General features: G+C 37.0%; 5 protein-coding genes across 7 annotated transcripts in view; 2 read left to right on the forward strand and 3 right to left on the reverse strand.

Moving 5' to 3' along the window:
* Positions 1-3,787: 3,787 nt before the first annotated feature.
* ccne1 (cyclin E1) lies at positions 3,788-15,113 on the reverse strand. 2 transcript variants are annotated; one of them, XM_059351827.1, is made up of 12 exons: positions 14,833-15,113; positions 14,242-14,292; positions 13,974-14,061; positions 12,528-12,590; positions 11,638-11,804; positions 10,461-10,596; positions 9,592-9,738; positions 9,373-9,468; positions 8,311-8,445; positions 6,706-6,817; positions 5,668-5,825; positions 3,788-4,976 (listed from the first exon to the last, which is right to left on the reverse strand). In XM_059351827.1, the coding sequence occupies exons 2-12, from the start codon at positions 14,253-14,255 to the stop codon at positions 4,803-4,805; spliced, it is 1,290 nt and encodes a 429-aa protein (XP_059207810.1). In that variant the 5' UTR covers positions 14,256-14,292; positions 14,833-15,113; the 3' UTR covers positions 3,788-4,802. The 2 variants fall into 2 exon arrangements, with proteins under 2 accessions (XP_059207810.1, XP_059207818.1); XM_059351835.1 differs by lacking the exon at positions 12,528-12,590.
* Positions 15,114-16,587: 1,474 nt separating this feature from the next.
* On the forward strand, positions 16,588-25,659 carry zgc:162297 (uncharacterized protein LOC555865 homolog). The gene is made up of 6 exons (XM_059351848.1): positions 16,588-16,681; positions 17,923-18,005; positions 18,638-18,818; positions 19,791-19,941; positions 20,855-20,982; positions 25,140-25,659. The coding sequence occupies exons 1-6, from the start codon at positions 16,609-16,611 to the stop codon at positions 25,328-25,330; spliced, it is 807 nt and encodes a 268-aa protein (XP_059207831.1). The 5' UTR covers positions 16,588-16,608; the 3' UTR covers positions 25,331-25,659.
* Positions 25,560-30,406, reverse strand: si:ch211-260e23.9 (uncharacterized protein LOC555795 homolog). Its single transcript, XM_059351858.1, has 4 exons — positions 30,268-30,406; positions 28,944-29,087; positions 28,667-28,823; positions 25,560-26,449 (listed from the first exon to the last, which is right to left on the reverse strand). The coding sequence occupies exons 2-4, from the start codon at positions 29,065-29,067 to the stop codon at positions 26,221-26,223; spliced, it is 510 nt and encodes a 169-aa protein (XP_059207841.1). The 5' UTR covers positions 29,068-29,087; positions 30,268-30,406; the 3' UTR covers positions 25,560-26,220.
* A 1,911-nt stretch (positions 30,407-32,317) lies between these two features.
* Positions 32,318-39,852, forward strand: LOC131986760 (protein C19orf12 homolog). Its single transcript, XM_059351868.1, has 3 exons — positions 32,318-32,436; positions 34,249-34,423; positions 38,589-39,852. The coding sequence occupies exons 2-3, from the start codon at positions 34,264-34,266 to the stop codon at positions 38,852-38,854; spliced, it is 426 nt and encodes a 141-aa protein (XP_059207851.1). The 5' UTR covers positions 32,318-32,436; positions 34,249-34,263; the 3' UTR covers positions 38,855-39,852.
* Positions 39,853-43,244: 3,392 nt separating this feature from the next.
* LOC131986713 (AP-2 complex subunit alpha-2-like) overlaps positions 43,245-71,260 on the reverse strand; it is a 32,557-nt gene continuing 4,541 nt past the window's right edge. The window contains exons 3-23 of one of the 2 annotated variants that reach the window (XM_059351816.1): positions 69,145-69,287; positions 68,095-68,288; positions 66,811-66,940; positions 64,910-65,011; positions 64,710-64,818; positions 63,859-64,009; positions 62,555-62,723; positions 61,234-61,371; positions 60,969-61,151; positions 58,699-58,796; positions 57,180-57,411; positions 55,817-55,981; positions 54,828-54,917; positions 53,225-53,364; positions 51,803-51,885; positions 51,482-51,572; positions 50,144-50,266; positions 49,947-50,063; positions 48,669-48,738; positions 47,091-47,225; positions 43,245-45,522 (exon numbers count right to left, since the gene is read on the reverse strand). In XM_059351816.1, the coding sequence (XP_059207799.1) occupies positions 45,445-45,522; positions 47,091-47,225; positions 48,669-48,738; positions 49,947-50,063; positions 50,144-50,266; positions 51,482-51,572; positions 51,803-51,885; positions 53,225-53,364; positions 54,828-54,917; positions 55,817-55,981; positions 57,180-57,411; positions 58,699-58,796; positions 60,969-61,151; positions 61,234-61,371; positions 62,555-62,723; positions 63,859-64,009; positions 64,710-64,818; positions 64,910-65,011; positions 66,811-66,940; positions 68,095-68,288; positions 69,145-69,287 (2,741 nt within the window). In that variant the 3' untranslated portion in view covers positions 43,245-45,444. The remainder of the gene's footprint in view (positions 45,523-47,090; positions 47,226-48,668; positions 48,739-49,946; positions 50,064-50,143; positions 50,267-51,481; positions 51,573-51,802; positions 51,886-53,224; positions 53,365-54,827; positions 54,918-55,816; positions 55,982-57,179; positions 57,412-58,698; positions 58,797-60,968; positions 61,152-61,233; positions 61,372-62,554; positions 62,724-63,858; positions 64,010-64,709; positions 64,819-64,909; positions 65,012-66,810; positions 66,941-68,094; positions 68,289-69,144; positions 69,288-71,260) is intronic. The other variant, XM_059351808.1, reaches the window with a different exon arrangement.

The raw sequence follows: 71,260 nt of genomic DNA on the forward strand, positions 1-71,260 counted from the left end.
TTTATTTGAGTTAGCTGACTCGACAAAACTCAGATAATGGGTATCACAAAAGTAGTCATTTACTTATTTACTCAGGTTTTCTTCATCAGGCTCCCACACTGCAAAAAAAGAAAAGTTGGTTGAACTCAAAATTTCAAGGCAACAAACTTCGATAAAATTTTAAGTTGGACAATTAAACTAAATATTTTAAGTTTTGTTTTTGAGTTTGCTCAACTCTGATTAGTATTATATAGTACTCTGATATGAATGTCCGCTAATGTTGTGACCACAATTTTGAGTTAGCATTGATACGCTAATGGCTACTCTTGTAGCTGTAACAAGCAGCGCTGCTAGCATCAGTTAGCCGCTAGCTTTCGCTAATGACCAAATTTCACAACAAAGAAATAAGAGTTATCAGAACTATTGTCCCTTGTTGTGAACCCCAACTTAAAGATATAAGTAACAACAACTCACAAACTTGTTTTTGAGCAGACAACTGGCTTCCTTTGTTGTGCTAACTTACATTATTGCCCTAAATGTTAATAATTTATATTTCCAAGTTTTACCAACTTAAATCACTGTTTTAGGCCAAAAAATACAAGTTGGCTTTTTTGCAGTGCATAAAAGGGTTTTTGGGACGGTTATTTGACAGATTGATCACTAACCCCTTATTTCAAGAGTCAGGAGCAACAAATCGTAATTGATATCGATGAAGAATATAAAAAAGTATTACGGCAAAAAGCATCACTGTCACTGCACATAAGATCAGAAAGGACAGCTGCCAGGAAATCACTAATTGTGTAAATCCCTCCGTAAATATATTTATTTTCTCAGTGCCTACAGTTTATTTCTATTGTGACAACCGAACACTATAGCAGTGTAAAACAGACTTCAGCTAATCAGGGTCAAGCATATTCCAAAGTGGTAACATTATAACATAGTTTGAAGGAAAACTGCATTTCATATGCAAGCAAATAGACAACACATTCAATCTTCAGAGGAAACCTTCCCAGTGATCCCAGTCACAGTGTTGTCCAGGTCAGGGTCAGGTGTTTGTGGTAAAATTATGTAAGCTAGCTAGCTAGCATCACTCCTCACAGACTTTCAAACCATTTATCTAAATGTTTCCAGATTCTATTAACAAGGAATAACACATTTCAAATATCTCTGATCGTTTTATTTTAAGAAAGACCACTTTTTTATACTATAAAACTGAAATGTTACCTTTATCAAAAAAAGTTTAACCTAATAGATGAGTGAAGGTCAAGGAAGTAAACATTTTGATGTCACTTTTTTTTCTTTCTGGGAAATTTGAAAGACCAAAAAAATAGCTGTGTACCAACCAAAAACCAATTTCCAAACTCCAAAAGAAACATAAAACAGCCAGATTACAGTTTTGTCAGACCACGGGACATTTCTCCAAAAATTAAGGTCTTTCTCCCTGTGTGCATTTGCAAACTGTAATCTGTCTGTTTTATGTTTCTTTTGGAGTAATGGCTTCTTCCTGGCAGAGTTTCCTTTCAGCCCATGTCTCAGGACTCGTTTCACTGGATAATAACACACTCTTACCAGCTTCAGCCAGCATCTTCACAAGGTCTTTCTTACCAGCTTCAGCCAGCATCTTCACAAGGTCTTTTGCTTTTGTTCTTGGGTTGATGTGCACATTTCACGGGACACAGAGTCCGTCTCCTTCCTGAGCAGTATGATGGCTGGACATTCCCATGGTGTTCATACTTGGGAATAATTATTAGAACAGATGAATGTGGAACCTTCAGGCATCTGGAAATATCACCCAAGGATGAACCAGACTTGTGCAAGGCCACAATTCTCTTCCTGATATCTTGGTTGATTTCTTTTGACTTTCCCATGATGTTACACAAAGAAGCAGTGTGTTTCAGGTGTGCCTTAAAATACGTCCACAGGTGTGTCTCCAATTAACTCTAATGTTGTCAATGAACCTATCAGAAGCTTCCAAAGACATGACATCCTCATCTGGGCTTTCCCAAATTGTTTCAAGGCATAATAATGTTAGTGTATACACAGATGATGGAGACTGGCATGTGAGAAGATGTTGGGGAGATTAAATTGTGAAAATGATATGATAAAAGAAAAATGGGATAGTTTTGGTAAGCAGATTTGTTGATTTGCCTGCCTTGCGTGCGCACTTGCCTGTCTTGTTTTTAGTTAATTTATTTTCAGATTTTGTATTTTATTTATTTACTATTATTGTATTTATTTATTCATTTATTTATTATTATTATTTATTTATGACCTCCATCCTGTCTGGTTTGTTTAATGTTGGTTTGTATGTTGTAAAAATGAAAAGATAATAAAAACTTTGAATTAAAAAAAAAAAAAAAAATGTTAGTGTATGTAAACTTCTGACTTTGAAGAAAGTAATAAAACATTGTCTAAAAAAATCCTTCTCTCATTATTCTGGCATTTAGCAAACAGAAATAATTTTGGTAATCCTAACGAACCTAAAACAGGAAAAGTGATTGTCTGATTTCATGTCGGACAGTGAGAAAAAAAGCATATGTGTCTTTTTATATAGTGTATGTAAACTTCTGGTTTCAACTGTACATCCTCAGTTGGTGCTGTAGGGGATCTGAAGAGTGGTGAGGCCTTCAGGAGCATCATTTAACATCATAGTTTGGAATTTAAAGGCAAAATCCTTCACATAGAAATCACACCACATGTTCCTGGCAAACACAAAAGTTGGGGAAGGTTTTCAAGTCTTCCTTCTTTTCAATACATTGTAACTAATACATGCAAAGTGCCTTTTACAGCAGCTATTCTCAACCTTGGGGTCCCGACCCCAATTGGGGTCGTGAGATGATTTCTGGGGGTCGCCAAATCATTTTGGAAGTCAGCTCTGTCTCCACTGTGTTAAAGTGTTCATGTGTTTTAGTCTTTTTGGTCATTTGGTGTCTTTTTTGACAATTTTGTGGTCAATTTGTGTCTTTTTTGGTCATTTTGTTTCCTTTTTTTGGTCATTTTATGTCTTTTTTAGTCATTTTGTTCCTTTTTTGGTCATTTTTTCTTCTTATGGGCCAATTTGTGTCTTTTTGTGGTCATTTTTTGGTCAATTTGAGCCCTTTTTTGCTTAATTTTATGTAATTTTTGGTCAGAGAGATGTTTTAGTTGTCTGCTTCATTATTTGTCCAAAATTCGTCGTTTCAATTGAGTTTGTATGATCTGAACTGTGCGTGTGAGATTGTGTTCAGTAAGTGGGGGTCACAGACAACATGCATGTTAAATTGGGGGCCGCGACTCAAAAAGGTTGAGAACTACTGGTCTACAGTACCATAGTTTAGCGTGGAGTATTTCCTTGTCTGCACTAAAGGACCTTGTATCTTTTATTAACTTATACATTTTAAGAAAAGTTATAGGTGTTGATCACTTCTTACTTAACTCTCTGAAATACTGGGAAGCTGAGAACAAATCTAGCAAAGTTGCACTTGTTTTTAATTCTAAAAGTAACAGTAAAATATATTTAATTTGAGCAGCTTTAGCCAGAAAAGACCAGACTGAGCTTCACAGCTCTGCTCTGTCACAGTCTGACCTGAGTGGTCTTTATATGTTCTTTTATTAATGTATTATTATGGTTCTTTAGTGAAAGTGTATTTGCTTGTTTCTCTTTCTTGGTGAGAATAGAAGACATTCAAACAGATGGCATCACACTGACATCTAGTGGAATAAAATCAGTGTATATGTGATTTCTTAAGGAGCAGTGGAGAAGACACTGTTACATTACATATTAACACTAATGAGATTTCATGAAAACATCTGTCAATGTTTTTTGCGTAGTGCAATTTAAAAAAAAATCCTGAACATCCTTAATGACAAAATATTGTTTAATTAAAAGTCATCAGAAAATGTCTTATAAATGGAAAATATGTAGCAGCATTTTATTGTTAAAAAGTCAAATAGAAATCTTACATTTTGGTGGTGGAGAAACAAACCGCAGGTTGGGATAAAAATAAAAGTTAAATACAATCAATATTATAGCTTCTGAAGCCTGGCTGGTTCACTTGTCCATGTAGGTAGCCAAGCTACTGGTCCCTAAGCAAAACATGGCCATGTTCTGTCCAATAAAATGGCAAAAGTCGAACCAAAAACAAGAGCAACACACTGTCACACAAACACACACACACACACAAACTCCCCCCCTCCATCATGCAAAGCCCACTTTTATAGCAGCATAGAGAGCCAAATATGACCCTAGGAATAGTTTTGGGGCAAACGAGGCAACTCATAAGATTAACATCCCGCCAAAACACACATACACACACACATGCACACACGCTAAATCAAGTAGAGACTCCATAAAATGTCCATTCAATTCGGCCTCTGCATAGAAAATAAAAAATGGCAACCACAGAATGAAGGTGTGGTTGGTAATTAATGCAAGCATCTGGGTGCAATGCTTCTCAAAAACAAAAATCTTCGCTTGAGCCGCCTTTTCCTTACCGTCCTTTCCTTTGCTTTAAGGTAATAAAGATTCCTGTGGAGATAGAGGCCATGCAAACCACTGTGTGTCAGTGTTTCCCCAATTTAGTCACAGTCACTGTGTGCACCCACTACAGAGACATTTAAAAAGCGTCTGGATCCAAGTAATCAGCATGACTTTGAAAGGAGAAAACCATTTTTCACCCAATGTGTCTTCACTGAAAATCCATCGTACTTGTCTGAACCGGTTCTGCAGTGGCATCGCTGTTCTGTCAACACTCCGGAGTTGCTTTTCTTCTTCTTCTTCTTACAGTTAAAATGTAAAATCTAATCAGGAAGCTGTTGTCTTGGCAGTTTCAGTGTTTGCTTCACTACTCTTGTGGGGATGGAGTACAAATCCTGGGCCTGATTTTCACCACCGCGGCATCCACTCGGACCGAATCTTCAGTTTTCTCGCTGCTCTGGGGCGGAGTCAGGACGCCGGAAGGTACGGGACATTTGCCGTGATGCTGCAACTCTGCATCCTGGTAAGAGTTGGCCTTTTCCTGCACACACAAGCAGAAAAACAGTTTAACTATGCTGTCATGAGAGAAATGGTGATGGAAAATAAACTTAGATGTGATAAGTTGTAGGGTAAATGCTCCCACACATTTTTTTGTTATTAAACTTTTTATTTGAAGAAAAACAAAACGGCACATACATGTTGCTCTACATCTTGTAAACATTTCAAGTCTTTTCATCAAAACATAAAAAGAAAGAAATGGTTTAAAATATAATAATAATAATAATAATAATATAAATAAAATCAAAATCACATCCTTGCAAAAGCATTTAAACTCTATCACAATACTCTTACAAAGACATACGTATACCTAAATTGATAGGCAACTTGAAAATAAAAAAATAAAAAATAATGATAATAATGATAATTCGAAAATCATAATAACAGCCTTAATAATAGTGAGTTTATCTGCCCCATGTAAACCTTCCTTCATCCATGTTTTCTATGATAACATTGATGACAAGAGCAACATCAACTCAAATGATAATACTAGTAAATTAAATAAAGATAGTTTGCTACATACATGTATAGCCCTGACTAATACTAGTATAGTTATTGAAACAGAAACAACTCCCACACATTTTAAAGAGATTTGTAGGCAGATTTTTAAAATTTTTTTATAGTAAAACTGGGAAAAGTTAGCATAGTTTTGTCATTCCAATGAGTTCACTTACCAGTAATGTAATGTAGGAGCCATGGTTCTGGATGTTGTGCATGTCGTCTGCAGGGATTCCTGGGAAAGTTTTCATAGACGAGCCACCGACCTCACGCAGAGCCATCGCAAACGGCACCATCCACCTCACACACTCCTCCACCTCCACCCTCTTCAGAGCTGCATGGACACAAAGATGTACAAAGGGATCAGTCAGGGCAACACCAATAGCTAGGGGTGCACCGATTGCAATTTTCTGGCTGATCACCGATTTTTAAAAAGCCTGACCTGCCGATTCCGATTTTGGCCGATGCCGATTTTTTTATAACTCACAGCATGCACCTTCAATGTTTGAATCGTATTATATTGAAAAACAGTAACACAGCAGTATTTTTCTTTAATAAATAAAGGAAAAGAGAACTGCAACCATAAATAAAGTGGTTTTTGTTCTGTACAACATACAGACAACTAGGGAGGGCATCGATTTTCAAATAGTCATTAAATCATAAAAAAATCGAATAATTCATCATATCTGGAAGAAAAAAAAGTTGTATTACTGGTGCCTTCCACACGGGGGAAGCGTAACATTTGATGATACAGTGTGGCGGCTAGATGCCAAACTGTAGAAGAAGAAACAAACTGTAGAAGAAGAAACAAACGGAGAGGGTTTTCCACGTGCTTGTTGTAAACAAACAGAGATCGCTAAGTGAACACCTGGCTTGTTAGCGTCTCGTTAAGAAGAGTAAGAAGGAGTCGCTGGATTTGTCTCCAGTCGCTTTCTTGAAAAATAGTTGCTAAGGGGGTCTGAAAAGTTGCTGAATTTAGCAACAAAGTTGGGAGCACTGCTTCGCCGGTGGGGGGTTATTATCCAGGTAGATAAGATCGGTTTGACGTAAAGGAATCGGCCAATCGCCGATCCCGCAAAATTAAGGAAATCGGCGCCGGCCGATCGGTGCACCCCTACCAATAGCAGAAAAGAAAACATATAAAATACTGGTATGCTTTATTAAAACTTTTGCTAAAGTAAATCTCCAATTAAGAGCAGTTTTTTTTTTCTTACCTGAGACATTTTCCACCAGCTCCAGAGAAGAGAAGTGAAACAAGGCTGAAGCAGCGAGGATGCCGTTGGGAAACTCAAGGCAGCGAACATCGAGCATACACAGGTCCAACAACTAGGAGGAAAACAGAAAATATGTAGTTTAACATCAGAGAACACCTCAGATTATTGTTTAGTATTTACATAAATACGGTGTGAATCACATTTCTTTGAAAGCTTTTAAAGAACATTTCTGAATAAGGCGTATTTTTTGCTCTCAAGGAACACAATTAAGTTGTCTACATTTATAGTAATGGTGGAGAATAATGTGTAAAGCTTTCACTTGGAAGCCAAATGTTGGTTGAAATAAATTGTGAGCAAGTACATTCTGACTGAGTTTTGTGAGAGAAAGAATTGCAAATCAGACACCTTAAAATGTGCAAATGAGGTGAATTTCCGGTTCCTAAATACTGCTGACATGATACTGTTCTCTAATGCAGCTCCACTTTGCAGTTCGTAGAAACTAGAGCTGGATTTTTACACCAACACTTTGCTCTCTGCAGTTTTAATGCAGTGTTTTATGGATTTCAATAAATAAGAACTTCTCTCTGATCAAATGGAAAACATTTATGCTGAACAGCACCGAGCTGACTGCACGTTAGTCTAAAAACGGCTCAGCGTTCAGTTCACTCTGCTGCTGTTGTCACTGCCTAACATCACAGGTGAGAAACAGCCTGGTCAGCATTATTTGAAATATGTCATTAAGCGGGATATGGAAAGAACTCTAGTCTGTGGTTAAAAAAGAAAAAAGATTCCTCAGACAGCAGGAATGGAGAGTTCAACGTTTGCAGGTGAATATACCTGAAGATAAAAATGTTGAGTATATAGTAAATTTAAAAGAAAAACATACGTAGAAAAACCACCAATTTAACATGCATGTTGTCTGTGACCCCCACTTACTGAACACAATCTCACACGCACAGTTCAGATCATACAAACTCAATTGAAACGACGAATTTTGGACAAATAATGAAGCAGACAACTAAAACATCTCTCTGACCAAAATGTACATAAAATTAAGCAAAAAAAGGACTCAACTTGACCACAAAATGACCAAAAGACACAAAATGGCCCTAAAAAGAAAAAATGACCAACAAAGGCACAAAATGACAAAAAAAAGACATAAAATTACCAAAAAAAGGAAACAAAATGACCAAAGAAGACACAAATTGACCACAAAAATTGTAAAAATAAAATAAAAAAAGACACCAAATGACCAAAAAAAGAGACACAAAATGGCCCTAAAAAGAAACAAAATGACCAAAAAAAAGACATAAAATGACCAAAAAAAGGAAACAAAATGACCAAAGACACAAATTGACCACAAAAATTGAAAAAAAAATAATAAAAAGACACCAAATGACCAAAAAAGACATGAAATGTTGAGTATATAGTAAATGTAAAAGAAAAACATACTTAGTCACTCCTGACTACTACAAATATGGTTCAAATATTTAACTAATTTAGCAGAACTGTGCAGACCTACTTAAAGCCTTTTTTACCTTAAGTACCCCTTTTGATTAATTTATTATTAAGATAATTTAAAAAAGAAACAAGAACACAACATACCTCTGCGATCTGTGTGAAAGTAGCCTGCGGGTATCTGGGGATGAGCAGCTCGTCCGTCTCCTTCAGGTAGGCCACCTGCATGTAAACATTGAGCCAGGAGATGGGAGTCTGTGGGCTCAGACTCCACTTCAGCTCCTGGTAGAAAAGAGAGAAGGAGCAGACAAACCGTGTTGAAGTAAAACCATCACCAACAACAACAGGACTACTAGCAACTTAAAACTATATCAACTCCAGGTCGTCTACAGCAGTAGTTCTCAACCTTTTTGAGTCGCGACCCCCAATTTAACATGCATGTTGTCTGTGACCCCCAATTACTGAACACAATCTCACACGCACAGTTCAGATCATACAAACTCAATTGAAACGACGAATTTTGGACAAATAATGAAGCAGACAACAACTAAAACATCTGACCAAAAATTACATAAAATTTAGCAAAAAAGGGCTCAAATTGACCACAAAATGACAAAAAATGACCAAAAAAAGACACAAATTGACCAAAAAAAGACACAAAATGGCCCTACAAAGAAAAAATGACCAAAAAAGGCACAACATGACTAAAAAAAAAGACATAAAATTACCAAAAAAGTAAACAAAATGGCCCTAAAAAGAAACAAAATGACCAAAAAAACAAAACACAAAATGACCAAAAAAAGACATGAAATGACAAAAAAGACTAAAACACATGAACACTTTAACACAGTGGAGACAGAATGATCGCCAAAATGATTTGTCGACCCCCAGAAATCATCTCGCGACCCCAATTGGGGTCGGGACCCCAAGGTTGAGAATAGCTGGTCTACAGTACCAGCATGTGACAACAGAACAACTACCTTTTGGACAGAAATGCATTTTAAAAATACTACAAGAAAAAGGAAAAAGACACAGGCTGGCTACCAATATTATATAATAGTGATTTATGTAATTGAGGCCAATCACTACAACATACTAAGATCCAAATCCATCAGTGGACTGAGATGATTTTTGTGATATCTGAATGAATGAAGAGCAGTTTATACCTAGAGGTCATGGATGAATGAGTGATGTGTGCATGTTCTTTACCTTCATTATAATAATTTCCATACTGAGAATCTCATCTTCAGTGCAGGCTTCATCTGTAACATAAGCAAACTGGTGGACCTTGGGAGGATACATCTCCTGAAGGACGGGAAACACAGGAGACGAGCATTAATAACCAGTCATACCAACCAACACACTGAAGAAAGGCAAGAAGAGAATCCAGGCTAGCCAACATTTACATCCTGTACACTCTGTCCTTACCTCTACTTTGGCAGCGATGAAGAGACAGGTGATGCCGATGAGCTGCAGCGTTGATTTGAAGACGTTTCTTTGTGTTGCCATGAAGCGATCAAAGTAGTCCTGAGCCAGGTGGTAGGACTCTCTGTGCAGTTTGTACACCTCACTCACCTAAAACATATTAAACACAGACCGTCAATGCACTGATGAGGCCTCTCTGGGCTTTAACCATATTAACATGTAGGTTTGCTTATCTGACATTTAAGTTCAAGATAAAACTTGCTTGTAACAGCCATTTGTATGTATCTCATACACACACACACTATTATTTATATATATATATATATATATATATATATATATATACTGTTCTTGCCACAGGCTGTTTACTGATAACTACCCGAAAAAACCCCTAAGAGAGCCTGTTGCTGACTCACACTGTAGTTTTCACTTGCAACAATACATGACTGTCAGAGTTGGTCAGTCATGAAAGTGAATATGAAGTTCTGTGAGGTCCAAACATTATAATGATCATGCAATCTATAGCTGCCGTTTCTTTTTTTTTCAGCCCAAAAATTTAAGTTTGGTTTAAATTATAAAAGTGAGAGTTATTACGTGCTTTGTTTACCTTTCTACCTTTAAAAAACTCCTGAAGACCCATCTTTTCAGAGAGCATCTTCTCTCCTAGACCACACGATAATTCTACTCCTCAAAGAATTGTCACTAGCACTTATTGATGCTTTTATTGCACTATACCTTGATTGTTTGCTTTTACTCTTCCTGTAAGTCACTTTGGATAAAAGCGTCTGCTAAATGACTAAATGTAAATGTTGTTTCCAATGGTGTTGACAAAGAGAGCGATGCTAAACTGGCCACTACGACGTGCTACACACCTCCATGAGCCAGTCCAGGAGAATCGCTCTCATTTTCGGCTGCAGATGAGGATGTTTGTCCATCACGTTGACGTCCCTGCTGTAGGTCTTATCTTTCTCCAACATGTTGTTCCAAACCACGTCTTTACTGGCCCAGCTGACAACAAAACAGAGATGGACCCAATGGTAAAAAAATCATGGATTCAATTTGTGAGTGCCCCCCTTATTGTGAAATGTGCAAAGCTGTACAACTTGCATTTTAAGTATGATTTTGCTCGGACAGATACATTTAGCACAAGAATGACAGAAATAAGAGATACAAGCTAAGACGAGGCAGCACGTCCAGGCTTTAGCACATACAAATGGGTAATTAAAATTAACCCATAAGAACCCAGACGCAGTTATCCTTTTAGGAAAATTATGGGGGATATACCACAGACCAAGTGGACCACATGAAACACATTTCTAATGTTTTAAAAAAAAAAATTCTTATTTAAAAATTAAAAAAAAAACTAGACACATTTTCTGCTTACAGAAACACAAATTTGCCTTTTTGTTTGCATCTCCACAATTTGTTCATAACAAGTTAAATGCAATACAGGACACCCTATTAACAGTTTAGAATTGTTAAATGGGTTTAAATATAGCCTCGTAACAAAAAATAAGCTTTTTGAAATTCGCTACTTTTTCACATTTCTGTTTCCAGTCACACACATATTTTGGAGAAGTCACTTCTTGTCACAGTCACACGACCACCACACCAGGGTGCTGAGTATACGTCATTTAGGTGTTTAATGAGTTAACCCATTGAGGCCTAAAACGCCTGTAAAAACTGCCTGTAAAACCTCTGGGCGATTTAAAAATCAGCCCCTAAAACCTGAAGTTTTTCTGGAAATTCAACAGAAGTGTCAACGCTTCTACTAAATAATAGATTTTTCAGCCTCTGTAGCAGATAGAAATGAAATTCATAAAGTATTTGAAAGCTTATACTAATACTACAAAACGACGTATCTGCTTTCCAGGCTACAATGGGTTAAGGTGAAGCATAAAGCTGAATATGAGAGATTCTAGAAGATTTAAAGTGTTTGTTATACGGGTGTCACCATAGGTTCTTATGGGTTAAATTGGACATAGAACTGGTAGCTGCATTTTAAGAAGCTGAACCTGAGACAATGAACCAGACAACAACGGTACTCACCACAGCGCAGGGAGCGGGGCGCAACGCACGGGGGTTACAAAAACATTGTTGAAGTTGTAGTGGGGGAAACCTGCATTAATCAGAGCAACTGGTTGGTCTTCTTCCTGGTCAGGTGTGGGGATCCACCTCTGTGGACTCGTGTAACCAGCGTCAGGACTCCAGCCCAGCTTCAGAGAATAAAAAGAGAGAATTCACAGGGTGAATCACAGTATAGAAACATGTGGTTCAACAATCAAACATTAGAGTCTGAAAGGAGACTGTGGACACACCTAATTTAGAAATCAAGTGTGCCGCTGAGGCAGAATTAACAATAGAGCAGCATGGAAACAATCAAATACACCAAAATTAAGAGCATGGGTATTAACAGCAGAACAAAGTTTAGAGATGGAAAAACGAACTTTTAGAAATAGGGAACAAATACATATTTGGAACAAGTTATACTGTAAAGAAAGGCTGGTAAAAACAGGAAATATTTAATCAAATTAAGGAGATGAACTAAATGGTACACAGACACACACGCTTATTTTTTCATTATATTATTACTTCCTCATTTGGGGAATACCAGTTTGCCTTGTATATGTGTTTGTATGTTTACCCTATGTTTTTATTATTTACTTTGTGAATATATACCTTGAAAAAAGGGGGGGGGAAAAATGCAAGGTACAATATTGCAAAGAAAACGAAATGACTCATTATGTTTGTGAAAGTAAGAAGCCTTGCAATAAAGTATTAAAAAACAATAGAGCAGCCAAAATGTACTTGAGGAATGAGCAGCCAAGTGTTGAGACTCAACAACTGGGTCACGGACACATTCATGAACGGAGGCGTGGGTTAAGACCTGGGTGAGGCACATGTTTTGACAATAAGTGTAGAAAGGTATCCAAGCATACCTCACATTCACGCTGCTTCTTCTTCGTCATCTCTGCTACCTCCTCATCCACATCTTGCAAGTACTACGGATTAAAGATGGTGCAAAAAACAAATATGGTTATTGTGAATTATTTCGCAAATTTCCACAGAGCTGGTTGGATCAGATCAGGTTCCACAGCATGTGACAACTTGTGAAAGGTAGAAACTGAATCCTGTTCCTGAGGTGTTTTGATTTTGCGAAACATGTGCAACTTTAGTCAAATGCAACACAATATCAACTGCATTTATCAGTAATAAATGAATAAATGAAGCACAGGATCTTGTCAGGAATTATCAATACAGTACAGGCCAAAAGTTTGGACACACACCTTCTCATTCAATGCGTTTTTCTTTATTTTCATGACTATTTACATTGTAGATTCATCAAAACTATTAATGAACACGTGGAATTATGTACTTAACAAAAAAGTGTGAAATAACTGAAAACATGTCTTATATTCTAGTAAGCAAAGGGTGGCTACTTTGAGGAATCTAAAATACAAGACATGTTTTCAGTTATTTCACACTTTTTTTGTTAAGTACATAATTCCACATGTGTTCATTAACAGATTACAGATATAAAAAATCTTTCCTGCCACATGCCATCACACTGTACAATAACAAATAATAACCTGGTTCACACTGTACAATAACAAATAATAACCTGGTTCATTACATACTGTCTATGCACTTTATGTGTTTTTATGCACACTGTTCATTGCACCTTATTTGTTTCATAGCACCAACATTTTTATACTGTATATTCATATTTATTCTGCACTGGAATTCTATTCTACTCCTTCTTTAGACACTTTATATTTTATTGTATTTTTATATTTTATTGCTTGAAGTATGCCTAGGTTGTTCTTTTTACTTAATTGTGTTGTTATTGTCTCTGTGTGTAATGCTGCTGCTACACTGTAATTTCCCAGCTTGGGATAAATAAAGTCTATCTATCTATCTATCTATCCATCTATCCATCTATCTATCTATCTATCTATCTATACTCCTGTACAAAGTGATGAAATGCGTCAGAAAAAATTTGAGTAGGGGCCAAAAAAATCTAGAAAATCCAGGAAAAGATCTACAAATATCTAGAAATGCTTCAGAAAAATGTAGAAAAGGATCAAGAAAAATCTAAAGAATCAAGAAAAATCAGCTTGGGATAAATAAAGTATATCTATCTATCTATCTATCTATCTATCTATTAATAGTTTTGATGAATCTACAATGTAAATAGCCATGAAAATAAAGAAAAACGCATTGAATGAGAAGGTGTGTGTCCAAACTTTTGGCCTGTGCTGTATGTGACAGCAGTTTTTTTTATTTTAGGTATTAAATAAGGCCTAGTTTTGCAACCCAGCCACAGCTGAACATGTAGTTTAGGCCAGTCACAGGCTGGTCTGGAAGCCTTTCAGGCTACTTACAATAGCAACATCTGCCTTCCTCTTCCTCGACCGGACTGGAGGTTCTTGGGGCGCCTCGGGAGCAACAGACTGAGGTTCTGTTTCTTCCCTAGAACAACACAGAACAGAACCACACTGGCTGTAAGTCTCCAGAGTCCCCATAAAACACACCACCAAAATAAGGTCCTATAGCAACAGGCTAACTAGCCCATCAACTTTTCTTTCTGTCGTCACACACTTTGATTGACGCGCTGAAAAGAGACACGAGAGAAACACATTAGAAACTCACCGTGTTCCTCGCATTATACTCAGAGGGGGTTTGATCAGTGTGGGAGTAAACCTGTGGAGGAGAAATGTGTTTTAAGTGATATTTTAGGGTTTAAAACAACACAATCACACAGTCCCAACCCCCACTCTCTACTCCCTCCTTCTGACAAAGCCCAGCTCAGCCTGGCGCGGGGAAATGGAAACAGTACGCGATGTTAAAAGTCGCTACAAAGTATCAAACGATGCACGTATATTCACCAAACTAACCCACGATTAACATCAGGCGCTACATTAGCTGCTCCACTTTGTTATTTTGTATATTTTTGAGGGGAAGCTGGTTATTTCCCTCTGTAAACTCTTGGACAGCTGGCTGGCCACATAATGGCCGAACACAGACAGCTGAGCGCCTATTTCTACTACAATACACCATTTAATATTAACACCAACTACACCAAACATCACGCTGAAACGTCCCACACATGCATGAGAATTGATGCAAACTTTCAATTCATTTTGTTGCAGTTTAGTTAGCGTTAGCATTCAAGTCAGCTAAGCTACAAAAGAAACTAGAAACCATCTAACTCGATGTTCATGTTTCTGCGCATCCACTCACCTCAGGATCCGGCCCTTGAAGTTCACTCTTCTCCTGGTCTAAAATACTACAAATGAAGAAGGTGACCGGCTGTTGTTGGGTGTCGGGGTGCTGTCTGTGTCCGTGTGTGTGTGTTTCAGGCCGGGCTAGTTCCTCTGAGCTGGCGCCTTGTAGGGAACAGATGACTTGAAGCATCAACGTCAGAGAGGAGTGGATTTAACTTGGCGCTAAAGCTGCAGCTCTCCGCCCATCCACACGCTCACTTTCACACAATCCAACACACTTATGCGTTTATTTTAAGTGTAAAGTGATGTTTTTTTTCATGCATTCGATGTAAATTGTGCAGAAGAAAAGGAAAAATAAGTTTTTAAGTTCGCCGGTAGAACTGGAGGCGTGTCCGCCCTGATGACAGCTGCAGGGGCGGAGCTCCCACACCGGAAGTGCCCCAGCACCGCGTGGCTAGTCTGTCAGATGTAAACAAAGCCGGAGTCCTTTAGATTTAAGCCTAAAATAAAACTTAACGCGGCCAAATTATTGGTAGGTGGTTGAGCCTGGTCGTTATATAAAGTCTCCCGGTGGTTGTCTCTCGCTGTCACCGAGGGCGCATCTGTTATTTAGCACAAAAAACAACCAAGTTAGCCCGCAGATGCTTCGCTGGGGCGCCATATCCACACTTATCCATACTTATCCCTCTATTACAGACACCAAATGTGCAACATTTGACTGCTGGATGCATTTCTAATCCAGATGGAGGGGTAATGTCAGTCAAACATGGCTGTCTTTGACATAAATTCAACTTTATTGTCATTAAACAGAGTACAAGGACTAGGACAACGACATGCAGTTTAGCATCTAACCAGAAGTGCAGAGTAGTAAAGTGCAAGGGTGTGTACATATGAACAGAGTATATAAATATAGTGCAGGTATGAATTGAATATTGCTATTACTGAAATGCACTAAAATCTATGCACTAAATCTATGCACGACACTTTGCTATGTTATTAATATTATTACTATTATTATTATTATTATATATATACTGTTGCTGCCATTACTATTATTACTATATACTGTAATATACTACTATTATTATTATACCGGCCTTATTTATTATTATTATTATTATTATTATTATTATTATTACTATTATTATTATTATATATTATATTATTTTACTTGTAATTACTTTATTTATATTTTTCATTTTATTTTTATATTGTTTATTATCTATTATTACATGTTATATTATATATATTAAATACTGTACTATTATTATTATTAATATTATTATTATTATTATTATTATATACCGTCTAGTCACTATAGCATTGTTGCCATCATATCACCAGTTTAATTATTACCATCATCTTGCCAACCATCCTACCAACTGATGTTCTTTTCTTAACTTCTTAAGTGTCCTTGTTCTATTCTGTGTTTTTTTCTATTGTTGTTTTTATTTATGCTACCTCAGTATTTTATTCTATTGTATTTTATTGTACTTGAATACCTGAATACTTCGGGGATGAATAAAGTAATCTATCTATCTATCTATCTATAGGATATATACAGTGAATGAATATGTTATAGAAATATATATAGTGAAGAATGTACAGTATAGCAGCAGTGCAGGTAGATGAATGGATGATAATAAATAGTCATTTATTTTGAGTGTGGTGTGTTATTTAAATTTTTGTTTGATTAAACTATGACCCTTGGCCAGTCACGTGATGGGAAGACAAAAAAACAAGTTTTTTTTTTTTCTCCCCTGCTCCCTAGTTGCTCCACAAAAACAGGAACATGAAGTTTTTGGACCTTTTTGGACGCCTAAAATCCGTGGTTATTGGGATGATTCATGTCAAAGCCCTGCCAGGTAAACTAAGACTGCACTGATCTGTGCCCTTCAATGTCTGAATGTGACGTTTGCAGTGGTGGATAAAGTATTCAGTTCCTTCAACGAGGTTGAAGTAGTAATACCACACTAAAAATACCTTTTTACAACTATCATGTTGTTGTTGTGTGGAAGATCTGTCAAATTAGTTCAGTAAAACGTGCAAAATTGTGTCATAACTGTGAGTAGAAGTGTGAAGAAGGTTGAATTAAATGGAATAACCCAAATAAAGTACTTCTAAAGTACTTCAAATTTGTAGATAACCCTGATATAAACAAATTTAGGACAATGTATTTAATTTTCAAATTGATAAACTCATTCTAAACTTGGGGCAGGGGGCAACAAAAGACTGGGAAAGATGTGGTATGCTCGAAAAATGCACCTGTCTAGACCAATCCACTGTTGAACAGGTATTATTATTATATTATTTGATAAGAGGTGATATAATCATGATTGGGTATGAAAGGGATATCCTTAGAAGGCTTAGTATGGGACGACAGTCACCACTTTGCAAAAACCTGCGTGGGCAAATAACCATCTACAATCCATAACATCAATAAAAGATTTAGAGAATCTGGAGAAATCTCTGCTCATAAGGGCCAAGACCAAAACATCAACACTGGATGCTTTTGACCTTCAGTCCTTCAGGCGTACACTACCGGTCAAAAGTTTTAGAACACCCCAATTTTTCCAGTTTTTTATTGAAATTCAAGCAGTTCAAGTCAAATGAACAGCTTGAAAGGGTACAAAGGTAAGTGGTGAACTGCCAGAGGTAAATAAAAAAAGGTAAGCTTAACCAAAACTGAAAAATAATGTACATTTCAGAATTATGCAAGTAGGCCTTTTTCAGGGAACAAGAAATGGGTTAACAACTTAACTCTATGGAGTCTTGGGCTATTTTGTCCATTTTTTAATTCTTTTCATGTCTTTTTTTGTCATTTTGTGTCTTTTTTGGTCATTTTGTGTCTTTTTTTTAGTCCTTTAGTCCAACATAAAATGTGATTTTGAATCTTTTTTTTACTTTCAAAACACTATCATGCTCAATAAAAATTTTTAAATGTTGCAAATTAATTTCAGAGTACACTGAGACATTAAACTGCATCATTTTCAATTAAATTCTGGAAAAGTTGGTGTGTTCTAAAACTTTTGACCAGTAGTGTACATTGGAATCTATAATATATTTTATTTCATACTGTTGTAACCAAGTATCTCCTCTTTCTTAGGAACCCCTCTGGGTTGTATGAAAGTGTCCCAAATCACTGAAGAAGCATGCAGGGAGGCAGAAATCTACCGGGATGCAGGAATTGTAAGTTATTGCACATTGTGTGAATTTCTTACACATTTAAAGTCGTCCCAGCAGTGGCGGTTCTAGACCAGTTTTACTGTGGGGGCCAAGCAGGGGCCAGTGTTTAATCAGAGGGGCACAATAAAAAACGGCAAAGATTATATTTAAGCATTCAAAACCTTTATTTTAGCTCATTTAAAAATCTCATTGAAGTATAATTGGAAGATACAAATACACTGATTGAAACAATGAGACTCACTAGCAATAATTATTTTTGCACAACAATGACATTTCTCATTTTTGTGCACAATTACTTTTTTTTATTTTGAAAGTGCAGTACAGTGAGAATGTTCTTTTTTAAAAATATATGCACAAGCTTTTATTGCACAATTAAATATTATCACTATTATACAATGGACACATTCTGGGTTCCTTTTGTGCACAATGAGATATTGTTTGAACAAAAAATAGGTAAGAATTGTTCCGTCGTTCATCGTTATAGATTGATAATTTAAATATTAATTTGACACAGGGGCCACAGCAGGGGCCAAGGGCTTCTTCACAGGGGCAGTGGCCCCTGGAGGCCCCTGTGTAGAACCGCCACTGCTTCCCAGGGTGAGTCAGCTACCTCTGCCTGTTCACCTCTCTTCCAGGATGGTGTGATCATTGAGAACATGCATGATATCCCGTACTCCTTCTCTGTGGGCCCTGAGGTGTCTGCATGTATGACAGCAGTATGCACAGCTGTGAGGAGCATGTGTCCAGGCCTGCCGCTCGGAGTGCAAATACTGTCTTCTGCTAACCAGCAGGCTCTGGCCGTCGCTCTGGCTTCAGGTTCGCTCTCTGCATGAGTGAAACTGTTGTTGTGTTGTGTATGAAGCTATAATCACCCTATAATAGTCTAGACGGAATTGTCCAAAAAGTGAAAGTGAGGAGCATTTATGGGTACAAGTCAGGAACCGGCCTAATTTACTTATTTCAAGGGTGCTGCATCCAAAAAAAATGGTTCCCAAGTGAAATTTTGAGTTTTTGACTCTCATTTGCATATCATAATGGTGGCCAAATTGCCCATCTTGCTCAGTCGTTGGACCATTTTCCCCAAGTTTTTTGTAAGTAGCCAATCAAAGATGAGGAAATTAAGTTTCTGGATCTATAGTCTAGAGTCAGAGCAAGGATATAGTGGAGGCTCAGTGTCTTTTTTTATGTGTATATATATATATGCAAAATACCAACTTTTAAGGTGAAATTAAGCATTATTTGTGTCATTTTTTTAAGGCTGACATAAATATTCAATCAATATCACTTTTAAATGTTCCAGTTGGTATTTTGCATATATATATATGTATGCATAAAAAAGACACTGAGCCTCCACTATGTCCTTGCTCTGACCCTAGACTATAGATCCAGAAACTTAATTTCCTCATCTTTGATTGCCTACTTACAAAAAAACTAAGAGGAAATGGTCCAATGACTGTGCAAGATGGGCAATTTGGTGGCCATTTGATATACAAATTAGAAGGTAAAAAACTCTAAATTTCGCTTGGGAACCATTTTTTTTGGACTCAGCACCCTTGAGATATGTAAGGTAGGCCGGTTCCTGACTTGTACCCATAAATGCTCCTCACTTCTTATAGGAGGCCTTTATTCTGAAATCCGTCTAGACTATAATGGCCATAGTGTAAGCAGATTTTCCTACCAAATAAGCTGGTTCCTGTCTGGTCACCCTTTATAATTAAGATGTCTTTATCAGTGAAATAAGCTTCTGTACTCCCACCACGGCATTATATTGTTCCTGTATGGTCTCAGGTCTGGATTTCATCAGGGCTGAGGGTTTCGTCTTCTCTCATGTGGCTGATGAGGGTCTCCTGAACGCCTGCGCCGGGGATTTACTGAGATATCGAAAGAATATCGGAGCTGAGCATGTGCAGATCTTCACAGACATCAAAAAGAAGCACAGGTGAGACCATCATCTTTAAAGTTTTATTAGTAAGTAAAACCTGATTAACTACTTCACAAAGAGACCTGCAAGCGTATTTGACACCTAATAACTGAATATGAGTGAAGTCGCTCACTTAAAACTACTTTTTCTCTGTTCATACTCACATAATTAAGAATGCCAGGACAAACTACTGATCCAGCCCCTTAGAAATGATTTAATGGTCACTCAAAAAAGATATTAGTTAGGGAGACTGAGGCTATTTCAGTTTGTAAGTAACCTCAAAATGAATCGCCAAGTTAACTAACACTCACAAAGAGTTAAGTGTGAGTGTTTAGAAAATTGACACCTTACTGTTCTTGAATTTATAATTTATTACTGAAATAAAAATAAAACCGAGAGTTTTTAAAAAAACGATAACTAACTGAAACTGTATTGTGTGGTTACAAAACTAACTAAAATTAGAATGAAAATGTCCTTAGTTTTCGTCTTTGTCAACTTTTTTCATACATAATCCAGTGTTTCTATTTGAACATGCAACACATGGTAAATATGTTTATGTTTGTAAGAGTTAATAACCTTATTGGGGCTAAGATGGATAAACCAAAGGAAATAAAGGCAAAATTTATTATGACCTCTTTGAATCTTGCATCCAACACATAGCCCATTACAAAAAAACTAAAACTAACACTAAAACTAATAAAAACTAAACTAAAACTAAGCATTTTCAAAAACTAAAAACTAAACTAAAACTAGCAAACTCACTCTAAAAACTAACTAAAACTAACTGAATTTGAAAACAAAAATTCTCAACGAAATTAAAACTAAAACTAATGAAAAATCCAAAACTATTATAACCATGGTCCAGAGTTAGTTTCAGTTTTATCCTCACTACTTTTACTCAGCCTGTTCATGCTTGTGTGTATATTTTCAGCTCCCATGCCCTGACAGCAGACGTGAGCATTGGAGAGACGGCGCGTGCTGCTGAGTTCTTCCTCTCAGACGGACTCATCATCACCGGAGCAGCGACCGGAGCTCACGCTGACCTGCAGGAGCTCAGAGGTACCGCCACAGAAACGCTACTCTTTATACATCCAGGGGACATAAGGCGATCTAGCACTGCTTCACACTTTGGCATTTCTAGATTTTCCCCTAATTTTTCGTAGAGCTTTTCTAGATTTTTCTTGATCTTTTTTTAGATATTTCTAAAGCTTTTCTAGATATTTCTAGATCTTTTTCTAGATTTTCCCCTAATTTTTCATAGAGCTTTTCTAGATTTTTCTTGATTCTTCTCTAGATTTTAGAGATTCTAGATTCTAGATCTTGATCCTTTTCTACATTTTTCTGAAGCATTTCTAGATATTTGTAGATCTTTTCCTGGATTTTCTAGATTTTTTCTAGATCATTTTCTAGATTTTTTTGCCCCCTACTCAAATTTTTTCTGACGCATTTCATCACTTTGTACAGGAGTATAGATAGATAGATAGATAGATAGATAGATAGATAGATAGATAGATAGATAGATAGATAGATGGATATACTTTATTTATCCCAAGCTGGAAAATTACAGTGTAGCAGCAGCATTACACACAGAGACAATAACAACACAATTAAATAAAAAGAACAACCTAGGCATACTTCAAGCAATAAAATATAAAAATACAATAAAAATACAAATACAATACAACAAAATAAAGTGTCTAAAGAAGGAGTCTGTATTAAGGAGTAGAATAGAATTCCAGTGCAGAATAAATATGAATATACAGTATAAAAATAAAAATGTTGGTGCTATGAAACAAATAAGGTGCAATGAACAGTGTGCATTAAAAACACATAAAGTGCATCACGACAGTATGTAATGAACCAGACTATTATTCGTTATTGTACAGTGTGATGGCATGTGCAGGAAAGGTAGGACTGTAACATGTGCAATTATTAACCCTGATTTGAGAATTATCTTTTCAATTAATCATTTAGTTTATAAACCGGTAAAAACCTTAATGTGTTCACTTAAATCAATCAAATCAAATCAAATAGTCTTTATTGTCATTATATAGTTCACTATACAACGAAATTGAAAGTACCACTGCATAAGGTGCATAGTTATGACAATCATAACACAAGACAACATGAGTAAAAACATTTTAAAAAATACCGAGCTAAACAAGGATAAAAACAAGAACAAGGACATGTGATGTAATAAATAAGTATACAAATAAATAAATGGCTACTTAAAATGCTATAATTTATACATGAGGTAAATTGAGTTTTTTTGCACATATCAATTGTATTGCACATGTCCGTTTTATTGCACCTTTTAATTAATTTATCCTGTGTGGGTGTTGAGAGAAAGAGGGAAAGAAGCTGTTTTTCATCCTGCTAGTTCTGCATTTAAGGCTTCTGTAGCTCCTCCCAGAGGGCAGCATGCATATAACAATGATGTATAACAATAATACCACAAAGAACGAATAACTACATACCACAGCTTTATCTACTATGAAATATAATGTCATGTCATTTTAAGTCACTACCCTGTCTGTCCAGCAGAGGACGCCCTAACCTGCTTTGATACTCTGATTCAAAAACATAAAACAACTTTTCAAACTTTAATTAAAATAAATAAAATACAAAGTAAATAAAAAATAAAAAAAAGGTTAAATAAAAGTTCTTTCCTTCTACTGGGGGTTAAGAGCACTTCTAAAACTTGTTGTGGTTAAAATGATCAATAAACGGCTGCCAAATCCTATAGAACAGTGCAGGACTTTCTAAATGGTTGTATTTGCAAAATCTAATTTTACCTGCATAACAAATAATCTGATGCAAAAAAAAATGATGCAGTATACAAAACAGTCAAATAATATTAGGCTGGCACTACTTCTGTACTTTAACTTTAGTTAAATATTGAATGCATGACTTTTACTTGTAATGAGGTATTTGAATCAGAATCTGAATACTTCTTCTGGTATCGGCTTACTCCGTGTCCAAGCTGTGACAAGTCAGTCAGTGTTTGTCTCTTAGCAACATCAGGGCTGCTATTTAAAGCTCCAACACCACACAGACTGTAAACACTTTGAGCTAAACAGGCACACAGCCTCAGTTACACACACACGAGTGCGCTGATACACAAACACACACATACTTCCCCCATCTCTTTCCTCTACACACACGTGTGCTCTATCTCACTTACACAACATGTAGACACCAGTAAGACAGAATGAGACTGAGGCTCACATGCCAGTGCAGAGGTTAACATCTACTCTGTCCAAAGTTCACCGTGTGGATCACAGCATGTCTTGCTTTAGACCAGGGGTGTTAAACTCAAATACACAGGGGGGCCAACATTTGAAACTTGAATAAAATCGCGGGCCAACATTGATCAAATAAACCTTTTACTGGTGGGTCAGCTTTTGTAGTACAATAATAATATAATAATTTGGTATTGCCTTTTGGTATTACACTGCGGGCCAAATTTGGCCCGCGGGCCAGAGTTTGACACCCCTGGTTTAGACTCTCTCACTATCAGGAGAGACTGTTGGTGACAGGTCCAGATTTAGAAAAGAGCTCGCTGCACTGACTGAGCTCTAAATCTCAGAAGCAGTATAACTGTAACTCTGTCACAAACATGACATCTTTCTCTCTCTGTCTCTCTCTCAATTTCAATTCAATTGGCTTTATTGGCATGACGTAACACTGTACATATTGCCAAAGCAACCGTCAGAAAAAAAAGATAACAAGATAACAGTAAGGAAAGCAATATTTACAATAAATTATTATAATTCTATTATTCATTTTAAAAGAAAAACTAATAACAATAAAATAAAGCAATATTTACAATCATTGAATTACAATCAATCTATCATTCATACAATCTAACTGTCCCAGCAAAGAAGAAGAAAAAATAAAAATAAAACAAACAACAGCTGTGTGTCACTCGCTGTCACTCAGTGTGTCCCTCTCTCTCTCTCTCTCTCTCTCTTTTTCTCTTTCTCTTTTTCTTTCTCTATTTATGTTATTCACTTCTATGTGGTTTTGCTTCTTTCTGTGGATTAAAGGGGATTAATATGGGCCCCTAAATTTGTATTTACATCAACCAAAAACACAGAAATAAGTGACCTCTGTGTATATCTCCACTCCGTCTCAGTACAACAGACAATGGTCCACCTACACACACACACACACACACACACACACTGTGTGTTTTGACCACTTGCTTTATGGGCAAAATTTGACCAATCAGATTTGACTATGTGAATTATTATTGATTATGAAATATGTCTTTCATGAATCCCAACTAACTTTTCAAAACACCAAATTTTAGTCAGATAACTCACATTAAAATGTTTATCGCATCAGCAGAACATGGTTACATTCTGGCCTCTACATGAGGCCATAATGTAACCATTTACATGAGGTGTTGAGGAGTGATTAATAAGTTTTTCCTCCAGTCGGAGTCTGCAGGTGGATGCTGGGTGGTGGTGGGGCTGAGAGAGCAGGTGGAATGAGACCTGGGGGGATTTTCACAACTTAAATAGACCGCCAGATTAGGAGGGAGTGTTTTGGTGGAGGGTGTATGAGGAGTGAGGCATGTCATGTGTATTTAGCAGAGCAGCTGGAGTTGCCTGTCTGAACTAGCTCGCAGGCGTTGCTTCAGTTTATGAAAACTTTTTAGGTGGCTAGAATACTTTTTGCTGCAGCCTGTTTACAGCAGTACAGTGCTTAGCTTCCATATCAGGACTACTGCCTGTATCTCTAAACTGGTAAGTGATATATGGAAATGCATATTGAATATTAAGTTAACTGGTTCTTATTACTTAAACGGGGCAGATTCATGTATATGTATAGGGTTATAGTTACTGTATGTGTGTAAATGTCTATATATTTATGTACATCTGTTTAATGGTGTCTATGTGAGTATGTGTATGAATATGTATATGCATCTAGCCTACGCTGTTGTAGTTTATGTTGTTTATTTTTTTTCGGTTCGAAAAGAAGAATTAATAAAATGAAAAAAAAAAAAAAAATGATACACTGACAATGGAAAAGTAACTCACACAGCCAAACTTAAAAAAATCTGAACTATCCCTTTAAAATGCATCATGCTCTTGCAATTTACATTATTATTATTAGATATAGGTGACTTGTTTGTGTGTATCTTATGTAGTTGTGTAAACTTAAACAGTGTGTATTAAAAGTGTTCAGCTGTTTCTTTGTTCTTGCAGAGGTTTCCCAGTCTGTGAGAATCCCAGTGCTGATCGGTTCTGGAGTGACCTATGAGAACCTTGAAGGCTACCTTGGTGCAAATGGTTTGATCATCGGTTCTCATTTCAAGGAGGGCGGCAACTGGGCCAATGCAGTCGACCCCGAAAAAGTGAAGAGGTTTATGGGAAAGATACGTGACCTCCGGAAATGACTTCAACATGTTTTATTCTACTGGATAAATAAATAAATACTGTATGTACTGCTGCATTAAACACATACAGCCCCCATCTTAAGAAAACAAGATTTTATTTTTTTTGTACATTTTATAAATACACGCAAATAGAAAAACATAATATTCAACTGTATTTACACGACTAAAATGAACATGAAAAAAGTGAGTACTTGCTGTAAATGGTAGATTCAATGCAAAACACGAACAATGGTTTTGTAATTATTCCTTAAGCAGACTCAAACAAAAAAATTCACAAAGGTTTTCACACGACATGAATACTGTACAAGTCACTGTGGTATGAAATCAGCTTTTAATACACTTGTCACAAGAACCTCTAAAGCTAAGGCACATAATATAATACATACTGAGTACAACCATTGAAGAACCGGTCAAAATGTGCCATAATCCAACTGCACCATAATTATCATAATCAACCAAGTATTCTACAGGTTTGACGGTTTCATATTTGGATCATAGTCACACATTAAAACACCTTTAGAAAAACTGTCACACAATTCCAACTTACTACTTATACCTAATCAAGTGTGTCATTCATGATGTCAGGAGATCAAGACTCAGAAGTCTCAGTGGTTTCAGATGTGAGGGGTGCAGTGCAGGTTGCCTATATTCAAATAGAAAATAAAAACTTGCTGTGGTTCATTTAGCGGAGGATGTTTGATAATTCTACTGCACAGGAAGTGGTGAATTTTACATGCTTTGCTTTGGTGCATATGCAGAATTAACTGTTTGAGGCGATAAAATGTCTAAAAACCTGAGTTAATTAGGAGTCAAGGCACTGTGCTGCACAACGGGGCGATGGCGAGGCAACTTGAAACGCGCCCACTCACAATTGGATCTGTAAATCCCGTTCAGTAGTTGTAGAGGCGCTGGGAGGGTTGCTTGAAGTGGCCGTAGCGTTTCTCTGCAGGAGAGAATCTCATCTTGGCCAGGTTCTGCCTGTGGAGGGCGCTGCGGCTCAGCTTCTTCCTCTCAGTCTGGCTCCTGGCTCGCTGCACCGCCAGCAGCTGGATGTTGCCGGGCAGAGGGATCCCCCAGGCCGCCAGACGCCACGAGATGTGCCGCCTCACCGCCACGGGCCTGGACAGACACAGAAGAGTTATAGAGTTGATAAATATTAGGTGAAATACAATGCCTGAATTTTCTCACTCTTGTGAGATCGTGAAAAGCAGTTTAAGATTAGCCCATAAGAACCCATGGTGACACGCGTGTAACAAACACTTTAAATCTTCTAGAATCTCCCATATTCAGCTTCATGCTTCACCTTAACTCATTAACTTGTTCTGGCCATATTTCCTAAACAAATTAAAGTCACAATTTTGATAAATGTTGTGGAGATACAAAAGAAAAATGCAAATTTTTGTCTCTGTAAGCAGAAAATGTGTCTAGTTTTTTAAAATTTTTAAATAAGAAATATTAGTAACATAAACGCCCATTGTAACGTATATATCACATCACAGATCTTTGACATTTAGGGGTAATATTTTTTTTTTTAAAACATCAGAAATGTGTTCATTGTGGTCCACTTATAGAACACATCCTTTAAGGAAAACTGGGTCTGGGTTCTTATGGGTTAAGACCCCCCTTGTTCAATTTTTTGTATATTTTCCTGAGTATATGGAAAGAACTTTAGGTAACGCTTTATATTAAGGTCCTTGTAAGTCCTTACAAGATGCTTATTAACATTATTGTGTTTATAAGCTTATATACGTGTTAATAATGGCATTACAAACACCCATGACCCACCCATTATGTCTTTGCCATGCCTTTATTAATCTCATTTTGTTTGCTTATTGATATTAAAATATACTTTATTGCTCATCTATTATAAGTTAACTATAACTTAACTATGCTTTTTGCAACTACTGGATCTAAAGCGAGAACAATGCCTTATTACTTGTTAATTAATGGTAATAGAGTTTAGAGGATAGAGTTTTTATGTTTGTATTGTATTGTATGCATTTTATGTTTTCCTTTATTCATTTTTTAATAAAATCCCTTTTTGTGTCACTGCTCTTCTAATGCACAACATGGGTCAAAGATGACCCATATCCATTTTTTTTAGCTAAGTAGCTTGCTAAGCTAACTACTTAGCTAACTTCTTGGCTCAGTATGTTGTGCATCAAAGGGTTAAGGACCTTAATATAAAGCGTTACCAAACTTTTTAACACTGTAATGCTATATTTTAAAAAAACCTGCAAAACAGATAGAGGAGAGGACTACAGGCTTATACAGCTGCACACACAGTTTACATCTGGTGATTGAGGCTACAGTGACCTAAAATCTATCAAGTTCTTGATTCCAAGTTCATGTTGAAAAAAATTCTGAAGAAATTCCCCGAGGGAGTTGGTGAGATTTAGCGTTCAGCAGCAGAGAGAGTGGCTGGCAGCCTCCATGGTGGCTTGCTTGGAGCAGCAGCAGCCTGGGAGCTGACAGCAGACCTCAGAAGATGCTTCTTCTTCCACCAGGAGATCTGCTGCCTGGCCCAGAAGCTAAGGGAACATTCCCATGTCTGAGCTGACAGTCCCAGAGGAAGAGATCCAAGCAAGATCTCTCAAAATACCAGACTGGCTGAGGAATGTTCTGACAACAGACGGAAGGTTAAGTTTCTACCTCTGGAGATGAAGCAAGAGGCTTTCTAGTCTTCCTAAGAATTGATGACTCATCAGTTAGGAAGCTCCGAGATTGATTTTGTCAGGCAGGGCGACTTGTTTCTGTCTCGTTATGTTATGAACCACACACGGGTACAACCTCCCCACATACCGTACAGTGTGACTGACAGCTGATAGCACTGAACAACAACTCAGATTCTAAACTTTTTCTAAAACGTGAACGCAAATTGGCTGTGACATATATTCAACCTGTAGGGCTAGACCAAAACTGATGTAGTTTCGGTTATGTTTTAGCCACATGCTAAAAAAGAGCAACTGCAGAAACTAGATGTTTCCTGTTGAATGTTTTCTGAATTAAATCCTTTCTTTTTCTAATTTTACATTTTACAGTGTGCCGACTTCTTTGGAACTGGGAACTATGACCAGGATGCACATTTTATTTTTCTTTGTCTGTGTGGCAATGTGATGTTTGCAGGGCAACTTAAATTTAGACAACTTACTTCATCAGCTGCTCTAAATTTTCTCCTCTTGAATTTGCCATTACAAATTTTGTAGCTCTGTTCTGGGCCCCATTTGAAAATGTTTGAAAAACACTTTGGAACTCGGAGGACATGGAGGTGTGTCTAATACACATTGAGGTCTAAGACAAATGTGTATGAGCTGCAGTGTGTATATGAAAACCCACCTGGCGCTGTCCTCTTCTTCTTCATCAGAGCCCAGCTCCTCCTCCTCCTCCTCCTCTCCGCTCACCCTGCATCTCATCTGGTACACAGACATGCTGGGGTGCTCGATCAGCAGGTTCTCCAGAGGATCCACCTCAGGGGCTGATAGTGGCCCGTTCTCTGTACCAAGAACATCCCAGTTCAAACAGCTGCAGCTGCACCACACTGAGCTAGGAACACTTTAAATGATCAAGACGTCTGGAACATATTAGTCTACCTCTCGCTGGGTTTATTTCTCACCTGGAAGATTAACAATGACCCATCCTCCCTCCTCAAACTCCATCAGCTCCTCATAAGTGTCATCTGCTGCCTCGAAGTCCTCACCAGCGTTCCCAAGAAGATGAGAAAGAATCTTTCCAATCATCTTTATGCCTTGATTTTAATCTGTGAATTAACAGAAAGCAGGTTAATTGCAAAAGTGCACAAAAGACACAGTGAAGCCCTGTCTTTTGCAAATTACAAACGCAAGTGGCTCCCCCTTGAGGTTGTCCCGACAAACAAACCAGAGACATGTCTTCCATGGACACCTCTGCCTGCTCTGTATCAACAACTGCTTCCATTGCGCCAGCTCAGAAACCTGAGCAGCCTGAGCTGTTACGTGACTGTGACGCGCAGAGTTTAGAGCTGAAACAGCTACAGGAACATGATGATATAAGAGGCTGAAATTACACTGATTGCAGCAATGTCATATAATTTGTGACATTGGTTTATATTTCTTCCATGAAGAAGGAATGCAACTTTTATTTATGACATCAGACTCTAGTTGGATGACCTTTTGTCCCTAACAGATAATCCTGTAAACTTGATTTACTATTTTTATTTTATAACATTATGTGAAGTGTATATTAACACTGTTTGTTTGTTTGTCATTCTTGGGTGGGGAGTCTTCTAATATTACTCTTTACCATTGTTATGCAATGTTTCACTAATACTAACGCATAGAAATCTTACTGTGACAATAAGTGAGAGTATTCAAGTGGTGGCTAAAGACAACAACATATTTACCCAATACAGTATGTGCAGATTTAATGTAGGAGCAATATAAAACTTTATGTCAGCTGATTGCAAAGAACTATTCATGCACCAGACAGACCTTTGTTTTCTTGTACGTTATAATGCTCTTTTGTTTACACCCAAAATATAGTATGGTCATAATACACTATATCATGATTTATTACACTTATATTGCATTTATTAGTACACGGCTGCTGCCGTCGTTTAAACATATATTCATAAATCGATCCGTGTCTAAATGCCTTCCTGTCTGTCCGAGGCTAATGTCAGAGACCCCTCCCTGTGAACAGACATAAGCCCTGCGGGGACATTATAACCTGATATCAAGCGCAAAACAGCTGACTGCATGCTCAGAGATTAGTGCTTAATTAGTTCTTAAAACAGAGTTAGTTTTTGAAGTGGAAAACAGTTCTGTAATAGCACAAATAACAAAACAAAGACATCACATAGACAAGAGGATTGTTCTTAGAGAACAAAAGGAAAACGTAACCCGAGGCTCATAACAGCTCAGTATTCATCAGTCATGCTAGAAATTTGCATTTTGACTCACCTAAACAAATAAAAACAGTGTGTTTGTCCTCGGGTGTGGCCGTGGTTCAGAAAGATCCCGCTATGTTGCTGTTCTTCAGATTGTTTTGATCTCAAAGTTGTTTATCGGCAAAAGTCCTCCCTGTGTCCTGAAACGTCATCAACCCCCGCCCAATCAGGCGGGGCCGTGGGCGGGGCCATGTGCGTCACTCACCGCGTCACTTATCAACAAACCCTCCGTCTCCTCTGCATAGATGCACAGCAGCCCAACTTAAAAACAACCTAATATCCCTTTTTATTTTATTTTTTTATTTAGTATTATTATTATTTTTTTGGTTTTATGTGTATGTATGTATATGTATGTATGTATATATGTATATTTTTATTTTTCGTTTTTTATTATTGTTTATTTGGCTACTGTTCACCCCTCCTGTTTTTCTTTGAGGGGGAGAGAGTTGTATTTTCCCATTATCATTACTATTTATTGTTTTTTACTTATTTTATGTGAATGTAACTCTCTGGTTCGGGAGGCGGGGGACTGTTCTAAAAGAAGGGAAAATGAGTGAATTGTACCTTTTCTGATTGAATATGTATTATGTCCTGACAACCCAATAAAGATATATATGAAAAAAAAAACTAAAAAAAAACAACCTAATATACACAAAGTTATTTTCGACTATGAACTAATAGTTTCGAGCCATCAGTTCATTGCTATGAAATGGTCAGTATTTTTATGTTTTGTTTTTAAGACCTGTATATTTTTTGAGTCTGTATATTTGTTAAATTTCGTCACACTGTTAGAATAATCGCCTGAGTCATTTTTTTGTCAAAATTGTTGTTGTTTTTTGTGACTAAATCATCTCCTCATGACGCCGGCCACCTATGGAAAAACCACCTCCATCCTCAGTTGATCAGATCATGTGATTTTACTCCTTTAAGATAATGGCCTATGTCAAGTGTGTGACTTAAGCGGATTTATTATGCATAAGTAAAAATAAAAATTTTTGAACATGACTTTGTGACTCAAGCAAGATATGGTAACACTTTATTTTGAAGGTGTCTACATTAAGGTGACATGAGCGTGTCATAACATGACATGAGATGTGTCATGAATATTAATGACACTTTGAAGTAACATTAATGCTCATGATACTTGTCATGTCATGTTTCTGAAAATAAAGTGTTACCATATCTTGCTTAAGTCACAAAGGTTTTTTGAGTGAAATGATCAATAAATGCCATATGTTACACTTTTAGTGAAGTATTTTGTTTTTCCTGCAAAAATTGAAAAAAATGAGTTAGGCGATTATTTTAACAGGGTGACGATTTGTATATTTTCTTATGAACTTCTATTTCTTTTTATTCTTGTTTGGAGGAACTGTTTCTGATTCTGATTAAAACATGTTCATCTGAGGCATAAAAACCCTTATTCTACAAAAAGTGGTAAATAAAAGAAACTACATATGTAATACTTGTTAATATATAAGGGTGAGCGAATAAACTATGGACAAGTAAGTAAGGCAAGTAATGACAAACTAGTTTGAAAGGTTGATATTTTTAATCAAAGAGTCTACCAGGTTGAGATAATTAACCTCCAAAAACAAACGTCTCTGTTGTTTGTGTAGTACGCATGCGCAAGACTTATTGAGTCGGCCTGGCAAGATACAGTTGAAGCTATAAAGTATATTTGGCCTGGCACAGCCTAGTCGCTATGGGGGAAATGCTAAAAGTAAAACCCTTCTGAATTTAGAGAGATGGTGGTGATATATATAACACAATGTCAGCAGTCATGGTGTATTAATGACAAATTGGCACAACCAGTGACTCTCCAACGAAAAGTTAGATGAACCCACTGCCCTATTATATCTGAACAGTTTAGGCCTGACTCTCATGGAGATATTGTTTGTGTTGAGTTAATTTCGCACAAAATAAAGTGTTCAAAATAAATAAAGTTACACTACTCTATCACACACACAGGCGCGCGCCACCGATTCGTAGTGTTGGTGTGTGTCGCTTATCGATAACCATCTTGTCTCGATTGCCTGTTTTATACTCTTTGGTACATTTTTGGAAAGCAGGAAGTGGATCGACTGTTTTCAATCCCATCATACAGTGCAAAGAGTTGGACAAAAAGCCGAATACACACCAAGAGTACAAACTACCACAAGTCACAGTCAGGACAGGACTGAAGGTACATGTAATATTTACATAATTATTAAGATAAAGCAGGTGACAGCTGTCTTCTATCTATTGTCTCTTTTTGAATTTAGAGAGAGAGAAATAAACGTGTGTAAGTGTTGATTTCTTGTGTTGTTCGGCTCTTAAATAGAAACGAAACTTTGTGTTGAATTGTAGCCAATTATTAGTTTAACCTATTGTTGCTATTGTCGTTAAGTTCTCTTTGATAGTAAGTATATTATAGAAGTATGGTACTCAATAGTCTACATATTAGTCAGTGTTTGAGACCTGTTTAAATAAAGTTTGATTTGATTTGATTTAGACTAATTGACACGCGGACGAAGCTCTCGAGCCAAAGTCTAATTTAAAATGAATAAATAATGGTGGTTGTTGCCAAGCGTTAATAAAGCGTACAATTTATTGGAGATATTACACAAATTCGGAGCATCCACGTTATCATTCGGCGTACTCACACTGTAAAAGCATTAAATCATTCAAATAAAAATCAAGCTTTCTTCAAACATTTCAAATGTTTGGTTAAACACCGTTTTAAAGCCAGGTACATGTTGCATTTCATTATTTACTTGTTACTTTATGCAGTTTAAGCATTATTAACTTTCAGCTTAGAAGTAAAAGTGAAACCAAATTGACAGTCAAATACAGGTTGGTACACCATTTGTTGGCTCTATTGTCAGTAGTTTCCTTTTAAGGAGGTGATTCTTTATGTGATGACTTTTCATTTCAAAGTCCATTGTGCGTAAGTCCAACTGAGAGACTTATCTGAAAGCAGATAACTTCTTGAAAACAGATTTTACAATTCGTTATAATATACAGCATGTGTGCATTGATCGTTGATTGCAAACTTGATTTCTTTGACCCTTGATTTCTTTGAAAGTTACAGGACTACCATAATAACTTGTGGCCCCATCTTGAGGGCCTTTGTCAGAATATTTTAAGACATCATGATTTCAAAATGTAATGAAATAGTTTGTAGAGAACCTACATGAAGCAATAAAGTATCTGCACATATTTAAGTAGTACAGAAGATATTGTATTTCAGATAAATGTGTTTTGACTTTTTTATTAGAGCAACTAGATCAGGTTTGGTGCAAGGTTATTATAGTTAACGAAAACTAACGAAATGACGAAAACTAGAATTGAAAAAACATTTTCGTTGACTGAAATAAAAATAAAAACTAGAGTTTTTAAAAAAACGATAACTAACTGAAACTGTATTTTGTGGTTACAAAACTAACTAAAATGATCGTGAAAATGTACTTAGTTTTTGTTTTTGTCAACTTTTTTCATTCATTTCTATTTGAACATGCAACACATGGTAAATATGTTTACTGAGACTTGGATGTCTACACTCCAACCAAAATTCAAAACAGTTAATAACCTTATTGGGGCTGAGATGGATAAAACAAAGGAAATAAAGACAAAATTTATTATGACCACTTTGAATCTCGCACCCAACACATAGCCCATTACAAAAAAACTAAAACTAATACTAAAACTAATAAAAACTCAACTAAAACTAAGCATTTTGAAAAAATTAAAACTAAACTAAAACTAGAAAATTCACTCTAAAAACTAACTAAAACTAACTGAATTTGAAAACAAAAATTCACAATGAAATTAAAACTAAAACTAATGAAAAATCCAAAACTATTATAACCTTGGTTTGTTGGTAGATGCTGTTTCCTAGCCCGGTCTAATCTGTGTGAATACTAGAATTCATTCTGTCCTCCTCCTGAACCATGATGGGTGTTTTTTTTTTGTTAAGCCACAACAATATTGACTGTCCTCTTTCCTTTCATGCCAGTGTCTCAACGAAGGGATGGCTCCAAGGATGGATGATGTCATGCGTCTGTGCTGTGAAATATCAGCTCACGATCAGATCAAGGTAGCGGTGAAAAACTCCACCAAAGGAGCCATGGTGGCAGGAGGAACGGCCTTTGTAGGCGGGCTGCTCGGTGGACCTCCAGGGATCGCTGTTGGTAAGAATTAATAACCGATAGATAAATAATAATAGACAAAAACCACTGACCTCTTTATTCCCCAAGTAGACAATACGTTTGACTGGTCAAAGGGTCCAAATGTCCCATTTGATTTGATTTAAGTTTATTTCGAATATGAAAACAAATAATAATAAATTTAAAAAAAAGAGTCAGACAAAACATTTAACGTGACAGAATACATATTCGAAAAGGAGTGAGAAGAAGTAAAACTTATAAACTCCCACTCCCTCTCCTTAAATATGACAAGTTAACATCCTTGTCTAAACAAGTCTTGTATTACAAAAACATAAGTATAATTTACCTATACAGCGAAATTATACATACATACATACATACATACATGCGCCCACATTTGCATACATACCCAAACACACGCACACATACATATGAAAGGAAAAGAAAGAAACAACACAAGGAAAAGAAACAACAACACAAGGAAAAGAAACAACAACACAAGGAAAAGAAACAACAACACAAGGAAAAGAAACAACAACACAAGGAAAAGAACAACAACACAAAATGACAACCAATGTAAAAAGATCAAAATAAATAAACAATAAAGTCCCATAAAAATAAAAAAAAACTCTAAGTAAGCTATTATTCACAAATGAGACCTTTTGGAGATTTCCCCAATTCAAGAAGAAATATTTATAGGGATAAGTGACATTCTCTATGTGGGGTTGTATGAAATACTTATCCATAGTCAGAGTCTACCTACAGCAGATGGAGTCAGTGTGCTTCCAGTTTGGAAAGACAGGCAGGAGTAGTACAATGTAATAACAATGTGGTGCTGCGTACAGGGGCAGCAGCTAAACATATTTTAACTAGAAAATTTCCTACTTTCTACACTCTGGTGATGATGTCACACACTGTGACACGAACATTCCGTGCAATACACACCCATTATAATCTCAGAATTTCTCCAAAAATGATCATGGTCATTGAACAGGGATTGATAAAAAACTATATGACCTATCGAAACGTGGATTAATACACCAATACACAAGACTTGTGTCTACTGTTTAAAGTTTAAACGGAGTCTCTAGGTGAAATTATGCCGGAGAAGTAGACGTTTAAAAATCTCCAATTATTGTTCTTTTTCGCTCATTTTTTGTCGGCCGTCCCATTCATTTCAATGCAAAATTTTGGGCAGTTCTTCGCGACTTACGTCGAGAAAAATTCGTATTGTGTAGACAAAAGTAATAGCACACCGATCCCGATCAAACCACACGTTTTGATATATAATTTGTCCTGCAACTCTTCAAGTTGTAGGACTAGTAGCGGGAAGAAATTGCGTCCGGAAGAGGAAGAAGAAATCCACAGTATAACAGCTATTGCTGTATGGGACCAGTGCTCGGTGCGATTGCCCCGAGGCCCTAACTACCAAAAAAAGCGATTCTCATCAGGATTAGAGGAAAACTAGGAACCCATTACATTTTGGAACAGGGTCCAGTGAGTCTCAAAGGGTTTTCCATGGCCACCTAGTTTCAATCCTGCAGACTACCAAACTAACTTACTAACTAAACCGAGAACACAACCTCCTTGGTGGACTTTATTAACGTTACAGCAACTTTAACTTCGAGTCAGTAAAATCCTATGATAAAGCTGAGATGTTCTGGGTGGCTAAAAGGAAGCACCGAAAGCTCCAGCTGGAGGAAGAGGAACACATAAACCAGGCTTATTTCTGTTTGTCTGACTCATTTTCAGGTGAGTCGGTTCCATAAATCAACTTCTACATAGTTCAGGCTTTGTTACAATGGAAACATATGCTGGGAACTACACTACCGGTCAAGAGTTTTAGAACACCCCAATTTTTCAATTTTTTATTGAAAATCAAGCAAATCAACAGCTTGAAAGGGTACAAAGGTAAGTGGTGAACTGCCAGAGGTAAATAAAAAAAGGTAAAATATAACGTACATTTCAGAATTATACAAGTAGGCCTTTTTCAGGGAACAAGAAATGGGTTAACAACTTAACTCTATGGAGTCTTGGGCTATTTTGTCCATTTTTGAATTCTTTTCATGTCTTTGTAAGTCATTCTGTGTCTTTTTTTGTCATTTTGTGTCTTTTTTTTGTCATTTTGTGTCTTTTTTTGTCATTTTGTGTCTTTTTTTTGTCATTTTGTGTCTTTTTTTAGTCCTTTAGTCCAACATAAATTGTGATTTTTAATCTTTTTTTACTTTCAAAACACTATCATGCTTAATCAAGAATTTTAAATGTTACAAATGTGCATTAATTTCAGAGTACACTGAGACATTAAACTGCATCATTTTCAATTAAATTCTGGAAAAGTTGGTGTGTTCTAAAACTTTTGACCAGTAGTGTATGTTGAATTTACCTTATGGAACCAGATTAACTGAAAATGAACCTGGCTAACCGAAGTAAGCCTGTTTTATTTGGTAAAGTTGCTTCATGGAACAGGCCATAGGTGAAGTATTAATATAATTATATATATTAATTATTATAATTCCTACCTTCTTCAGAGAACATCAGCTGTTGCTGCAAGACCCTAATAAGCAAATAAGGAATCTCAAATAAGGAGCGGGGAGGTATATCAGGCTTTCATTACTTGTTAGCTTGATCAATTCATAGTTGGTTCTGGTCTGCACATGGGATTTCTTACAAATAAAATCCTTTAGGATTCCTCATCAGTTGAGTTTTCAGTTGGTTTACATCATAATACAGCATGCTAGGGCTGGGCGATATGGCCCTAAAAGAATATCACGATATTTCAGGCTATTTTTGCGATGACGATATTCTTGACGATATTACGAAATACTTAAAAATATATAGAAAATATGATTTTAAAATAAATAAAAATCTAAAATGTAGTGTGAAGTGCAAATCTCAACCGTTGCCAAATGCAAAAAAAAATACTCTTGACTCTTGAGTATGAGCAAATAATAAAAATAACCATTTAGGGGTTTCGGGGACATATTTTAATGACATTTTGTAAAGGAGAATAAAGGTTCTTGTATGTTTTATTTAAGGCATCTTATTTTGACAGTCTTCTTGTAAGTTCTGTGGTAGATTCTGTTATCACACTGTGCTCTTATTTTGAAAGCAACATGTGTTTAGCGACAGAGAGTAAGTAGCTTTTTTTTATTAAAACAACTTTGTTAGCTAATGTTAGCTCGTGGCTAACGAACGGCATAATGCAGCAGTGTGTTTGGAGGGCAGCTCGGTATATTTAGTTGTGTAAACCTTACTCCACTACACCAAGAAGTTAGCCTGGCTAACACCAGACCAAATCTCATTGGAGATTAGGTCTGGACAATGCTTTTCTCCGTAGAGGAGGTGTGGTTTACGATCCTCCGGAGCCGTTTATTGGGCGCTTAGAATGTCTATCAAAGCGTCTGTAGGTAGCTCTTAGCCAATCAAATCAGTTATACCAGATGACGTAGTAGAGCAACAGAGATGGATGTTTGTTGTGTGTGTGTCTGTGAGAGAGTGTTGCTTGCTGCTTTGCTTCTCCAGTTCTCGCTTTCTGCAAGATTATTTATTTTCACGCTTTATTCCCCCTCATGTCATTCAGCCACACACATCCACTGATTTTATGGGCAATAAACAAGCTGCTGGGGGTCTCTCGGCGGCTCCACTGTCCGCGGTAGCGGGGCTATTAGCCGCTAGCGACGCTAATAGCCGCTAGCGACGCTAATAGCCCCGCTACCATAACACCGGTGATCTCAGCGGAGCCGCCGAGAGACCTTTCGCCTTTCAACTTTGGCTCTAAACTATTTAAAACACCATCTGCAGCTATAGAGAGTTTCGCGTCTGCAGCAGCCATGTTGGATCCGGAAAGCTTCCAAATGCCGAGTAGTACGCGTCATCGTCTCGCCGTCCCTCCCCGCTCTGTGATTGGATCCCTAAAACAGGGCTAAGAAACTGGCTTAGTTGCCAGACCGTCTGGAGGTTCGAAATTAAATTCGAGCGCGCAAGGCAGTCTGGGTATACCCAGGCTACCAAGAAGTAGAAATGTTGCCAATATCATGATATGCATTTTTTTTAACCATAAAAAAAATATACCGATATTATCGTGAACGATACGATATGGCACAGCCCTACAGCATGCTTACATTTACATTAATCAGTGATTTACACTGAAGCTATGAGTGAGCCTTTATCCCTGCTCTGTGTCTGCCAGGTGGAGCAGTAGGCGGTCTGCTGGGCAGCTGGCTGACCAGCGGTCAGTTCCGGCCTCTGCCTCAGATCCTGATGGAGTTGCCTCCTGCCCAGCGACAGAAGCTTTATAACGACATTGAGGCCGTATTGAGCAACCTGGACTGGATGGACGCCGCCCAGCTCATTGCCCTGGTGATGGGCAACGCCACGCTCCAGCAGCAGGTCACCGCTGCACTGATGAACTACGTCACAAAGCAACTCCACGCAGAGGTGCGCTATCAAGACTAAGTTGGTGCTACACAGACTTTTCAGGATGGTCAGGCCTGCCAAGCACAATCAGAGTCCTTTACTGCATAGGTTCTGTACTCAATTGGAAAAACTGTGAATCATGACGGTGCCAAATGGAGCAGTTTTCCTTTCTTATCTGTCTGCCTCAACTACAGAGGTGGAATAGATCTAAGTGCATTTACTCCAGTATACTTGTGAAATACTATTTTCATTTATGCCAAAATTATGATTCAACTAAATTACTGCAGTGTATTTATTGGGCAGATTCAGATTATTAACCCATTGAAGCCTGGAAAGCGTTTACGTCGTTTTGTAGTATTTTGTATAAGCTCTCAAATACTTTTTGAATTTCATTTCTATCTGCTACAGAGGCTGAAAAATCTATTATTTAGTAGAAGAGTTCACACTTTTTTTTCCAGATTTTTTCCAGAATTTCCAGAAAATTAGAGGCTTATTTTAAAATCGCCCAGCGGTTTTTCAGGCCTCAATGGGTTAACACATCATTGAAATCAACTATAACATAAACTATGGTGTATTATTGTAGAAATAGTTACCCATCAGTAGATAATGTAATAGAAACAAACTCCACCTTTACCAGCTGCAACACTAGTGAGGCCAGAGCTTTGATAAACCAGTGATGTGATATATATCATTCTAAAAAAAGGCAATTCTGCATTATGAGTACTGCCACTTTAGAATATATTTCAATGTAATTTTTAATGACTCAGATATTTTACTTAAATCCTTCATCCACCACTGCAACAAAGAAATCACTCATATAAGTCACCATATAAGCTGTTCTGTGTTACTCAATAATGAATGGATACTGACATTAGAACAAAACATATTTTGTACCTCAACTTTAACTTTCAGATATTGTGCCTGAAGACTTGTTTATTCTGGATTAACATGTAATCTCCTTTTTCTCACACTCTGTATCAGGGTGTTTTAATATACCTCTGCTAAGGAGTTTCAAATAAAATACACATTTGCAGTTATTTTTTGCTTTTGACTGATTATTTGCTTATTTAAAGGATTTTGAAAAATCACACAGTATGTTTTAGCAAGAACTTCAGAAGTGTACAGTTGTTTGTTTTTTGAAAGCTCCAGAAAAATATGTATGTAATTAGTATGTGGGTTATCTTGTCAAATGGTGAGTAATATTATGAGATAGTATGTTGATATTATAACATAACATGAGATTGTAAATACAAATTCCGACCCTGAAAATTTGACTGTCATCAAAATAAAAAAAGGCAGCAAGTGTGCATTTAAACCAGGTGAATAAATATGAAAACCAATGAATACAAATATGAATTCCTTGACAATCAAGTCAAAATGTATAAATATCTTAATGTTTTGCTGTGAATTTAACAATGAAACTGATTTTAAACCATAAAGTTGTGATAAAAATACCAGCTGTAACTACTTCCCTTTGGTATGAAACAGGTGATACAGAGCACGAATAGAAACTGGTGCAGCTATTTTTAAATCTTCCAAAGCAAAACTCACATCAGTCTTTACACATTAAACTGAGTGCTCCGGTGTATAAGACTTGAAGCACCTGAGAATTTAATAGTTTACTGAAAATGTCGTAAAATTTGCACTTCAGCCTGTCATAAATGTAACTAGAAAATTTCCTCTGGGGAAATTCTGAAAGGGCCACGGGGGCTACTGCCGGTGTGTGTACACTATGATGAGATTCTTCAGAGATTTCAAACTATGCCCTTTAACCTCAAAATGTGTGTGTGTGTGTGTGTGTATGTGTAGCGAAAATCGCATAGTTACCTGTGTGTGTGTTTGAAGCATGTGTATGCATGTGTGAGGAGTTACGCGCATGTGTGTGTGTGTATCTGTATTCACATCAAAGATCAAAGGCAATCAGATCAAAGCAATCAACAGAATTAACTGACACCTGTTCCGGCTGAGTGACAGCAGAGGTGGACAGACTGAAATTTCTGGCCTCGAACAGAAAGCATTTTTGGCAAAACCATAATACCTATCATTAATCCGACTTCACTTTGAGCGTCTTTCGAGTTCTTCCTGAACGTCTACATATGATTTTTTTTAAGAAAAATGAAAAAATAGCTTTGTTAAAGCGATCTAAAAAAACTGTTACATCTCCCTTCTTCCGAAATCTTCCTGCGTTTTTAATATGGGACCCAATGAGGCTGTTGGTGCGTGTTGGTGGCGCATTTGTGCGTCGTACGCCCAAACTATAACTCTGACAGCTTTACCAGAGGATTGTGAGTGAGAAGACTAATTTTCCTACGTTTCTATGTATAAATTATTTCTGTAGAGTGGAATTTGCGGCCTGGAGCGCAGTTTTCAAGTTTATTTTTTGACAATTTCTTCTCTCCCTCTACACTCTGCCGATGATGTCACACACTGTGACACAAACATTCCGTGCAATACACACCCATTATAATCTCAGAATTTCTCAAAAAATGATCATGGTCATTGAACAGGGATTGATAAAAAACTATATGACCTATCGAAACGTGGATTAATACACCGATACACAAGACTTGTGTCTACTGTTTAAAGTTTAAATGGAGTCTCTAGGTGAAATTATGCCGGAGAAGTAGACGTTTAAAAATCTCCAATTATTGTTCTTTTTCGCTCATTTTTTGTTGACCGTCCCATTCACTTCAATGCAAAATTTTGGGCAGTTTTTCGCGACTTACAGCTATCGCTGGATGGGACCAGTGCTCGGTGCGATTGCCCCGAGGCCCTAATAAAATATCCAGACAGGTATAGTAACAACTTTCTTACTGATAATGTAATACCTTTCAGGTGTTTTCTTTTTCAAAATGGATGAATCATTTTCATGGATAATGTTCGAAAAAGACCCACCTGAAAGGCATTACTACATTTTTTAAAGGAAATTGTTCCATTATTGGGTGACATCCCTGCATGCAACTGTGCACAAGCTACAATATGAGATTTTGTGAGTTCAGTTATATTGAACATAATATATAATAATAATAATGTGTAATTAATCATGTTTTTTTTTCCACTTTAAAAGCTAGCAACATGTTTTAATTAATAATCATTAATTAATTAACTTTCAGAAGTGGATGCTGAAATGACATTTCATTTAGAAAGCAACATTATGATATCCATTAAAAAAAAAAAAAAAACTTTATCCAATGTCAGGCACAAAGAACAACAGCATTGTGACCATTTGTGAAGATGAAATGGAAACATTAACTGATAGTAATCAATGAGAGCACTGAAGGTGGTATCAATGAGCCAGAATAGATTTTAATGTCACATATCCACAGTATAGTTTAACTTATTTATTATTTGGAGCTTTAAGTGAAGGTCAACAGTTAAAGTAATTAGAAACCCAATCAAGTTGATGACAGAAACCATTAGGCTGGTAACTGGTTAACCCTTTATCAGGCAAAGAACTATAATTGGTAACTTCAGGTAATATTTCGAGAAAAAAAGTTACAAATTTACTAGATTAAAGTGGCAATTCGGCAAGAAAAAAAGTTGCAGATTTAAGAGATTTAAAGTGGCAAATCTGCGCGAAAAAAGTCGAAGATTTACGAGAAAAAAGTAGGAAAAAGCAACTTTTTTCTCCCAGATTCACCTCTTTAACCCTTAATAATTCCAAAAATTCCAAATTTCAACCCGAGAGAATATTGGAGGATATTACATACTGCTAGAATGTGTTAAAAAAAAAAACATTACGAGATTAAAGTGGCAAATCTACGAGATTTAAAGTGGTGAATCTTGGAGAAAAAAGTTTTTCCCACTTTATTCTCGTAAATCTGCAACTTTTTTCGTGCAGATTTGCCACTTTAATCTAGTAAATTTGCTTTGCTAAACTTTTTTCTCGAAATATTACCTGAAGTTACCAAATATAGTTCTTTGCCTGATTAAGGGTTAATATTGGATCAATGAGAAGCCATGTGTGATTGTATTTTAGTGTAAAGTTCCAGTGTAAAGCTGCGATCCAGCTGAGCACATGCTTGTATTTTCTATAATGTGAGAAGACCAGACAAAAACATGAAAACTACAGCCTGCTCATACAACAGGATTGTTTTAAACCTGCATTAACTGTTTTTCAGTTGTGAGCTGCAGAATCGAGCTATAAACACATTTCACAACCCCAAACCAGCTAACATCTTAATTAACAATCTAGTAAATATAGCAACCTCAGCATTAAATAGGGGTTGTTTTGTAGCAACCTGGCTGGTAATAATTTGATGTTTTGTTTGGTTTGTTCCTCCTCTGACATTATCATAAAGTCTGTTGTACTGTATCGAAAACAAGCAAGAAAGAACATGAGTGGTTGTTGTTGTTTTTTTTTAAATAAGCTGCTGAACAACAAAAGGCACAGTGTGACACTGAGCAAGTTGGTCTTCTTGAACACTCCTGGACCTGACAGAAGTAAACACATCATCTCACAACTTCCAGAAGAACCAAATCCACATGTCTAAATATGTGAAACCTTGTATCCCCCAAAAGGACATAAATAGTTGTTAAACCATCTCTGGTCCAGATTAAAGAACCCGTATTCATGAATCGGCCAAACCTTTTAACACAATCTAAACATTTATTCTTACATTCTTTTTTAAAAACAAATTTGCATTACCATTTCTGGAAAAAACTTTAAGTCACTTTAAAGAATAGTTGACATTTTGGTACATACTCTTATTCACTTTAAGAGGATCAATATCACTCTTATATCCGTCAGATAAAGATGAAGCTACAGGTAGCAGAGTTCAGCATGAAGACAGCCGAGCTCGGTCCGCAGGTGAAAACATCCACCAGCAGCACAAAATGTTGTTCGTTTAAAAGGGGATGCATTATATTAATTCAGGTTTAGACTTGTATTCTGGGTTTAATGATTAACAAATGTATTTTCCTCATACTGTCCCTTTGAATATAACTTTACTCACTGATTGGCTTGTTAGAAAAATGTTGCACATTTGCCTTTGGTTCTGGTTGCATAGTTAGTTGTAAAGCTGTGGATTGAAATACTCAGATTGACAGTGTACAGCAGTGTAAAAATGACAAGATGCTGTTTTATGGGGGTTATGAATATTTCTACTTGCCGGGCACAATGACTTCAGAGTCTTGCTGTCACATATTAAATCTGCAGCTTGTCGTTTGTACACTGCTTTACTGGTGGTGGTAGGAAGATGTTTCACCTTTGGACAGAGCTGGTCTTTATACAAAGCATCAAATATGCCATCAAGAATAATAATTTGAAAATAAAGAAATACATCATGTTATTGAAATATAGATATATTACCAGTAGGCAGTGTTCTGTGAGTAAATGCATTTAGGTGAAAGTAGTGTGACAGTGTGGCAGTGGCTTAGACTTCTATTACTCTTTTAGTCTGTTTGAAGGCTCGTTCTGTTGTGTGACAGAGTAATAAAGGTTCACAGGCACAACTGTGTAAGTAGGAAACTAAACCAGACAACACATTTTATAACTATCAGTAACTGATATCCATCTGCTGCCTAGTAGAGCCCGACATCAGTTCAACAAATCAACAAATGTTGTCCGATATAATGTTGCACCAATATAAAAACGATGGGGGAAACAGCTCAGAATGAAACAAAAAGCTGCTTTCAGCGAGGTCAACTCCATCATTCAACACGGGACAATGTAGCAAAATACAACTGGCATCAAGAAAAAAAACATTTGCATTTTAGAACATAAAACAGCAAATTTAACTAACTACTTAAACCATTCTGCCTATATGCCATAACATAAAGGGGAGTGTAACAGTCCATATATTGATATCGGAATTTTTTCTTCAGTTTTATCAACATCGGCCCCGGAAATCCAGTATCAGTCGGGCTCTACTGTCTAGTGTTCTACATTGATTTTCTTTGCCTGTGTGTAAACTTTATACACAATGTTGCTCAAAAATTCCCACCATGGGGCAAAACTTGTTGCATCCAAAGGGTATTATTAACTTAAAATATCACAATGCAAAGCTTTGCTTTTCCTCCTGAGATGACAGATGTTTAAAATTGGTGAAATTTTTAAGTAAAAATTCTGTGGTCTAAATTTATCTACTTATGTGATGAATTTTTTTTTCTTTTCTACAGAACAAGTGCAAAAGTAGCGAGTAGTGGAAAGCGTCTCAGTTCTGTGCAAAGTTTGTATGAAAAACTACAAGAATACATCTCTCATAGAAACACGAGCAGAACTACTGAATTCGTTGTTGAGATCATTGGTTTAGATTTTGAGAGACTCCTAAACAACTCTTCAAAATGTTTGAATAAGAAAGGCAGTACCAGAGCAGCAAAAACACACATTTCCAAAAGTGTTCAGAAGTCTGGAGCTGCAGAAGAAGCATTCAGAGCTTTTTGCACCGTCTGCAACGTGTCGGCTAAGGTGCTCAGTGAGAGTGCACACACACACACACACACACAGTACAAGGCAGGTTCAAAGCAGTGATATATTAGTAAGGCTATGTGCGAAAAAAATACATTTCACTTCATTTACATGTGTAGTAAGTAAAATAAAAAAACAATTTACACTGTACAAAACATCAATTCCTATCTAAAGTGAGACTGGGAGAGTAACGGTGTAGAAATGCTGGTGTTTGTCGAGTCTAAAACTGTTCAGAGAGCAGATCACACAGTCTCTGAGACACAGACTCCCTGCTGGTCCGGAGGGTGAGACGGTACATCTGAACACAAAACACACACAGTTACACAGCTGTACCATGGTTCAATACAAGAGTGTGTGTATGAGGGGTATTTCATGTCAGCACACTATACTAAAACGCGCGTACAGCGCCTATGCGATGACATCAAACGTTTAACGTGTGTGTGTAAATTCCATTCACTTTCAATGGACAGACGAGCGTCACGTAGGCGTCACGCAGACGCTGTACACGCGTTGTTGCGAATACGCCTACGTGACGGCTGCGTGACGGGTGAACTATGCCTCAAATACGTGACATGAAGACCCGCGTGACTATTAAGTACAATTCTACATGAGCGTACAGACACGCTGTGTAGTGTGTGTAGAAATCAAATAGTGATGAGTCATTCGTGCCACGAGCGAACGTAGCGGACGCCTGCGTGCACGCTCGTCTCAATGTACAAATAACTATTCTAGTCTACACGTGCACACGTTAAGGCGTCTGAAGCGTTGGCTTTAGGACCATAACACACACGCGTTGATGCCTGTAACGCGTGTACGTCTATAACAGTTCAGCTGTTACACAGAGTCTCAGCTTCACATGGGATTGTTTATAAGAAAGCAGAACTTATAGATGAACTCCAAGCCCCAACAGAGCTGTCAGGACATTTCTATTGTTTTCAGGCTCGTTTTTAAATTCCATTCACTTTCAATGGACAGACGAGCGTCACATAGGCGTCACGCAGACGCTGCACACGCGTTGTTGCGAATACGCCTATGTGACGGCTGCGTGACGGGTAAACTACGCCTCAAATACGTGACATGAAGACCCGCGTGACTGTTAAGTACAATTCTACATGAGCGTACAGACACGCTGTGTAGTGTGTGTAGAAATCAAATAGCGATGAGTCATTCGTGCCACGAGCGAACGTAGCGGACGCCTGTGTGCACGCTCGTCTCAATGTACAAATAACTATTCTAGTCTACACGTGCACACGTTAAGGCGTCTGAAGCGTTGTAATGCGTGTACGCCTATAACAGTTCAGCTGTTACACAAAGTCTCAGCTTCACATGGGATTGTTTATAAGAAAGCAGAACTTATAGATGAACTCCAAGCCCCAACAGAGCTGTCAGGATATTTCTATTATTTTCAGGCCCGTTTTTATTTTCTTGTTAACGAAATCTCTCTCTCTCTCTCTCATAGAAAATGAATAACTGTCAGGTCCTGATGATCCAGTGGACCTAGTGCGTAAATTCCTCAGTTTGTTCCTTATAGACGTACACGCGTTATAGGTGTTAACGCGTTTGTGTTGTTGTCCTAAAGCCAACGCTTCAGACGCCTTAACGTGTGCACGTGTAGACTAGAATAGTTATTTGAACATTGAGACGAGCGTGCACACAGGCGTCCGCTACGTTCGCTCGTGGCACTTTTCACCCGTCACCCATGTTATCTGGTGTACTCGCAATACGTTTGTCTGTAAGCACGCCTATTCATCAGACTTTATGCTATCACAGGCGACGCGTTTAAGGTGTTTAAGTATAGTGTGCTGGCATAAAATACCCCTCATAGTGTGTGTGTGTGTGTGTGTGTGTGTGTGTGTGTGTCTTTACCTGTGCTTGTGTGTTTGGCTCCAGTCTGAGGAGGCAGCCCACCTGAGTGCTCTTAGTGTGAATGACTCCAGCCCCAACAAAGTTTGCAGGATTGGGATCCACGCCATCCAGAAGAGCTACACCGAAACCTAAGATCTACGAAATAAGTTAGAGATTTTAAAAAAGGTTATGATAATGTGTACATAAAAAGCAGGTTGATGTAGGAAACATCAGGTTTAAGACAATAATAGACCAAGTCTCCGTGCACCAATTTTAATACCACAACACACTAGTTTTAATACAACTCTTCCAGCTGCAGACTTGAAATATCATCCAAGTCCAGCTGGAGTAAGGCACAAATGTGTTTAACCCTTTATCAGGCAAAGAACTATATTTGGTAACTTCAGGTAATATTTCGAGAAAAAAGTTGCAAATTTACTAGATTAAAGTGGCAAATCTACAAGAAAAAAAGTCGCAGATTTAAGAGATTTAAAGTGTCAAATCTGTGCGAAAAAAGTCGCAGATTTATGAGAAAAAAGTGGGAAAAAAGCAACTTTTTTTCTCCCAGATTCACCACTTTAACCCTTAATAGGACACTCATTGAAATACTTAATACATCTCTAATTTCACCCCCTAGAGAATATTGGAGGATATTACATACTGTCAGAATGTGTAAAAAAAACCAAACACACAAAAATAATATTTTGAGAAAAAAGTTTATGAGATTAAAGAAGCAAATCTACGAGAAAATTTTTGCAGATTTATGAGATTTAAAGTGGTGAATCTGGGAGAAAAAAGTTGCTTTTCCCCACTTTTTTTCTCGTAAATCTGCAACTTTTTTCACACAGATTTGCCACTTTAAATCTCTTAAATCTGTTACTTTTTTTCTTGTAGGTTTGCCACTTTAATCTAGTAAATTTGCAACTTTTTTTCTCGAAATATTACCTGACTCTAGCTACCAAATATAGTTCTTTGCCTGATGAAGGGTTAAAGGTAAACAGCAAAAATACTATTTGCATAGCAAAGCAGCAAAAGTTAACCCTTGATCAGCTGTTTTAGCAGACAGCCCTGTGTTGTTCTGCCCCTTGCCTTGGCAGCCCGACCTGCTGGCTCCATTCAAATGAAGGAGAAAGTTGCAGCTTTTCCTGCAGGACTATAAGGTCTAAAGTGGCCTTGATGGATCTCAACACTTGTTTTATTAAATCCTTTATCCTGTGAGAAGACTTTCCCCAACTACAACCCCAATTATATTTTATGTTGGAAACTGATAAACTTTTGTTTTTATAAATGTATACTCTGAATTTGATGCATTCAGGGTTTTTTTGTTTGTTTTTTACACAGCACCCAAACTTTTTCGGAATCAAGACTGTATTTACAAAAAAAACACAAGGTTTCCAGTTTGAGCATAAGATATCTTGATAGAAAAATATCAATTGAATGTGGGTCAGGGTAAAAATAATTAATGCAGATTTTCTCTATCATATGCATGTTGAATGGTTAAACAGCTCACACTAGCACATCTCCAAAAATACTATATTTACATGCAGACTGTTGGTTAATGTACAGCTATGCAACTTCCCTAAAATAAGTGATTTTTACCTTAGCATTGGTAACATCTTTGTCCATGGAGTGTTGAGCTTTGAAGATCTTCTGAACCTCTTGCTGAGGACTGGGGACACAGAAGAGAAGATAATTAGTTATCATAAATACAGAATGCTACAAAAATTGCAATATACTGTACATGGTCCATTTGAACCTCATTGTGTAAATGGCATTTTATTATATCAGAATCCAGAACCAAGTCAATTAATGGAATATTTATGCTTTCAGCTAGATTATTTCCTGCCAAGGAGGTTATGTATTTCATTCAGTTTGTCTGATTTTCAGTAGGATTATGGAAAAACTGGCTCAATTTCATGATAGTTGGTAGAAGAGTGCATCATGGGCTGAAGCAGAACTCATTACATTTTGGAGCAGATCCAAATAGGAGGGCAGATGCACTAATTATTTTTTAAACATTGCGAGATAAGACATGGCCTTGGCAGAGGTTTAGTTTTGATAATGGAGAAATTATCTGATGAGAACAGCCACTGCTGACCTACTCTATGACAATACCAACTGAAGATCTTTTTGCAATAAAATGGGCTAAATGTATAGTGACTTTGACATCATTGTTGATCTGATGAAGCTGGTGGACATTTCCAACAGTTAAAGACACGTGCCTAGCTTACGTACAGAGACAAATGCTGATCAAGGTTATAATAGTTTTGGATTTTTCATTAGTTTTAGTTTTAATTTCGTTGTGAATTTTTGTTTTCAAATTCAGTTAGTTTTAAGAGTGAGTTTTCTAGTTTTAGTTTAGTTTTTATTTTTTGAAAATGCTTAGTTTTGGTTTAGTTTTTATTAGTTTTAGTGTTAGTTTTAGTTTTTTTGTAATGGGCTATGTGTTGGGTGCGAGATTCAAAGTGGTCATAATAAATTTTGCCATTATTTCCTTTGGTTTATCCATCTCAGCCCCAATAAGGTTATTAACTGTTTTGAATTTTGGTTGGAGTGTAAACATCCCAGTCTCAGTAAACATATTCACCATGTGTTGCATGTTCAAATAGAAACACTGAATTATGAATAAAAAAAGTTGACAAAAACGAAAACTAAGGACATTTTCACTATAGTTTTAGTTAGTTTTGTAACCACACAATACAGTTTCAGTTAGCTATCGTTTTTTTAAAAACTCTAGTTTTTATTTTTATTTCAGTTAACGAAAATGTTTTTTCAATTCTAGTTTTCGTTATTTCGTTAGTTTTCGTTAACGATAATAACCTTGATGCTGATAGGAAGCGTGAGACAGGTGCACATATAATGTGAAGTGAATCTTACAGTCCGAGCTGTTTCCAGCGTTGGAAGAAGTCTTGGGATGTCATCTCTGTAGGCTGGAAAAACTTGTTCAGCATCACAGGGAGTTTCACTGCAAAGTTCTGAACACTTCCCCCGTATCTGTTTATACACACAGAGTCAGAAATGAGAACACAAAAATAACTAAACATCAAAAATAAACCATGCATTCAGACACCAACCTGAACTGGATGTTGAGTACCGGAGCATCTATAAAATCTGACACACACTCAATGTTGAGGATTTGCTGGAGCTGAGCTCCACCTTCTACTGTGGGGTCTACTGCCTTCGGGTGGACATTCAGCTGTGGAGAAGGTGGTCAAGGACTCTACAGATACCTAACGGACACAAGCATACACCTCAGCCACCTATAGCGGCTTTGGAAAGCATTCAAACCTGTTCACTTTGGTTGTTTTGTTGTATTGTCAGACTAATTGAATAAGATATAAAAAATCTTTCCTGCCACATGCCATCACACTGTACAATAACAAATAGTCTGGTTCATTACATACCGTCGTTATGCACTTTATGTGTTCTTTATGCACACTGTTCATTGCACCAACATTTTTATACTGCATATTCATATTTATTCTGCACTGGAATTCTACTCCTTAATACATACTCCTTCTTTAGAGACTTTATTTTTACATTACATTTTATTGTATTTTATTGTATTTTAATATTTTATTGCTTGAAGTATGCCTAGGTTGTTCTTTTTATTTAATTGTGTTGTCATTGTCTCTGTGTGTAATGCTGCTGCTACACTGTAATTTCCCAGCTTGGGATAAATAAAGTATATATATCTATCTAATGCTTGAGTCATGTGTGGAGACAGAAGTCCTGCAGAACTCCTGGTGCTAAGTGCAGAATACTCCTCAGCTGGTAAGTTGGAGTATTTTTTTTTATTTTTTTTTTTTTTTATTTAACCTTTATTTAACCAGGTCGATCCCACTGAGACACAAAGACCTCTTTTTCAGGGGAAGCCTGGCCAAGACGGCAGCAGGTTAAAAGTTACAACAATAAGACAGACAGTGCATCATGACAGAACAGACAATAAAACATGGACGTACAGTAAAATACAAGCAAGCCAGACAACACAGTAAGATAGGCATGGACAGTACAAGATCATGACATCATAAAAAAAAAGTGCAAAGGCGATACGAGTCTGCTTCCAGATCTCTCAAGAGTTTTTTTAAAGGATGTGACTGTAATGAGGTCCTGCAGATTGAGACTGCTCTGGAGCAGATTCCAGGATGAGGGAGCCCGATACATAAAAGCCTGTTTACCGAGTACGGTGCGGACTTTGGGAAGACTGTAGGTGCTATGGGTCCTGTTAATGTAGTCACACAGGTTTGTGGGGAGTAAACCTAGAATGGCCTTATAAATGAAACAATGCCAGTGAGTAAACCTGCGAGCGGCTAAGGACTTGTTGATTATGTTACTTGTTCAGTAAACTGCAATGGCTCCTGTTGGCTGTAATGGGACAGTCAAGTCTGTAACTAAAGCTAACAGGAAGGATATGACTCTTGAGTGTGTCACTACTGGCCACTGATGTTGTGAAGCTGAGGAACTGGGTAGACGTCTTGTTGCCATAGAACACGTACATACGACCTGTGGGACGACAGCAGGAAACAATCTATGAGTTCATTCTTTTTGAAGTAATAACATCTGATGAACATCCGCAATAAATAATGCCATGCTGCCTCTTGTTCTTTTCATCTTTACCACTAGCTGTCAGAAGTATACTTTAAAAATATCTTTTTAACCGATGAGATTTCCCAAAAGTAAAAGATGCAAAGCTCAAGCCCACTGGAGATGAATACTGTTATAAAGCTGCTCACCGAGGTTCTGCCTGTATTCAGACTTTAGTCCAATCTGCATCAGCTGGTTCTCAAAGAGAACCCCATTGTTCTTACAAACAAACCTGGAATTTAAAAGCACACGATCAGAAATTTACAGAGAAGACCTTTAAAATGACATCATTTTTGTTTCATGTTTAATATGTGAAAGGTCTGCACCAAACTGTAATACTAACAGAACATTTTCTCAACTAAAAGTTCAAAGAAGATGTGGAAAAAGGTAAAAAAACAAAAAAACAAAACGCTTTTACACTCATAAGTTGTAGCCAGTTGTGTACATATAGAATATATTAAGCCTGGCATGGAGGTAAAAGACTAGTGAAAAAAGTCAGGATACCTTGGCCTCTGCAGTTTGGATTCTTCTTTCAGTCTGTATACTGTCTGTCACCAACATTTTCTGAAAGTTTATACTAAAACGCCCCCTTTAATATTAAATGGCATGTGGAATATACTACAGCAGGGATTCCCAAAGTGTGGTGCATGGACCCCTGGGGGTGCGCGAGATGAAAAATGTAATGGCGGTCTGATAATTACACAATTACATTTTTCCCCCCACACAATAAAGAAGTGTAAATAAACATTTCCTTTGTAAAATGTAAAATCAAAAACTGTAATATTAATTAATGAATAAATGCAGACTATTCAAAATGCACTTCATCTTAAAATGAAGCGTAGAAGACGCTTCTCTTCTTCCATGTTTCCAGCCTGTGTTATGATGACGGGTTGTTTAGCTCCACGCTCATTTAAACTTGCTGCAATTTTTGTTCAACGCGGCTCAAAATATTATAACATTTTCCAACTTATGTGCTTTCTGCCTCTGATCCTGAGCCTGTCATCATCCTCTTTGTTCTTAAAAGTGGAAGCATAACTTTGTTGCATTATATTGAAACTGTGTTCAGGTTCATTCAAATGCGAGAGCGCATTTTTGTGATGGTGATTATTATATGTTATATAATTATATGTGTGTTCAAGCATGATTAAACATGCCGCCTTTAACCCATTGAAGCCTGGAAAGCAGATACGTCATTTTGTAGTATTTGTATAAGCTCTCAAATACTTTTTGAATTTCATTTCTATCTGCTACAGAGGCTGAAAAATCTATTATTTAGTAGAAGCGTTGACACTTCTGTTGAATTTCCAGAAAAGGTTTCAGGTTTTAGGGGCTTATTTTAAAATCGCCCAGAGGTTTTACAGGCATTTTAGGCCTCAATGGGTTAATATGGCTATAAAAAAAGCTTATTGCATTTTGTTTTTTTTGAAGGTGTGGGGGATTGGGGGTGCGTCAATCCGGTTGGGACATAGAAGGGGGTGCACGGCTAAAAACGTTTGGGAACCGCTGCACTACAGTATGTGTAACCACACGTACTGCAAATGTCATTAGCCAAGCTTAGTGTGTGGTTCTACCTGGAAAAGTTATCCTCAGACACCTCTACGGATGCAGGAGCAGGAGCAGGGCTTTCAGACAAGACGTCAACCAGCAGACTGGCTCCTGCAGAAGGGGCGGAGTTTAGATTGAGCAGGTCTGTGAAGGGGTGGCTGGAGCCCTGGGAGAGAAACATCAGCAAACATCCACTTAAACACACAGGATCCACATACAAAACACACTATAGTGTGAACAGAGGTGTGTAAATACTCATTAAGTGAGGCTGAAAACAGTCTCAAAGAACCCATTTAATTATCTGCTTTCTAAAGCTTGAACATTTTAGTCAGAGTAAAGCTTAAATCTACTTTGCATGTTTGGAAATATAAACTATAATGACTCTACAACTATTGTTTGTTTGTGTATTTCCCATGTTGTTGGTTGACTGTCAGCTTAAGAGATGGTGTTGTTAGTACACACTGTCCAGAAAATCAGACTACCAGTAATCATCAGATAAATATCAGTAAAATAAATAAGATAAAAGTGAAAGGAAGTCTTAAAAAGAGAATCCTCAAACAAGTAAAAAAAGAAAAAGAAGCATTGAGCAAGTGGAGAAAACTTTGACGACCAGGGAAGCTTTTCATATTAAAGAAGATATATGGAAGACAAAAGTAGCTGATAATTAGGGCCTCGGGGCAACTACTGTTATACTGTGGATTTCTTCTTCTTCCTCTTCCGGACGCAATTTCGTCCCGCTACTAGTCCTACAACTTGAAGAGTTGCAGGACAAATTATATATCAAAATGTGCGGTTTGATCGGGATCGGTGTGTGCTATTACTTTTCTCTACAGAATACGAATTTTTCTTGACATAAGTTGCAAAAAACTGCCCAAAATTTTGCATTGAAGTGAATGGGACGGGCGACGAATGAGCGAAAAAGAACAATAATTGGAGATTTTTAAACGTCTACTTCTCCGGCATAATTTCACCTAGAGACTCCATTTAAACTTTAAACAGTAGACACAAGTCTTGTGTATCGGTGTATTAATCCACGTTTCGATAGGTCATTTAGTTTTTTATCAATCCCTGTTCAATGACCATGATCATTTTGGGAGAAATTCTGAGATTATAATGGGTGTGTATTGCACGGAATGTTCGTGTCACAGTGTGTGACATCATCGCCAGAGTGTAGAGGGAGAGAAGAAACTGTCAAAAAATAAATTTTAAAACTGCGCTCCAGGCCGCAAATTCCACTCTACAGAAATAATTTATACATAGAAATGTAGGAAAATTAGTCTTCTCCCTCACAATCCTCTGGTAAAGCTGTCAGAGTTATAGTTTGGGCGTAGGACGCAAAGATGATCCACCAACACCACCAACAGCCTCATTGGCTCCCATATTAAAAACGCAGAAAGATTTCGGAAAAAGGGAGATGTAACAGTTTTTTTAGATCTTTTTTTAGATTTTCGCTACACACACACACATTTTGAGGTTAAAGGGCATAGTTTGAAATCTCTGAAGAATCTCATCATAGTGTTCACATACCGGCAGTAGCCCCCGTGGCCCTTTCAAAATTTCCCCAGAGGAAATTTTCTAGTTAATGATGTCATTCACCATACTATGTGTTGTTTCTAACTATCAGTATACCATGGTAACAGCAGAGAGCATGGTGGGACTAGAGGAGGCAGGGCGAGGTCTGTTGGTAGGGAGGAGGTCTGCCACCAGAGAAGGAGAAGACTGATGGAGGAAGAAAAAGGGACAGAAAGAGGAGAAGAAGGATAAAGGGGTTAAGACGGGGAAGGAAAGAGAGAAGACAAGTAAAGGTGGAGATCAAGGGAAATACAGTAGAAGAAAATAAAGGCACAGCAGTCATGAACAATATAACAATATGTTTGTGTAATGCAGGCTGGTTTTAGAGATTATGGATGAATGCTACAGGAACACACTGCAGAAGATTATTTAATGTACTGATGTGGTTTTTGTTTATTCCTGGGTGGAGTGCGTATTAAAAAAAATCTATATATACACTACCGGTCAAAAGTTTTAGAACACCCCAATTTTTCCAGTTTTTTATTGAAATTCAAGCAGTTCAAGTCAAATGAACAGCTTGAAAGGGTCCAAAGGTAAGTGGTGAACTGCCAGAGGTAAATAAAAAAAGGTAAGCTTAACCAAAACTGGAAAATAATGTACATTTCAGAATTATACAAGTAGGCCTTTTTCAGGAAACAAGAAATGGGTTAACAACTTAACTCTATGGAGTCTTGGGCTATTTTGTCCATTTTTGAATTCTTTTCATGTCTTTGTAAGTCATTTTGTGTCTTTTTTTAGTCATTTTGTGACTTTAAGTGTCTTTTTTTGGTCATTTTGTGTCTTTTTTTAGTCCTTTAGTCCAACATAAAATGTGATTTTGAATCTTTTTTTTACTTTCAAAACACTATCATGCTCAATAAAGAATTTTAAATGTTGCAAATGTGCATTAATTTCAGAGTACACTGAGACATTAAACTGCATCATTTTCAATTAAATTCTGCAAAAGTTTGTGTGTTCTAAAACTTTTGACCAGTAGTGTATATATAAAACAAAAACTAATCCTGGCTAGATTTCACTGCTACTTATTACAGCACCAGTGGAGTTACCTTGTTTGTAACTTCAGTGTTTTCGCTGTGCTCCGTGCTGCCGTTTACGTTCCAGCGGGCGTCGTCGATGTCGGGCAGGTTGCCGGGGCCCTTCTTCCGCTTCAGCTTGGCCAGAATTGAAGACTCTCTCTCTGGGAATGGAGGCATCTCTTCTAAGACTGTGGCCTGTGGAGGGACAAAGGTACTAACTCATTATCTTGCGTAAGTCAAAGGTAATGCTATAATAAAGCTGTTGTTTAACGCCAAATTATTATTATAACACATTTAGGAGGGTATAAGCTAAGGGGACAGCTAAACTTCAAGGTCCACCGCACACGCACAACCAAAAAGAGCTTTTGTATCAGCATCTACGGAGTTAAATTGTGGAATAAGTTAAGTGTGGAAGTACAGAAAAGCCAAAACATAAGACAGTTTAAAAACAAATATAAAGACATCATTTTTACAAAGTACAGAAATTTAGAAAAGCCTCTGTAACATGGACATATGTAGACTGTAGTTTTATAATATACATGGTAATTGTATTTATGTTTATAATATTTATATAGTAATTTACAATATACATGTATAGGTATTCACAATGTAATATAAATTGTTTATAGTATATGTATATATATATATATATATAATTATTTATAATATTTGTATGTGACTATATTGATTATTCATATATGTATATACTGACCCGTTAAGGACTAGATACGTTTTTTTACTTCTTCCTACCCCCTTTCGCAGAAAGGGGGTAGAAAAGGAAGAAGAAATATTATGTAGGACATTACATATATATATATATATATATATATATATATATATATATATATATATATATATATATATATGCAAAATACCAACTTTTAAGGTTAAATTAAGCATTATTTGTGTCATTTTTTTAAGGCCGACATAAATATTCAATCAATATCACTTTTAAATGTTCCAGTTGGTATTTTGCATATATATATATATATATATATATATATATATATATAAAAATAAAAAAGACACTGAGCCTCCACTATATCCTTGCTCTGACTCTAGACTATAGATCCAGAAACTTAATTTCCTCATCTTTGATTGCCTACTTACAAAAAAACTAAGGGGAAATGGTCCAATGACTGTGCAAGATGGGCAATTTGGCCATTTGATACACAAATTAGAAGGTCAAAAACTAAAAATTTCGCTTGGGAACCATTTTTTTGGACTCAGCACCCTTGAGATATGTAAGGTAGGCCGGTTCCTGACTTGTACCCATAAATGCTCCTCACTTCTTATAGGAGGCCCTTTTTCTGAAATCCGTCTAGACTAGGTGTCCAGTGTCCTGTGGGTGTTTTATTCTGTATTTTGTCCCCTTCCTATAAATTCCACTCACCAGTATGTCGGTGCTGGCGATGCAGCTGAGCCTCAGGTACTCGATGGCTCTCTGCTGAAGCTCAACATCAGCATTGCGAAGCTGGCTGTCTGAGCGCAGGACGTCTTGAATCGTGGGCTTCACTTCTGGAAACAAGTTAATGAACTTGATGTATGCAGACAGCAACAGTGCCCGGGTCGGCACAGAGCACAGGTGGAACTTGGAGTGGAGAAGGTTAAACTGGACCAGAGGGCTGAAGGAGAAGACGAAACAAAAAGACAAAAGTCAATATTTTCCTTGTATATTGAGCTTTTTCTGCTGGTTTAATATGGTAAACACAGCAGCATGTTTACTTTTAAGATAATATATTGGCGTCAGCAGCATTTTTTTTAAAGGTTTGGTTCACTCAAATGACATATTTTCTCAATTAAACCTGGTTGTATCTAGCCATGCAGATGGTTTTGGCTTCATTAAAACCGAAGGTAACTTAAACAGAAAAGTCTCAGGGCAACAGGGACACTTTTCTGGAAGAGACATTGGGCCTCATTCACCAATATCTTCTTAAGAATCTTCTTAGGTTCTTTCTCAAGTCCTTCTTAAGAAGATTTCTAAGAAGACCCTACGTCAGATTCGTCAACGTGTTCTTAAGCTGCTGAATTGTTCGCAGAATGTCTAAAGCAAAGCGTAAATCTGTTGGAGCACAGGTAAAAAGAAAAAAAACTTAAGCAGTTCAGAACTAGAAGTTCTGCTGCAGGAGATCACTTGGAGGAAGAAAATTATATTTAGCAGCCTTAGTGCAGGTTGCAACAACGCAAACAATTTATCTTCTGGAATAATACCTTTTATATATATATATATATATATATATATATATATATATACATATATATATATATATATAACCAGAACGGACAGAGCCCTCCTGCAGCAGCAATATATATGCTATTGTTTTGTAGGCCACGGATGAAGAAACTAATCACTAATCGATGGCATGATTTCCAATTTACTTGATTCATGTTAAAGCGTTGGCACATTTAATTTAATTGAAAAGAAAAAAAATGAAATTATTAAATACATAAATATGACGGAAATTTCACTGTAATGTATTTTATTGAACTTAACAAAAGAAGACAACACAACCATGCCAACATGTCAGCACTGAAATGTGCTTAAGAGTACTCCTGAGAGTTCATAGGATTTGTTCTTACCTAAGAAAAATCCTGGATAAGAAAAAAATTCATGAATGCCACAATCTTCGTAAAATCTTAGAAAGAAGGACTTAAGAACAAATTTGTTCTTAAGAACGGTTCGTGAATGAGGCCCATTGTTGTTACATTTTACATTTTGATACCAAAAAATGTATTCAGATATCTCAGAACTTGGGAAAATGAAATGAAAATAATCTGATGGTTGAATACTAGTTAGTAGTTATGTGCTAGTAAGGCTTTTTGGTAGATTGGTGAATCAATCCACAGTTTAAACATCAACTAAACTCAAATGAAAAGTATACAGTGGATTGCTCTATGAGGATGCTTTTTACCTGGAGCGTGAGTCGCCAGCAATAAGGTTGCCAAACTCTCCCAGGATGTAACCGCCCACCTTCACCAGGTTCTCATGGCAGGCGGGAGCCTGCAACGCCTGCAAGTGTTCACAAAGCAGGACGACATTGGGTTAGTTTTATATTACACACTGTTTCTACTGCACGTGAGGTTTGAAATGGAACAGACAGCCAACTTTGTTCATGTGGACCTCACATTGTCCAGCAACAAGGATGTAATCCCTTACTGCAGGGGTGTCAAACTCAAATACACAATTGGCCAAAATTTAAAACTTGAATAAAATCGTGGGCCAACATTGAACAAGTTAACATTTTAATATATATCAAACATGTTTTGCTTTAACATTAAATATGGAACCAGCAACGCTTATAAACATACAATATATAACTAAATAGTGCAGACATCAAATTTCATATAAAAAACACATCAATGTCATTAATTTATTAAATAAAAATTAAATAAAAATCGTATGCCTCTTTTCTATTTGCATCCTTCTGATTTAAATATCAAAATAAAGTTTTTCAACAGGTTAATACATTTAAAAATAAAATAACAATAATAAATCTAGTATTAGCGGTAAATGCGCCGTATAATACCGGCGGGTCAGCTTTTGTAGTACAATAATAATATAATAATTTGATATTGGCTCGCGGGCCAAATAACATTACACTGCGGGCCAAATTTGGCCCGCGGGCCAGAGTTTGACACCCCTGCCTTACTGTGTTTCTAATGTGTAGAGTACTTGAGGGCATTTTAGGGGTGAAGTATTATTGGGCCATATTTGATTGCCATGGGTAAAACTTGATTATTTCATACTAAAAAACAGGTGTTTAGGGAGCCCCCTCAAGACCACCCAGTGCTAAAAATAAATCTGTGTTTAAAAGTGCACTGAAAAGACCATATAGACCCATTTTTATACTTTTTATACTGTATATTCATATTTATTCTGCACTGGAATTCTACTCCTTAATGCATACTCCTTTATACACTTTATTTTTTATTATATTTTATTGCTTGAAGTATGCCTAGGTTGTTCTTATTTAATTGTGTTGTTAGTGTCTCTGTGTGTAATGCTGCTGCTACACTGTAATTTCCCAGCTTGGGATAAATAAAGTCAGTCGATCTATCTATCTATTAGGGGTGTGCCATATCGTATCGTTCACGATAATATCAGTATTTTTTTTTTATGGTTAAAAAAAATGCATATCACGATATTGGCAACATTCCTACTTCTTGATGTAGTGGTTAAAGTTGTTTTAATCACAAAAAGCTACTTACTCTCTGTCGCTAAACACATGCAGCTTTCAAAATAAGAGCACAGTGTGTTAACAGAATCCACCACAGAACTTACAAGAAGACTGTCAAAATAAGACGCCTTAAATAAAACATACAAGAACCTTTATTCTTCTTTACAAAATGTCATTAAAATATGCCCCCGGAACCCCTCAATGGTTATTTTTTATTATTTGCTCATACTCAAGAGTCAAGAGTAAATGTTTTCGTATTTGGCAACAGTTGGGATTTGCACTTCACATTAAATTTTAGATTTTTATTTATTTATACAGACTAAAAAAAATATTTTCTATATCTTTTTAAGTATTTTGTGATATCGTGAAGAATAATCGTTATCGCAAAAATAGCCTGAAATATCGTGATATTATTTTAGGGCCATATCGCCCAGCCCTACTATCTATCTATATATGGATTCCCACATAGTGTAATCCCAGTTACCCCACATTTAATCCTCTTGGTGCACATGCAGCTTTCAAAATAAGAGCACGGTGTGTTAAGAGAATCCACCACAGAACTTACAAGAGGACTGTCAAAATAAGATGCCTTAAATAAAACATACAAGAACCTTTATTCTCCTTTACAAAATTTCATTAAAATATGCCCCCGGAACCCCTAAATGGTTATTTTTTATTATTTGCTCATACTCAAGAGTACATTTTTTTTTATTTGGCAATTGTTGAGATTTCCACTTCAAACTACATTTTTAATTATTTATACAGACTAAAAAAATTGTTTTTACTTTTTAAGTATTTCCTAATATCGTCAAGAATATCGTTATCGCAAAAATAGCCTGAAATATCGTGATATTCTTTTAGGGCCATATCGCCCAGCCCTACTATCTATCGATATATGGATTCCCACATAGTGTAATCCCCAGTTAGCCCACATTTAATCCTCTTGGCCTCCTGGAGAGACAGATGCTTTTTGAGTTTGCACCGATCTGTGAAATCTTGCCCACCTCAAAGACGGTCTTGGCTGCATATCCTTGGACGTCATCTTGGTTTATGACAATCTGGATGACACGGTACCACACCTCCTCGCTGACGTAGTCACCAGCGATGCGGATGAGGTTGAGGATGGTATCTACGTACCAGGTGTAGTCCACCGCATATTTTTCTGCCAGGATGGCCACTTTGAGCACCTGAGAGGAAAAACAACTGGATGAGGGCGAGAGCTGCAAACAGAGGGACTAAATGGTGAACAGGCCTGTACTGATGACTCACTATCTCCTCTCTGATGGAGTAGTCGGCGTTCTCCAGGTAGCCCAACATCTCCGCCACGATCTGCTTGGCGTTGCTGCGGTCACACATGGCGTAAAGAAGATCCACAGCCCGCTGGCGAACACTCACATCTCGCTCCGTCTATATATATAAAAAAAAAAAAGACAACGAAATAAAATCATGTTTTTACAAAAGAATCCATCAGACAGCAACCGAAAAAGGAACAGGCTGAAGCCCCACTAAAGGCTTATTTTTGCCTCTCCTGTACCATCTACATGCATAGACGTTACATTATATACATTACATTAACTGAGTAATTCACATTGTTACAAAACACATGATACCTTAAACTGAAAAATCTAATTTCATTGTAACCCTTGATAATTTTAGACTTTAAAGTCTTCTTGAAAACTAACATAGAATTACACATCTTTATTTCATCATTTAGTCCATTCCATAATTTTACACCCAAAACTGACACACATCTGTATCTGAGATTAGTTCTGACTTTCTGAGTTTCAAACATTAGCATTAACCCCCTTAAGTTATAAAAAAGTTATAAAACTATACAAAACAAACATGAACAACGTTTATGACAGAAGTTAATTAGAAAATAAATTACAAAATTAAATCCAGAATGTTGAAAATTAGGTTATACTATGCTTTAAAGTATTCAAAGCATTCAGGAGTAGTTTTGTATGGATTAAAGGTGAATTGATGGAGCCATGGATGCACATATATTTTTGCTGAGCAAAAAATCTACAGTATCTACAAATAAGGTGTATTTATGTCCTGATTGATCCTGAGATTTAATTGATCAGTTTGGTCATAAAAGGTCAATAGGCATTTCTGGAAATGTTTAACAAAAGGAGTAACATCTTGGCTCATTAGTGCCACAGACAGACATTGAGGATTATGGTGGATTATGATAAATATCTATACATTTACAAACATACTTGTAAGCAATAACTCAGACAATATAAAACTGTTATGGCAGAGGGATGTAGAAAACACTTCAAATGTGGAAAATAGCTGAAAATTACACTGTTTTGCTGTTGTGTTTTTTGATTTGTTTTTGTGCTTTTTGATTTGTTGTGTTTTCTGTTTTTTTGCTGTGTTTTTTGATTTCTGGTTTTGTTTTTTGATTTGTCGTGTTTTCTGTTTTGTCGTCGTGTTTTTTCATTTATTGTTGTGTTTTCTGTTCTGTCGTTTTGTTTTCTGTTTTGCCATTTTGTTTTTTGATTTGCGGTTGTGATTTGCCCTTCAGTGGTCAACCAATGCAATCAAAAGGTTCTAAAAGACATTATCGGCTGTACGTACTCACCTTCAGAGCGTTGATCACAGTATCTATGTGCGTCTTCACAGCCTCGTGAGAAAACTCAGAGCTGGCCAGTGTGCACATGCTCTCCAAAGCCAAATAGCGGAGGTTGGTTTCTCTGTGCTGCAGGAACTGGCCCAGCTGGTTGCTGGCTCGTACCAATAGGGTGGGCTCACTGAAAGACAAAATACGAGAAGTAGCTGCAACTCTAAAACTAAAACTAATGTGAGCTGGGTTTGCTTTGTCTCTTTGATCTGAAGTTTAACCCTTGAGGTTCACTTTTCAAAAGTTACTGATGTTTGATTTCCTTAGAGCAATAGTTCTCAACCTTTTTGAGTCGCGACCCCCAATTTAACATGCATGTTGTCCGCGACCCCCGCTCACTGAACACAATCTCACACGCACAGTTCAGATCATACAAACTCAGTTGATACGACGACAAATAATGAAGCAGACTACTAAACTAAAACATCTCTCTGACCAAAATGACATACAATTAAGCAAAAAAGGACTCAAATTGACCACAAAATGACAAAAAATGACCAAAAAAAGACACAAAATGACTAAAAAAAGACACAACATGACTAAAAAAAGAAATAAAATGACCAAAAAAGACACAAAATGACCAAAAAAGACCAAAAAAAAGAGACAAAATGAACAAAAAAAGAGACAAAATTACCAAAAAAGACACAAAATTACCAAAAAAACCCACAAAATTACCAAAAAGACTAAAATACATTAACACCTTAACACAGTGGAGACAGAGCTGACCTCCAAAATGATTTGGCGACCCCCAGAAATCATCTTGCGACCCCAATTGGGGTCCCGACCCCAAGGTTGAGAACTACTGCCTTAGACGACAAAAATGTCCACGTCAACAAACTCTTATAAAATTATAAAGTAGTAATATTTGGCACTTTCATTAAGTTAAAAGTTAAAGTTTTAACCAATTTGTGTTGTGATTATATCTGCAAACTATTCATTAATTTTCAGAATTTCAACCCTTTAATTTGCCCCATTATAATCATGAGAATAGCAAAAAAATCTCCTCAGTGATTTCAAAAAGGAGTTAAAGATAGAGTGAAGTGTTCAATTCTTGGTGTATTCATGCAGTGAGACAGTTCAATGTCTACAGCTTAACTGAAAATTAACATCTCAATCTCAATCTATCCAGCGACTCAATGTTAAAATTCCACAGAAAATGAATCAGAATTCCCTGATGTTTCCTTCTTAAAACACCCTTTGACATTCCATGATATTGCATGAATTCAATGAGCAGCAGAAAGCTTGTCCCAGTCAGGATGACCAACCTGTCATGGTGGATGATGAGGGAGATGGCTTCAAACAGAACCGCATTCTTTGCATTGGAGTGCTGGACCTTCTTGGACTTGGGGGGCTCCTGGGCTTTGTTGAGGATGGTCTCCAGACACTCTGTCAGACGGCTTCGCAGCGCTGCATCCTCTGCAGCAACAAACAATATAAAATAACACCTCTGAGCCTCTTTTCATGTAATTACATTACTCACATTATATATAAGTGTTGTATTATTGTATTACATTCTATAATCATAAATATAAATAAATATAGTCATTAGTAATTAGTCATTTATTTATTTATTCCAGCCATAAGGTGGAAATGTATTTATTTATTTATTACTCTTCCCCTCATTTTGTCCTGAGATTGTTTGCACTGTGGTCCATTGGGGACTGGATATTGCTGCTACCCTCACACTGATTTGTTGCCACTGACAGAGGGAATTGTTTGGTTTATGTGCTGTCCTGCTTTTGTTTTGTTTGTTTGTTTTGTTTGTTGCTTTGTTTTTGCTTTGTTTCGTGCGCTGTCTGACTGGAGACTGCAAACTGAATTGCCCTATTTGGGATAAATAAAGTTGTTTGAATTTGAATTTGAATATAACAAACATGGTAGCTACATCACAGTTGATACCACACATCTTTTTAAAAAATAATTTGAAAAATGTGAATGAGTTTTCATTGCATGAAACCAATAATCTGATTTACGAATTAAGACTCGTCTGACAATGGCAAAGACTTCAGATTCAAAATTTAAATTGAATTTTGTTTTGTGACCTTAAAATTGAAAGAATTGTGGATTCAGAAATCGTGACACCCCTAAAACCTGCTAACACATGACTGTAGTGTACCTGGTGGAGGGTAGCACTGAAGCAGACGCAGCAATTTGACCGACAACCATGGTGCAGCAACAAAGTAGTATGTATAGTCCTGTAGGTCAATGGATGCTGAAGTCACGATCTGGACAAGCAGGAACAAGAAAAACAAATGAGCACATGTTAAGATTAGATATTAACTTGATTTTATCATGTGAAGTTAAATAGACACTGACCCTGCTGAGCCTGGCGATCGCCAGTGAGATGGAGGTTTTGAAGTCTTCAGGACTCTTCTGGGCCAGAGTGGTGATCAGGCTGGCAGCTGCTGTCACCACTCCCTGACAACACAAACACACAGCAATTACAAACTAACTGACAAAATATTTCATCATCCTTGGAAACTGTTTTTAAGCATCACAGGGATTTCTACGGTGGCCCTGAAGTGCAAATCACAACAACGAATCAGGAAACACAACGTCAACAAAAAAAACATAACAAATCAAATCAAAAATCACAACAACAAATCAGAAAACACAACAACAAATCACGAAACACAACGATTCATGTCACCCGAAGGTACCTACCTTTTCCGGTTTGGTTAATGTCGTTGTTGTTTATGTTTTATTGTTGTGCTTTTTGATTTGTTGTCGTGTTTTTTGATTTGTCGTGTTTTTTGATTTGTTGTTGTGTTTTTTGGTTTGTTGTTGTGCTTTTTGATTTGTTGTTGTGTTTTTTGGTTTGCTGTTGTGCTTTTTGATTTGTTGTTGTGTTTTTTGGTTTGTTGTTGTGCTTTTTGATTTGTTGCTGTGTTTTTTGGTTTGTTGTTGTGCTTTTTGATTTGTTGTGTTTTCTGTTTTGTTGTTGTGTTTTTTGATTTGTCGTTGTGTTTTTTTGATTTGTCGTTGTGTTTTTTTGATTTGTCGTTGTGTTTTCTGTTTTGTCGTTGTGTTTTTTGATTTGCCGTTTTGTTTTTTGATTTGTGGTTGTGATTTGCCCTTCAGGGCCACCGTAGATTACAGAGAGTTTGCTGACCAAACAAAACAAGAATTGCATCCCAAATCCATGCTACATACTAACTCTATAGAGTATGTACTACATGCTAAAAGTTAGTATCCCAAAAACTTCATATTCTTCACGATTTAGTACAATGCAACGATTTCTAACTGTGAGCAACTCCATTTCCTTTGTGCAACGCATTGTAGAAGAGTAGCGTCCATACTGTCTGCTTTAAGTATACTTTATTTCGTCACTAGAGCTGAACGGTTACTTGTGGCCCCCTTTCAGTTTGGTACACACATCGGTACGCATAAACTTTTACCTTGGCATTCAAGTCAGTCAAACTATGGTGAGCACAAATTAACCCATTGAAGCCTGGAAAGCGGATACGTCATTTTGTAAGTACTTTTTGAATTTCATTTCTATCTGCTACAGAGGCTGAAAAATCTATTATTTAGTAGAAGCGTTGACACTTCTGTTGAATTTCAAAAAAACTTCAGGTTTTAGGGCAGGGGTCGGCAACCTTTTCTATGAAAAGAGACATTTTTAGCCAAAAAAGAGAAAGAAAAATCCCTCTGGAGCCGCATCTTTGAGCCTTATAATGAAAGTAATTTGCTAATTTCTCGCTGCAAATCAAGCAAATCACTCATCGTGAAGCATTGGTAGTGAATGTAAACGAATCTGTCTTTTCTTTTGTAACTATTTTGGGGAAAAATTTAGAGGAAAGGGCAAAGGGCCAGATGGTTATATAGGCTATGATGCACATTTAAGTCGACTAAAATATATATTTTTTCCTGTCTATAGGATAAAGGTTTGTCAAAGCAACAGGGAGCCACTGCAGATGGCCTGAAGAGCCACATGTGGCTCTGGAGCCGCAGGTTGCCCACCCCTGTTTTAGGGGTTATTTTAAAACCGCCCAGAGGTTTTACAGGCGTTTTAGGCCTCAATGGGTTAAATAGCAGAGATGGAAGAGCTTCCCGTGTGTTCCCAATCAGCAATGGAAAGAGAGCAATGCTTAAGACGAGGACGGTGTGTTGCTGCTGCTCAACCAGTTAATAGTCTTTTGTGCCCTCTTGCCTTTTGGGAAAGTGTTTGTTCAGTGTCAATATCTAACATGGAATTGGGCAACAAGTTGTCTTACCAGGTGCTGATCATTCAACAGATGGACCACTCGTGCGGTCCATTCCCCCATGGGCACCAGGTCCGGAGACGTCCTGTTGAGCCGGAGCAGACACAGAGCTGCACTCTGCTTCACGCTGTCCATCGTGTCCCTGAAGGAGGCAGACAACTTCCTTCATCATACCCAACATTTATAAAATATACAACTCAAACGGCCACTGTTACAATTTCATACTTAATATTATCAACCACTGGGCTACAATAAAATGAGGGAAAAAACAGACTCAGTCTAGACCAGTAGTTCTCAACCTTTTTGAGTCGCAACCCCCAATTTAACATGCATGTTGTCCGCTCACTGAACAGAATCTCACAGTTCAGATCGTACAAACTCAGTTGATACGACGTATTTTGGACAAATAATGAAGCAGACAACAACTAAAAACAGTCAGCTTCAAGCCAGAGACTCCTTGTAAAGTAATAACTTGCTACTTTGGCATTTGTCAGAAAAGACAGAAAATTACCCAAAAAAAGAATCAAATTGACCACTAAATGACAGAAAATGACGGTGAAGACACAAAATTACCAAAAAAGACACAAAAGGTGATTTTTTTTTTTAAAAAAGACAAAAAATGACCAAAAAAAGTAAACAAAATTACAAAAAAAGACACCATATGACCAAAAAAAGACACAAATTGACCACAAAATGATAAAAAAAAAAAAAAAAAAGGAAACAAAATTACCAAAAAAAAGACACAAAATTACCAAAAAGTCTCAAACACATTAACACATGAACACTTTAACACAGTGGAGACAGAGCTGACTTCCAAAATGATTTTGCGACCCCCAGAAATCATCTTGCGACCCCAACTGGGGTCCCGACCCCAAGGTTGAGAATAGCTGGTCTAGACAACTGACTTTAGATTAAAACATGAAACGGTAAATTCTGTGATTGGATGTGAATTCTCTTAAAGCATCATATCAACAGCTGCACCACTTACAATTAAACCACTTTAGGCAATAACAGAGTGTAAATACAGTGAATAGGTACTGAAGAAAAAATGCTGACCATAAACAGGAATTGAGACTGAGCTAATGGAAATCTTAAACATTATAACTTGAAGTCAAATTCTTATGTGCATGTCACCACATGTTACTTTTGCAACAACAAAAATTCTTACAGGCAATTTCTTATTCTGCCATCAGTTTATACGTCTTGTTTTTTTTATGACTAACAGTGACAACTTAGCTTTTTGTTTGAACCTTTGAGCCAGTTAAAATACCCATGCATTGATGTTTGTGTACACACCCTGCCACCAAGATGCTGGGGATTTGAGAAGCAAAAGCTTCAGCCATTTCTCTGCTGCCCACATTAGCAATGCAGTGCAGGGCCAGGTTCATGAAGGTCGGGTTGCGGCTGGCCAGGTCGTTCTTAATGCCGTTGTTGATCAGACGGATCAGATCGCTGTTAGAGTTCACCAGCACTGAGATGAACAAGTAACCCTGAAAAGGGGAAAGAGCAACAATTTAAGGAGAAACAACATACACTACCGGTCAAAAGTTTTAGAACACACCAACTTTTCCAGTTCAAGTCCAATGAACAGCTTGAAAGGGTACAAAGGTAAGTGGTGAACTGCCAGAGGTAAATAAAAAAAGGTAAGCTTAACCAAAACTGAAAAATAATGTACATTTCAGAATTATACAAGTAGGCCTTTTTCAGGGAACAAGAAATGGGTTAACAACTTAACTCTATGGAGTCTTGGGCTATTTTGTCCATTTTTGAATTCTTTTCATGTCTTTGTAAGTCATTTTGTGTCTTTTTTCAGTCATTTTGTGTCTTTTGGTGTCTTTTTTTAGTCATTTTGTGTCTTTTTTTAGTCATTTTGTGTCTTTTGGTGTCTTTTTTTGTCATTTTGAGTCTTTTTTTGGTCATTTTGTGTCTTTATTTAGTCCTTTAGTCCAACATAAAATGTGATTTTGAATCTTTTTTTTACTTTCAAAACACTATCATGCTCAATAAAGAATTTTAAATGTTGCAAATGTGCATTAATTTCAGAGTACACTGAGACATTAAACTGCATAATTTTCAATTAAATTCTGGAAAAGTTGGTGTGTTCTAAAACTTTTGACCGGTAGTGTATGTAATAATAATACATTTTACTTGGAGGCGCCTTTCTTGGCACTCAAGGACACCGTACAAAAAAGATAGAAAAGATACAGCAATAAAATACACATAATTAATAACAATACAATAGATAGATTATGTGAAGATATTTGTATACCTCGTGGTATTCACACCCCAAACATAAATATTTGCATGACAACTTTAGACGCTGGATGAACATGAGGACAAACTTACTATTTGTTTCTCTGTGTACTTGTTGGAGCTGAGCAAGTTGACAGCCTCCATGTGTCCAAAGTCGATATCATGGCCCAGAAGGAAGATGAAGAGCAGCTTGCAGACATACTTTTTTTTACTGTAACCGTCAAGAGCCTTGTCTCCTATCCACACACATGCAAATAAGACACACATAGACACACATCCACACCCAGACACACACAGATGGATTTGAATGTCTACATGAAATCAATCCAGATCGATGCACCGTTAAACCTCTTTTACTCTGCAGCTGTTATCCTGTGCAGCTGGCTAGCCAGGAAGTTCAACATGCTTCTTTAGTGTTTAGGAATTAGTGGCATCTAGGGGTGAGACCCCATACCACACTTTAAACTTCAGCTCAAGGGCAGATGCATTTCAGAAGCTCCCCTGAACTCCTGTGCTACCCCACATTCACAAGTATAGTTAATTTTGACTGACATGACATAAGCAATGATAATGTTATAAAACAGCAGAGAGTTGTATGAAAGCAATTAATGCATGTCCAAAAGCATTTATAATTTGTTGTAAGGAGAAACTGCTAATATGATGAGCACAAATGACTAAATGTTGAGGAGGTTGAACTTACTGTTGTGCAAATGTTAATATTGATGTGAGAAATGCACCAAATGACAAATAAGGGAGTTTAAAGCGCCATTAAAACTTTTAAAATTGTGTATTTACAAAAACACAATATATTTACAAGTACACTCGTATTTGTAAAAACCAAAATACAAGTTACAAATTAGAAATTTGTATTTGTGGATAGCAAAACACGTGTGCAAATCACAAATATTTGTAGATCAACCCCTGTGTGTTTACAAGTATTAATGAGACAAATTTAAGCCCATACACATGGCACTAAAACACAATAGTAAAGGGGTCAGCCCCCATTAATCCCAGTGTTGGATTTGTTGTTGCTAGGGCCATCAATTTTTCTAACTTTTATAATACTTTACAAAGGCACACATAAAAAAACAAGCATGGTCGAAGAAAGGACAGCATGTAGAGCAGGGGTGTCAAACTCTGGCCCACGGGCCAAATTTGGCCCGCTGTGTAATTTTATTTGGCCCAGAAAGGCAATACCAAATTATTATTATACAGCGCGAATAATACTACAAATCCCAGAATGCTCTGCTCGTGTTTTGGCTTGAACACAGTAGATCAGTGTGTAGCAAGGCAATGCCAAATTATTATATTATTATTGTACTATAAAAGCTGACCCGCCGGTATTATACGGCGCATTTACCGCTAATACTACAAATCCCACAATGCCCTGCTGTTGTTTTGGCGCGTCAATCAGGACAGGACCCAGAAACGCTCCTCTGTGACAGTCGTCATAGCAACCTCAAGCTAGAGCTGTCTCCCAGCTACCCCTTCCCAAAAATGGAGAAAAGAAAGGCAGAATTTATTAACCTGTTGAAAAAGTTTATTTTGATATTTAAATCAGAAGGATGCAAATAGAAAAGAGGCATACGATTTTTATTTAATTTTTATTTAATAAATGAATGACATTGATGTGTTTTTTAATTGAAATTTGATTTTGCATGTCTGCACTATTTAGTTATATATTGTATGTTTATAAGCGTTGCCGGTTCCATATTTAATGTTAAAGCAAAACATGTTTGGTATATATTTAAAAGGTTTATTTGTTCAATGTTGGCCCGCGATTTTATTCAAGTTTTACATTTTGGCCCATTGGTTATTTGAGTTTGACACCCCTGATGTAGAGAATATGCTAAAATAATTATAGTCCAGAATGCTGTGCACTATGGGCAGAGGAGGCAGCTTCACTCTGGAGCAAACTAATTATAGGCAGCATAGAACAGGTGGCAGGAGAAACAACACCAGACACATTTACACTGAGGTGTGTGTGAACTTTTAGAAGTGCAGACACGGCGACAGACATTCAAAAACTCTATGAACAGACTTTAACGAGGCAACGCTGAGACAAAGTCACAAGATGAGTGTGAGATGGATTAAACAGCAACAGGAAAAATTGTGTCATAGAAGGAAGAGTTATTATTCTGGTCAAAAGATATAACAGGTGCTACACATGAGTTTTTGGATGCAGAGCCTGGTTTACCAAAATTGTTCA

The sequence above is a fragment of the Centropristis striata genome, chromosome 2, assembly GCF_030273125.1.
Source record: "Centropristis striata isolate RG_2023a ecotype Rhode Island chromosome 2, C.striata_1.0, whole genome shotgun sequence".
NCBI classification, from domain to species: Eukaryota; Metazoa; Chordata; class Actinopteri; order Perciformes; family Serranidae; genus Centropristis; species Centropristis striata.

What these genes read in the sequence shown, in the direction of transcription:
- ccne1 (XM_059351827.1), bottom strand. An exon ending in GGAAGGCAGATGTTGCTATT is followed by an intron (nt 12,591 to 13,973) that starts GTAAGTAGCCTG and finishes TTTAATCCGTAG; the next exon opens with TACTTGCAAGATGTGGATGA. An exon ending in TGGAAATTATTATAATGAAG is followed by an intron (nt 8,446 to 9,372) that starts GTAAAGAACATG and finishes CTTTTCTACCAG; the next exon opens with GAGCTGAAGTGGAGTCTGAG.
- zgc:162297 (XM_059351848.1), top strand. Translation starts at nt 16,609, where the DNA reads ATGAAGTTTTTGGACCTTTTTGGACGCCTAAAATCCGTGGTTATTGGG. An exon ending in GGCCGTCGCTCTGGCTTCAG is followed by an intron (nt 18,819 to 19,790) that starts GTTCGCTCTCTG and finishes GTATGGTCTCAG; the next exon opens with GTCTGGATTTCATCAGGGCT. An exon ending in GACATCAAAAAGAAGCACAG is followed by an intron (nt 19,942 to 20,854) that starts GTGAGACCATCA and finishes GTATATTTTCAG; the next exon opens with CTCCCATGCCCTGACAGCAG.
- si:ch211-260e23.9 (XM_059351858.1), bottom strand. Translation starts at nt 29,067, where the DNA reads ATGATTGGAAAGATTCTTTCTCATCTTCTTGGGAACGCTGGTGAGGAC. An exon ending in GGTCATTGTTAATCTTCCAG is followed by an intron (nt 28,824 to 28,943) that starts GTGAGAAATAAA and finishes TTCTTGGTACAG; the next exon opens with AGAACGGGCCACTATCAGCC. An exon ending in GAAGAAGAGGACAGCGCCAG is followed by an intron (nt 26,450 to 28,666) that starts GTGGGTTTTCAT and finishes GTGTCTGTCCAG; the next exon opens with GCCCGTGGCGGTGAGGCGGC.
- LOC131986760 (XM_059351868.1), top strand. Translation starts at nt 34,264, where the DNA reads ATGGCTCCAAGGATGGATGATGTCATGCGTCTGTGCTGTGAAATATCA. An exon ending in ACCTCCAGGGATCGCTGTTG is followed by an intron (nt 34,424 to 38,588) that starts GTAAGAATTAAT and finishes TGTGTCTGCCAG; the next exon opens with GTGGAGCAGTAGGCGGTCTG.